We start from the raw sequence: 72,089 nt of genomic DNA, 5'->3' as shown, positions 1-72,089 counted from the left end.
GTGGCCAGAGACTTGGAGGCTGTGGCATCCACTGGGAACATCAGCCTCCACTTGAGTCTTCCAGTCCACTGTGCTGCTGTACATTATTACTTACCTCAATAAACTGTTCGTTCATTAATCCACTAGGTGGTCACCAGTCTTTGCAAGAAAGCACAGAAATGTAAAATGTCTACCATTTAAGTACTGGTGGAATTTCTTGACGCTAAAGGCTGTTGATATCATAGAAAGATAGAAAAACTACAGCACAAACAGTCCCTTCGGCCCACAAGTTGCACCGAACATGTCCCTACCTGCTAGGTATACCTATAACCACTATCTTACTAAGTTCCATGTACTTATCCAAAAGTCTCTTAAAAGACCCTATCAAATCGGCCTCCACCACCACTGCCGGCAGCCCATTCCATGCACCCACCACCCTCTGAGTGAAAAACTTGCCCCTGACATCTCCTCTGTACCTATTCCCCAGTGCCCTAAACTTGTGTCCTCTTGTGGCAACCATTTCAGCCCTGGGAAAAAAGTCCTTCATGATTTGTGAGTAGCCTTTTTTGGCCTCTGAGAGGGTTCTTGACACATACCTTATTGGCCTTTCACTGCTGTGTTCATTTTGTTTTGATAGAATGAGACTTCACACATGTGAAATGTATTTTACAGGGTTGCAGAGGTTGTTAAGCAATAATTATCACTTTGTTATGCAGTTCAAAGCTTAATAACTTCTGACTGAACAAGTACTTCAGCCAATTTTTTGGAGCGTAAACAACGGGTGATTAGCCCACATTCGCTCAATAACAGCGATCTCAGTGCAGATTCTGTCGATGAAGGTTGCAGAGGTAAAGTCTACGGAGGAGGAGGAGGGCATTTCTGACAAAGATTTTTGGATTTACATATTTAACTGCACATGTGTAGGCACCAGTGTTTGCTGTCAATTTTGCCCCAGTAATAAAGCAAAATCCAAATGATTGCATACTGTATTTCCATCATCCACCATCTTAAAAAAGTGTTCAAAGCATAGGGCAAAACGTTGTTAAAACGCCCCCCCCGCCCCCTCCAGACAGGTTGAGGTGACAGGGTTTGGTAAAACTGCATGGCAAGGAATCCCTGGGATCCTCCCTGCCCCGAACTTGATGGGAAACACATCCTTTCCACAGTTAAAGTCCCTAAGTGGCCACATTATCCTACTGAACCTCAATTTTTAGTTCAGAGCAGAATGGGAAACTGAGAAATGGAAGAAACATTAACTTGGTAGAGGGGGGGACACTTTCAGGTATCAATTTCCCTCCTCTTTGGGAACTGTGAGCTCCGTCCCTCTCTGCCACCCTGACCTAACCCTTATGCTGGAAAACTCTCTTCCCATCATTCCCTCCACCCTGAGGGTATCCCCTCCTGCCCCAGGACACATCAGGCTTACCTTGAGGATAGCCCAAGGACTTAGTTTCAAACAGAACACTGCAGTACCTTTTCTGACAAATTCAATGCAGTGTCTGGATAGGTTGGAGAGCTGTCAGCTAATCAGATTGGGTGGTTGACTTCTCTCCAATGGAGGGGCTTCTTTCCAAGGGTTGACAGAAGTCCCACCCATGCCACTCAGAGCCTTATTGGCCATGAAATGGCAGTGAGTTTCTGAGAGTCAGCAGGAACAGGTTATGTGCAGACTTTGTGGATGGCAAGTACTCAAATCAAATTTGTTAGATATGACCTTTCGTGAAACCATATCGGATGTCTTTAATGTACCCCTCTCTATTCTAGTAATCATATACTGCATTCATAATTCCCTCAATCCTCTTTTTATTTTTGATGTTGAACTAATGGACCTGTGGTTACCAGATTGGTCTTGTCTCCTTTTTCAGAGATGGGGATTATACTAGCCTGCATTCAATCTGTGGAAATCATTGCAGTGTGCAATGAGTTATTAAAACGATGTGCAAGAAGCCCTCCCAGCAAAGTCTCATCTCTCTAAGGGCCCTCAATCAGATATCATCTGTCCTGGCTGCTCTATCTATTTTCAGGTCATTAATTCTTTTGAAATCTATAGATTCATCTATTTTAATATTATTACTTTTATATTAAATTTATTATTAAGTTCTATTAGTTGAGCATTGTCTTCAAAAGTGAAGACCAATTTAAAGTATTCATTTAATATTTCCATAGAACCCACTGAATCCTTTGTATCTTGTCAATGAGAACTTTTCAATGCCCCCATATTGTTTTGATAATTGTCTGATTCTTCATTATGAAGATGTACTATGTGAAATACTCATTTGTAAAATCATCTGCTGGATGTATGTAAATATATATATATATACATCTACTGAACTTTTTGAAACAAACATTCACTGCTAAACGAAAAGACACTGGCGTACAGCAGCTACTGAGATGCATTTGTGAAGCCCACAAGCCATTTTAAGGAGATAGAGCTCTTAGAGACAACGGCTGGGATTTTCCACTCTCGATCAGGTGGGCATCTTGGTGCATCCCCAACATCCACAACCAAGGTGGAGGTAGCCTGCTGTCTGCCACTCCCTGTTGTCTGTGATGACCTTAGTGGGTAGCCTTTGGAGGGCGGAGACCTAAAAAGACCTGTCCTGCTTTAGATGCCCTGCTGGGGGGGGTAAGTGCACCCTCCTCAGTCTGTGGAGTTGGAAGTGATGGGTTCACAAGTGGAGAGGATTTTGATCAACGAGAGAGTCCAGGAGTCACCTTGCTGGACAGCCCTGGGATGTTGAGCTGCTGGTCCTCCTGTCTATATGTGCGAGAGGGCCTGTGGCTGATTCCTTAAGGAAAAGGGGCAGCTGGAGTGAGATTAGATGCCCTCCCTGCTCTTGCATTGACCCTGATGAATGCAACTAAACTCTACATCGATGGAATTCAGCTCATGTATCAGTGCAGGGCCGAAGTCTTGGACCAAGGTTTCCATGGCAGCCACCATCCTAAACATAGTAAAAAGTCTGACAACACCAGGTTTTAGTCCAACTGATTTATTTGATAATAGACTCACAAGCTTTCGGGGTTAGTCCCTTCGTCAGGTGAATGGAGACTTCTGGCCTCAGACAGAGCATATAAAGCACAGACAGTTTAGAGATTACTGATTAGAATGCGAATCTTTACACCTAACCTGCTGTTCAAGACCTGAAGTGGCTGACAATGTGAATGGAAGGAGCACTGATCACAGGTTACAGAGATGTGTATTGTCTCCAGACAGTACAGTAAGTGAGGTTTTGCAAACCCAGGCAAGTCACGGGGGTTACAGATAGTGCGACATGGACCCAAGATCCCTGTTGAGACCGTCCTCATGTGTGCGGAACTTGGCTATCAGTCTCTGTTCAGCGACTCTGCGTTGTCGTATGTCGTGAAGGCTGCCTTGGAGAATGCTTATCCGAAGGTCAGAGGCTGAATGCCCGTGACCACTGAAGTGTTCGCCAACAGGAAGGGAACAGTCTTGCCTGGTGATTGTCGAGCGATGTTCATTCATCCGTTGTCGTAGTGTCTGCATGGTCTCCCCAATCCACCATCCTACCAGTGTTGATCTTAGTGCGTTCGCTTGTTGGTGCTAACAGCTCAGATGAACATACTTCTCCAATTTACCTTGCAATCTGAGGAGGGTGGGTGGCCTCTCTTCTTGCTATTCCTAGGCTCATCTTTGCAGTCTGAGAAGTTGATTTAGGATTGAGTCCAAAGGCTCATCTTTTGACTAGGATTCAGCAGATTTCTAGCTTCCAACCATCTTCTGAGTTTCGACAGCCCTGCCTCTGCCTCATTTGGATCACATTGTGTACTGTGTTCACAAGATTGTGAGCTTGAATCTGCTCTAAAACGAGGTCCCACCAAGGTTTGGGCTCTGCCCTGGTGAAAGATGTGGGTCAGTGCTGTGATGGGTTTTCAAAGTTGTTAGCCCCAGAATCTTCATCCAAGGCCTTGAAGGGTTGCAGTTGATGGTGTGGATCCTGGCTAAACACGGAAGCTTCCCAGAGATATTTGTGAAAGAAAGGAGAGGTGAATAGTGCATGATCGGGGACTGTGAAACAGAAGCCATCACTCAATGTGGTTGTCTGATGGACGTTGTAGGACAGGATCCTTACTTGGGTGTGTGCTGCCAACCTCACTGTCAGTACATCCTCTCCAACCAGTTGGACAGCTTTGCTTTCAAAGATCAATAGAAACTTGAGTTAGGAGTGTAATGGAATATTTTCCACTTGAGCTTCAACAATGCTCAAGAAGCTCAACACCATCCCAAGACAAAGCAATCAATTTGATTGGCACCCCATCCATAAACATCCGATCCCTCCACCACCAATGCAGTGTGGCAGCCTTGTGTACCATTTACAAAATGCACTGTAGGAACTCACCGAGGCTCCTTAGGCAGCACCATCCACACCCATGATTGCCACCATCTAGAAGGACAAGAGCAGCAGATACCTGGGAACACCATCACTTGGATATTCCTCTCCAAGTCACTCCCAGCCTGACTTGGAAATATATCACTGTTCGTTCACTGTCACTGGGCCAAGATCATGAAACTCCCTCCTTAATAGCATCATGGATGTGCCTGCACCATATGGACTGCAGCTATTCAAGGAGGTGACTCACCACCATCTTCTAAAAGGCCACTAGGGATGGGCAATAAATAATTGGCCTAGCCAATAACACCCACATCCTGTGAACAATTTAAAAAGAAATGCTATTTGCGTATCCAGGACAGCAGTTTCAAGCCTCCCAAACACCTCCCACCACCCCCCTCTCACTTGTGTGAGTTCACACCAGCGCAAATCATGGCTGATTTCCACCAGTGGAGACCAGGTGCCATGACCACGCTGGGGAGAGCAGAGACCATTGAAACCCTTTGGTAGTTAGGAGCAAGCCTGGGCAGTGTCAACATGACAGTTCTTATTTGGGCACCGTAGGTGTGCCAGGGATGTGGGGCCTAAGTGGGGGTGTGGCTATGACTGTGTATAGCCACCCCCCCCCCATCACCAATGACAGGAGCTATTGCTGGGGGGAGTTCTGCAAGGGGTGAGGCTGCTAGGCGAGGGGAACTCTGTAAAGGAGGGATTATGCAAGCTGGAGCTATGAAAGGGGGACATGGGAAAGGAGCTGTGTAAGTGGGAGGCTCTGCACGAGGAGGCTCTGTAATGATCACAGCCCAACTGCTATTAAATTCTGTACATGGGTGTGTTTCACACTTGTGTATTGGACATGTTCAGCACTGCAATCTTATCATGCGCATGAGGCTATGCAAAGAGAGGCATATCAGGGTATCTGCCATTGAATTCATTGGAAGGGGCCTGATGCCCCTACGCTGGAGGCCTGTGATTCTGTGGGTGGAGAAACATGTTGTCGATGATGAGGATGGGGGTTCTGCTGAGGGGGAGGAGGGTAGTTGAGAGGAAGTCGCCCAGTTCACTGAGAGATCAGGGCTCCATATGCAATGGTGTCTGTGTGCTCTGAAGCTGGTTGCCTCGACGAGATAAGGCTCAGTCACCTACACACCCCTCCCCCCCCCCCCCACACACACACACACACACACACACACACACACACACACACGCACCTCCATCTCCCCTTCCACCTAAACCGGTGCAAATCTCCCTGCTGTCAAAAAAAACTTGACAGAACATGGTAAGGTTGCAATGCTGAACATGGTCAATACACAAGTGAGGAACACATCCAATTTCAGAATTTAATGACACTTAGGCTGCAATCTTACATCCTGCCCCTCACTTGGCATGGTCAGGTGGTAAGATTGCATGCAATGTGAAAATTCGGAAACATGTCCAGATTCATGCCGGTTCCACTTTTTCTGGTTGTAAACAGCTTCATGCCCAAAATGGGTGAGACGCTCATTAGCATGCATTTGAATGGATTTCCACATCGTTCACGAGTGAGAGCATGGATGTTTCCCTTTGCACATATGTTAACCACCTCATTGGTGAGACATCACACTGGCAGAATTACACCTGCTCTATCTAAGTGTGATTCAGGTATAGCTGTATCAAAGGGGAGTACCACTGAGCATCAACTCTGAATGCAGTGGGCTTGGGGTGGGGATGTCAACCACAGCCATGTTGTGTGGTAAGATTGTGGACATGGATGTGGGCAGGATATTGGGGTGGCTCATGCCAGTCTAGGAGACCAAAGGTCAGGGGTCAGTACTGTCTTAGGGATTCTGTTGTGCACATTCCCTCTGCCCACTGAACAACCCCACCGAGGGGTTGACTCCAAACCCTACTGACCTCGTCATAGTTACCCTGCCATCTGTCTGCTGGACAGGCTCTGAGGCTGGCCGCTGACATCCCATCCCAGCTCCACCAACAGAAACAAGCAGCAACCCTGTCAGCTCCTGTTCCAATCATAGGAGTTGAGCAGGTGTTAACACGGCTCCTCGCACTGCATGGATTCTGCAGTGCTGCCTTCGATGAGAACCCATCTCCAGCTGGAAGCCAGTGCACCAGACATCAAGGTGGGTACAGCCATGCATTTGCTTCAGGTTTCCTATGGGGCCTCCGCACACATATCCGTGTGGTCTCCATTTCCTCCATGGTGAGGGAGCAGTGATGGTTATGCATGACACCGAAGATGATATTGGGTTGCCCCTATCAAAACTCATAGGAACATGATTTGCTGGGAGAGAATGAGGAGCCCAGGTGGATAACTTCATGGACTATCTCTCTCTCTCCCTCTCTCTCTCTCGCACTGTGTTACCCCCCCCCCCCCCACCCCCCCCCACCCCACCCCACCCACCACCACCACCACCATCCCCCAAACTTTCCTTAGAAAGACGGAGATTAAGGGGGGATCTGATAGAGGTGTATACAATAATGAAGGGTATAGATAGAGTCAACAGTGGCAGGCTTTTTCCTAGATTGGAGACAAATATCACGAGGGGTCACGAGCTAAGGGTGAGGGGGGAGAAGTATAATTTGGATACTAGAGGGAGGTTTTTCACACAGAGGGTCGTGGGGGTATGGAATGTGCTACCAAGTAAGGTGGTGGAGGCAGGCACACTGGACTTGTTTAAGGTTTACTTAGATAGGCACATGAGTGACACAGGGATGGAGGGTTATAGGAGACGGTTTTAAAAAGGGTCAGAGCCTCAGGATGTTATTGGAAATGTAATGCTGCATGTTGATGTTTTGTCTCTTTTACTCCACAGGTGTGTCGGTCCAGCTTGTTGTCTAACAAGGGGCATGCACACGGTGGGTCGTGCTTGGACTGCTCTTGGATGTTTCGAGAGTGGCCTAGCACTTCGCGTCATTGTGTGTGCTTAAAACTGGACCAGCAGATGGGCACCACAACAGCTCAGTGACTATCACTGCTAGCTGTGCAGATACATGGATTTGGGCCAGTCTGTGGGAGTTTGTGCATTCTCCCTGTGGTTACGTGGGTTTCCTCCGGGTGCTCCGGTTTCCTCCCACACCCCAAAGATGTGCTCTTCGGCTGATTGGTGTAACAAATTGTCCCTAAACTATTCTCCCCTGAATCTGGTTTCCAATGGGGGTACCATAAGCATAGACGTGGGTCAAGGTAGATGTAGGAAAATGCTTTGTTAAGATGGCGGCGCGGGCTCGTTGGGTCGAAGGGCCCGTTTCCCGTGCTGGGTTGTTCTTTGTTCTTTATTGTTTTTGTCCACAGCCACTTCCATGGGTTCCATTGACATCACAACAGAGTGATGGGGCTGAGCTGGCTGTGTTGGTGAATTACCGGTCCAGGCTGGAAGGTGATGGCGATTCACTGTGCAGCAAACTGTGGTGCTGCCCCGGTACAAAATAAGTCTGACTCTTACCCGTTCTCTGATCACTCACAGGCGCCTGGGTCTGAGTCGGTTGAGAAAATGACTGTCCGATGCAATGCCCTGGGGTGGAGGGAGCCTGGTTGGGAGGGCGCAGTCCCAAGTGGAGCAGCCATGCCAGGCTGTGTGACCCAGTAGGCCTGCAATACAACCAGTGCTGGGCCAGTTTGGGATGAGCGCTTGGAGGTCCACACCAGTTAGGGGTTTGGCGCAAATGCTGGGAAATTGGGATTGCATACTCAGTGGGCTGAAATGATGCTCTGAGTCCATCTGGATACAGCTTGAGTACGGTCATCCCTGTGGGACATGAATCACAGTCAGATTAGTCACAGCTGTAGGGTACAATAACATTTATTTATGAGATTTAACAGTACATATTACCCTCTGCCTAACTACAGTGCAGTCCTTCACTTAGCATCTTGGTGATCCTACAACTTCTTAATCTATAGTGGCCTACGTCTAGGTGCATCCCCCAGGACGGATATCAGGGATGGAGGCAGTCAGCTGCGTTCCACGCCTGGTGGCCTGTGATGCACTTAGTGGGTGTCACCTGGAGAACTTGGGCCTGGAAGGCCCCGGTCAACTTTCTGGTGTCACGGACAGTTCCGTGCCACCCTGTTCATCCTTTTGTCTCTGAAATGCATCGATGTCAGGAGGAGGGGGGAATCAGAAGGCTGAAATCTCCTGGGTGGAAGTCTCCGGTATGGGCACAGCTCTTTTTTCTCCTGTGGCCACTGGGACGTTCCGTAAGACAGTGGGGCAGCTGGCATCATCAGGCATTGCCAATCCTGGAGGCCCAACTGTGTTCATCCCATGGCGCGTGAGCCCTCAGCGATGACCCTCTGACTCTGAGTCAAGCTCTGGATTCTCCTCGATGCCTGCAGAAAGTTTTAAAGTTTAAACTTTATTTATTAGTGTCACAAGTAGGTTTACATTAACACTGTAATGAAGTTACTGTGAAAATCCCCCAGTCGTCACACTCAGGTGCCTGTTCGGGTACACTGAGGGAGAGTTTAGCGTGGCCAGTGCACTTAACCAACACACCTTTCAGACTGTAGGAGGAAACTGGAGCAGCCTGATGAAATCCACAGACACTGGAGAATGTGCAGACTCTGACCCCAGCAGGGAATTTAACCCAGATCCCTGGCGCTGTGAGGTGGCAGTGCTAACCACTGTTCCATCATGTGCTCTTTGAGACTGAAGCAAGCTTTGCAGCTCCTCAATGATGGCCTGCTAGATGAGCCCACAGCCAGGACCAGTTACACCCTGAGAATGCTCCAGAGTCCTTTGGCCATGGCCCGCTCTAAGTTAGCCATGTTTTGAATTCTGCCACCACAGTAATCATTTCCTGCCCCAGGCTTCCTCTGCAGACACCACCCTATGCAGCGTTAGTCTAGGTACTACATAATACCGGGACCACTTCATGCACCTTAAGGCTGTGGGATTCTCCCAACAGCCTCACTGCTGCTGACACCCTCTCCTACATTCCCCAGCTCTGCTGATGCATCTCCAGCCATTTGGGGACAACTAATCTGAAGGCAGCCATTCTGTGCCCAGCCCTCAGATGTTCCAGCTCCAATCAATACATGTCTCTGACTGTGTTGTGTTGTGTGCACCAGAGTGACACAAAAGCCTCACCACTAATTTGTCCCATCAGACTGTGAAGACTGTGTCTTCGCTGTTGGATTGTGTGGTGCACTTCTTGGATTGTGCTCGAAGGATTTCTCAGGGTCTTCCTCTGAGGTGTGCTCTGAGTTGTCATGGGGCATTTCGGTGGAAGCAGTGGTGGGGGATAGGATGGGGAGAGGGGTGGGGGGGAAGGTGGGGAAGGCAGCAATGCCAAGTGGGCCAGGGGCATTGGGGTCACTTCCTGCAATAAAGGACTTAAGATTCAGTGCAAGGGGGGACAGATATCAGAGCAACATGCCAACTTACTTCAGATATGTAAATGAATGAAGCATTGGTGAATGCTCACTCCTTGCTCACACGCATTGACCTGGCTGTCGTTCACAGTCCTGTCCTTCACAGTCCTGTCCTTGTCCTCCCCTGCCAGATCAAGGGATCTTTCCTGAAAGGGAGTGAGGTTTCACAGCTTGGAGACCCCACCTCTGATTTCTCCTTCTCTTGGCAATTTTAGGCCATCTTCTCCTGTGGAAACAGAGGTGGGGATTGAAAGCCTGATGGCTGGAAGGCATGGGGTGTTGAGGAATGGATCGATATATACATTATAGGCTTGACAGATGGGGCTGATGCCGTGATGGGATGGATACTCATCCTTGTTGCCCACGTGAGGTCATTAATTTTTTTCTAGCACTAGTGGCCAGCCCTCTGTGCCAGTATGCGGGCACTAATTACCACTGATTACATCCAGAAGATGGCCCAGCCCTCCCTCCGTGAACCTTGGGGTTACTCTACAAAGTGCCTTCTTCCTTTCGTTACTGCCTGTGTGTCCATTGTTAGCGTTAATATGTAGCTTTCCCTTGTTAACGCTGTACAGCTGCAAACACTTTTTGGTGAGAAACGTGCCTGGAGAGTCCGTTCTGGCAAGAATCGCACCAAGTGTCGTAAGATTGCAGCTTGCCAAAAAAAAACATAGCATGAGATGGTGGTCTAAGAATTTTGGGGCGGGGGGGGTGAAATTCCATGTAACGTATGTTAATCTGTGCTTACCAAAAAAATCTTCATTCCAGCACTAGCAGTTGGAAGAATTTAAGTGTAACATCCTGTAGAGTCTTCATGCCACAAATCAGAAAACACCTTCCTTATTTTTTCTCAATTGTGAGTTGATGAAGCAACTGCATAATGAAACTCATCATTTAAAGTGTGTCCAGAACAGCTGAACGTGGTAATTGTGAAGTTTCTCTTTCTAAAACAGAGAAAAAAATGCCTGTAATCAGCTAGTGTTTTTGCTAATGCAAATAATAATTTAGCACTTTGGCTGGAAGTTTATTAGCAACAGAGATATGTGAATTCTGCTGACCAGCATGTCTTCGCCATTTATGCAAGAGGGGAATTGTTCATCGGGGTGTTGTAAATTGCTTTTCAGCTATTCTTTGAAAATGTATACAGTGTGTTAGAAACAAAGCATGTAGAAACACAGCGCTATCATTTTTTCCACTTTTTAAATAGGTCAGAGATCTTTTACCTGGAGAATAGACTGAAGGCACAAGAGACTGTGCATAGCATACAAACGTGCTGCTGAAATCCACTGAACCAAATCAACAGTTCACATTAAAACAACCTAGCTCGTGTAAACCTGTACATTTTAGTCTTTGAAAAGACGCACAAAGCCACAATCTACCACGAGGAATTTGCTATTTTGTTTTCTTTTGTCTAATTTAGTCACAATAGACTCAAAATGTTATTATTTTTCTCCCCTTTGAGCCCTGCTGAGTAATTATTTATGTACGACATTAATAGCCAGGCTCTTGTTCTTCCTATCTCCATTCTCTATATTCCATTGCCTCTGAAGTGCCTCAGGGGTTTCACTGCTTTCTGCAGTACCTGAATGTTTTCAATACACTTCTGAAAAGTTAAATGGCCATCCAGCCCTTTTAGAGGCAAATGGCATTTTGAATGAGACTAGGACTCCCTCAGTTAGGGGTTCTTAGTCCTGGACACCAATGTGGAATGGGAAATGCAATGGCATGAGTACATCTAGTGAGCCGAAGAGAGGTCTACTGAGTTCACAAGCAACCTGTTCCACGAGAAACTAACTCGAAGTTCCCTTCATTTGATGGCTTATCGAATCAATGTCAGGGAGTAGATTTTTTTTTCCTTGCTGCATGGTTGAGCATATGTCCCAGCTGAGCATGTGACGCAGGTAGATGCCAAGGACATACCTGAAGTGGTGCTTGAAACTGTACATATAATTCTCAAAATGTTTCACTCAGCAATTAAAACTCATTTCTTTACAGTAGTAGCAATGAAGTTATTCATTCTTCCAGAACATCAATTACACTACTTGGTAGTTGGAATTTGTAGTGATAGTCATTATCAGCATAAAAATCAAACCAAATCTGAATAAAGCCCCATGAAAGCTAATTTGAAAAATACGAGGGAATCACACTGAAATATTTAAAATAAAAACAGAATGAACTGGAAATACTCAGCAGTCATGCAGTACCAATGTAGAGAGAAACAATTAACATTTTAGATAAAAGACCATTTAGAACATCAATGACCTAAAACACTAACTTTGGGCTGCATTTTAAGTTCCCAAATCAGGTGTGCTGCCCACCCCCTTGTCCAGCGCTGACAGAAAAATTGGCTTGATGACATTACGTCAGTAGGTTGGATGTGGAGATGATTATAGAACATAGAATCTCTACAGTGCAGAAGGTCGTTTGGTCCATCGAGCCTGCATCGACAATAATCCCACCCTGACCTTATTCCCATAACCCCACACATTTACCCTGCTAATCTGCCTAACACTAAGGAGCAATTTAGCATGGCCAATCAATCTAACCTGCTCATCTTTGAAGTGTGGGAGGAAACTGGAGCACCTGGAGGAAACCCACACAGACATGTGACCTCCACACAGTTACCAAAGGCCAGAATTGAATCCAGGTTCCTGACATTGTGAGGCAGCAAGACATTTTCCTCTTGTAAGAGAATCTGGAACAATGGATCACTGTTTCAAAATAAGGGATCATCCACTTGAGAGTGAGATGTGGAGAATTTTGTTCCCTCTGAGTTGTGAGTCTTCAGAACTCTCTACCTCAAAAAGTGGTGGAAGCAGAGACATTGAACATTTTTTTTAGCAGAGGTAGATCAATTCTTGTTATGCAAGGAGGTGAAAAGCTATTGGGGTAGGTGGGAATTTGTGATTAGGTTGCAATCAGACCAACCATGATTTTATTGAATGATGGAGCAGGCTCGAAGGGACAAGTGGCCTACTTCTGCTCCTAATTAGTATTTTTGTATGTTTACACAATTCTTTGATAATATGGAAGGTGAATAGGCACCAAAATTGGCAGCCTGCTGACTATTTTGAAATCATTAATTAGCAAGCGAGTCAGTTCGTTAATAATGCAATCATCCACAACTTTTCTTGGCTAGCTTTATTTTTCGTGCATCTGATGTAAAAAGTCTGGGTCTCATTTACACAAGCTAAAATGAGGCTGCATAAAAGGCAAAACAAAAAACAGCACAGGGACAGGCTCTTTGGCCCACCAACCCTGCACTGATCACATTGTCCTATCTGGACCAAATGCTTGCATTCTTCTATTCCCCGCCTATTCATGTGTCTATGCAGATAAGTCTTAAATGTCGCTAATGTGTCTGCCTCAACCACTTCACTTGCTAGTATATTCCAGGCCCCCACCACCCTCTGCATAAAGAAAAACTTCTCCCGCATCTCTGCTGAAACCTTTCCCCCTTACCTTGAGCTTGTGGCCCCTTGTAAATGTCACTTCTGCCATGGGAAAATGCTTCCAACTATTCACCTTATATATGCCCCTCATAATTTTATAAACTTCTTTCAGCTCGCCCTCAGCCTCTGTCTTTCCAGGAAGAACAATCCCAGTTTATTCAATCTCTCCTCATAGCTAACAATCTCCATTTCAGGCAACTTCTTGGTAAACTTTTTCTGTACTCCCTGCAAAGTCTCCACGTCCTTCTGGTAGTGTGGAGTACAGAATTGCTCACACTATTCCAAATGTGGTCAAACAAATTTTTATATAAGTATAACATAATTTGTAAACTTTTAATGATTTTTTTTCCTTTTTTTGCATCTTCAATGAGTGACAAAGAATGATCCTGAGATCATGGGCCTGTACAATTCTTCCCATGACTGCCACATTAGCCCCCCTGCCACAAGATATCCTGGCCTCTAGTGCCAATTCTCAGAACTTTCAAGTCAAAATGCAGTTCATTTCCCATTGTGAATGGTACTGCAATGATAATACATTCAGATTCTTTTCATGCCAACTCTAAGTGGCATGAGTTGGCTAAGTACTGGGTGGCACGGTAGCACAGTGGTTAGCACTGCTGCCTCACAGCTCCAGGGACCTGGGTTCGAATCCAGGCTTGGGTCACTATCTGTATGGAGTTTGCACATTCTCCTCATGTATGCATGGGTTTCCTTCAGGTGTTCCGGTTTCCTCCCAAGTCCAAAGATGTGCGGGTTAGGTTGATTGGCCATGCTAAAATTGCCCCTTAGTGTCCTGGGATGTGTAGGTTAGAGGGATTAGCGGGTAAAATGTGTAGGGATATGGGGACAGGGCCTGGGTGGGATTGTGGTCGGTGCAGACTTGATGGGCCAAAGGGCCTCTTTCTGCACTGTAGGGTTCTGTGAAATGGTGGCATCTAAAAACAGATAAGAGAAACTGGTCCTAATAATAACTGCAAGCTTGGAATGGAGCAAAGAAAAGATCAGGAAGTCAATTTCATATGCACCTAATATTGGCCTTCCTTTCCCCCAGACAGTTACTAATCAATGTTTTATTGAATGTGTAGAAAGAATAGAGGCAGGAACATGTGGACCCATTGATTTGTCTTCTACCTCCCTCATCCCACTGAAAAACATAAAATCCAGCCCTTTGTTTCTCCACAGATAATGCCCAATCGTTCCAGCATTTTCTGTTTGTATTTTAGAAAGCAGGCCTCTGTATATTCTGTTTTTGCTTAAGGAAACTTAAAAGTTGAATTTCATTAGACAATCATAAGACATCTACAGTGACATATCAGTTGAATTACTAAGTTAAATTACTACATTGTAATAAGTGAAAGCATCCATTCTATATTTTTTATATAAGATCCTGCCCATAATTATGACATGCTGAGTCTGTACAACAATGCCTTCTAAAAAATTGGCTGGGATTCTCTGGAAAAAATAAGTGCTGCCACCAATGGGGAAACTGGAGTGTTTGCTGTTGGTGCTGGCAGTGCAATCCCAGGTGGGATTCATCCATATTAAGCATGCAAAAATATGCAATAATGGGAGGCATGCCCAGCAGCTCATCTTCACTGAGCTAGTGCCCCGAGCACTGCACTCAGAGAGATACTCCCCACACCCCACCCCAACATTGAAGTGGTGTCCCCCACCCCTGTTGAAAAAGGGATATGATTCGCATTCTAATCAGTAATCTGGAAACTGTCTGTGCTTTTTATGCTCTGTCTGAGGCCAGAACTCTTCATTCACCTGACAAAGCTTGTGAGTTTACTATCAAAGAAATCGGTTGGACTTAATCCTGGTGTTGTCAGACTTCTTACTGTGAAAAGGGGATAACCACCAACCTCTCAGGAAGGAGGGGCTTCCTTTCCCCACCACTAAAATAACAGGTTAACCTCCCCCCTCCACATCATGCAGACATGAGGGTGACTCGCTGGGCTGGGGGTCCAGTGGCTAGACGACTCCTTCGAGCTCTGGGAAACTTGAACATCACTCCTACCAGACTAGCCACTAGACTCCCATTCTGGAAAAGAGTTCCAAAGTCAACCCCTTTCCCCCAGCTGAAGCACACCCAACAACCACGGCCTTTGGGGGGGGACCTCATTCTGCAGCCTGCCAGCAGCAAATGGCACATGGGCACTGAACCTACCTCCTTGCGCCCACCCCCCCCACCCACCCCCGGGTCTAACACACTAGGTCCATCACTGATCGGCACTAAAGCCCACCTGATGCAGATCCCATTGGGAAAGCGGGTGAATGGTGGAAGGGATTTGAATTGGGCTTCAAGTCCGCTAATTACATTTAAAACAGGCCTGTTGAATGATTATTGGATTCCTGCCCGCTTTGGATGGGAATCTGATTAGGACTGGTGAGGCGCGAGGGGAGCATCACGACTAGTTTGGTGCCCAGTGGAAAACCTGTCTCTGTGCTGCTGCCTGATTCTCTGGGCCAATGCCATTCCAGCCGGGGGCTAGTGGGCCCAATGAAGTCCAACCCACCTCCCCCCTACCCCCGTCATTACAAATGTATGCAATATTTTTTGAACATAATTGACTGGCTCATTGGGTTTTAGAAAATAGAATGGCTTTTTTTTAACCAGTGTTCACAATGTTTACATTTACAGTCAGTTTACTCACATGTGTGTTTTAATATATTTACAAACACGGAACACTATAAAAACAGCAGGGATGCATTGGTCTTCATGACAGCATTGTTTCAGCATAAGATCAATGTGGATGGTGCTCCATTCTCCTCTGCAGTAGAATAAGCTTTTGATGCTGAATACTAATAGAATGTAGAGGTTTGGAATCGTCAGTGGGATCTATTAACTACAATATGCAGACTGGATCTAGCTTCAGTGCAGTGTGGCATATATATATATCCATGGGAAGTCAAAAAGACTGAATTCAAAAAAGCAATTGCAATAACTGTGCCAGTTTAGCATTTAATTATATCTGCAGGCAATGGTTATCTGTTCTGCCAGCTCGACTGAATAAAATTTGTGTCTTCAGAGTAGAGATAAGTCTTTAATAAATTGCCATTCATTTTCTAATGACTGAAAGAATCGACTGCCCCACCACTTTTTCACTATCATTAGGAATTTTATTGACAGTCAGAAGCTGACAATCTACACTCTGTTTGGGCAAAAGCATTATAACCCAGTCTGTGCACTTGCTTTGCTTCCATCAGCTGATGATGTACAACAGACGCATTCATTTCCTTCATCAAAATGGCATTTACCATAAGGCTGAGTTTAAATTTGACAAGAAAATTATTTTCATTTTTCCATTTATTCCAATCAAGTGGACGCTTAACACATCCTGTGCATATTCAGGAGTTAACTAAAGCCAAACCTATTAACCTGTTTTGAACTGGATAAAGAGAGTAGGATGGAGGGCTTTAGATTTCTGAGGCATTGGGACCAATTCTGGGGCTTGTTACACCTTCTGTTTCTATTATGTCTCAACAAGACTGGGACTGATGTCTTCATGGGGTGTTTTGCTCGTGGGAACGGTTTAAACTACAACGGCAGGGGGATTGGAACCTGAGGGTAAATTCAGAGTGCTGTGGAGAAAAATAGGCAGTGGGAAGTAAAGATGTATTAACTGATAAGGAAGTTATATCAGAGTAGTATCATGTAAATAGAATACGCACTGTGTTTGATAGAATCAGAGTCAACAACAGTGAGTCATTAGATAGGGTCAGAGTAGGGGGGAAAGTAAAAAGCCTGAATCAGGGTTAATAAACATATATGTGAATGCCTGGTATGAGGTCAATAAGTTTGGTGAACTACAAACACTGATTGACAAATAGAATTATGACAATGTGGCTTTAACAAAGACCTGGCTTAAAGATGGGCAGGGCTCAACTTTGAATAATCCTGGGTACAAGGTGTTTAGGAGAAGCAAGAAAGTGTGAATTGATTAAAGGTGGCATTGCAATACTGGAGAGAGACAGAGGATGTTCTGGGAAGGGTGCAGGGGTGGGGGGGTGGGGGTACGGGGTGGGGGGGGGGGCAGGGGGGGTGTCAAAGTCAGAATCCTTCTGCCTAGAGGTAAAAAATTATAAAGGTACAATAATATTGATCGGTGTAGTATATAGACCACTAACCAGTGGAAGGGATATAGAGAAATAAGTTGACAAATAAATCAAAGGGAGGTACAAGAATCATACAGTAATTAGAATGGAGAGTATTTAGGGTGTGGAGATGTTGGCGTTGGACTGGGATAAACACAGTAAGAAGTCTGACAACACCAGGTTTAAGTCCAACCAATTTATTTGATAGTAAATTCACAAGCTTTTGGGGTTTGTCCCTTCGTCAGATGAATGGAGAATTCTGGCCTGACTCCCCCACTGTCAACATTCTTGGGGTTACCATTGACCAGAAACTCAACTAGACTCGCCATATAAACACAGTGACTACAAGAGGAGGTCAGAGACTAGGAATACTGCAGTGAGTAACTCCCCTCCTGACTCCCCAGGAGTCTACAAGGCACAAGTCAGGAGTGTGCTGGAATACTCTTCACCTGCCTGGATGGGTGAAGCTTCAACAACACTCGGAGTTTGACACCATCCAGGACAAAGCATCCCACTTGATTGGCATCACATCTACAAACTTCCACTTCCTTGCCCATCAATGCTCAATAGCAGCTGTGTATACTGTCTATAAGATGCACTGCAGCAATTCACAAAAGACCCAGAGACAGCACCTTCTGAACCCAAGACCATTTCCATCTAGAGGGATAAAGGCAGCGGATACTTTGGAACACCACCACCTGTAAATTTCTGTCCAAACCACTCAACATCCTGACTTGGAAATGTATTGCCAGTTCTTTGCAGTCACTGGGTCAAAATCCTGGAATTCCCACCCTAGAGGCATTGGGAGAGGGGTCAACCCACAGCATGTGGATTGCAGCAATTCAAGAAGGCAGCTCACCTCTACCTCTTCAAGGCAAATAGGGATGAGCAATAGGGATGAGCCAGCGACATCCATGTCCTATGAATGAATTTAAAAATATTCATTAAGGGAAGATCATGTTTAACTAACTTGCTGAAGTCTTTCTTTGAAAAAGGTTAATAAGTAAGGTTGATAAAGGTGATACTGTATACAGATTTTCAAAAGATATTGATTGATACACTGCCACATAACCGACTTGTGAACAAAGTTGTAGCTCATGGTATGAAAAGAAAGTCGGTGCTTGGATAAGAAATTAGCTGAATGATAGGAAACAGAGGGTAGTGATAAATATTTGTTTTTCAGATTGAAGGAAGGTTTGCAGTGGAGTTCTCCAGGGGTTAGTGTTAGGACCCTTGTTCTTAATGACCTAGACTATGGTGTTCAAGTCTTAATTTCAAAATTTACAGGTGATGCAACGATTTGAAAGATATTCAACTGTGAAGGGAATTAGCCTTGAATTTCAAAAGAACATAGACATCTCGGTGCATTGGACAGACAGTGGCAAATAAAGTTCAATGCAGAGAAGTATGATGTGAATCATTTTGGCTAGAGGAATATGAAGAGACAATACAAAATAAAGGAATGAAGTTTAAAGGAGGTGCAGGATCAGAGGGATCTCAGTGCATATGGAAAGGATGGCAGATTGTTTGACAGAGAAATTAATAAAGTACAAAGTATCTAAGGTTTTATTAACAGTGGCATTGAGTACAAAAGTAAGAAGGTCATGTTGGATACTAGTTGGGCCTCATCTGGAGTATTGCATCCAGTTCTGGGTGCCATACCTGAGGAAGGATGTGAAGGCATTGGAGAGAGTACAGAGGAGTACAAGGATGATTCCAGGAATAAAGAACTGTAGCTATGAGAATAGATTGAAGAGGTTTGGACTGTTTTCCTTGTAGAAAAGAGGCTGAGAGGAGACTTGATAGAGGTATTCAAGATCCTGAGGGGTATAGACAGGATAAATAGTGAGACACTGTTCTCACTTAAGAGCACGGATAAAATTGGCGGGCACCAATTTAAAATAATTGGCAAAAAGAATAAAAGTGATGTGAGGATTTTTTTTCCCACTCTGAAGGTGGTTGGGGTCTGGAGAAAACTTTCCTGGGAGGCTGGTGGAGACTGGCTCGATTAAAGTATTCGTAAGGAAATTAGATTGTTATCTGAAAAGAAAGAATATACAATGTACAGGTGAATGAGATTAGATAGAGCCAGTGCATAATTGATGGGCTGATTGGCCTCCTCCTGCACTGTAGTGATTCTGCGATCATTTGTAATTGGCAATAAAATGGTGCAGAACTCTCACACTGAATAGCTGTAGTTGGAAGTGACACAATTTGTTTGCACATTCTGTTAGAGATACTTAATTCATTTTTGAAAAAAACTATTGCACAATCAACTAAAGGGCCATAGTAATTGACTTATTATGAACAAATTAATCTCAAACATGTTCAATAACTTATTTCTTATAGCTTATTAATAGCTTAGCTTTAACATTTCCAAAATGAAAATGTCTAATAAATCAATGTTAAAAACACAGTACATCTGTTGGAACAGGTGGGCTTGTGAAACCATGAACAATTTGTCCTTTCCTGATACTGAATGTCCTTCTGCATGTTCATAAAATAGAATCAAAGAATCCCTACAGTGCTGAAAGAGGCCATTCAACCCATCGAGTCTGCACCAACCACAATCCCTCCTAGGCCTTATTCCTATAAGCCCACATATTTACCTTGCTAGTATGTTGACACCTAAGGGGCAACTTAACTTTGCTAATCCACCTAACTCACACATCTTTGGACTGTGGGAGGAAAGTGGAGCACCTGAAGGACCTGCAGCCTCTGCACAGACAGTGACCCACGCCAGGAATTGAACCCAGGTCCCTGGCACTGTGGTGCAGCAGTGCCACCATGCTGCCCCACTTTCCTTTTTATTTTTGATTTCCAGCATTTGCTGTTTCCTTTGCAGTTAATTTGTCCAATAAATCTGTTGATTATGTGTTTTATTGTATAGGGAAACTGTTAGCCTTCGTAATGGGACCATACAAACACTAAAATATACTGAACTGTTGTAATAGATTTTGGTCTCTACAACAAAAACTGCTAAAATTTAAATTCAAAGCACAGCGGGGGGATATACTGTGCTTCATTACAGTAATGAAGATTTTTTTTAAGGCAGTGGATAAAGTTTATAGATGTTCTTTGATATATATGCATTTTATTGACTCTGGGAAACATTTTTTTATGCAACTGCTGTTATTGACCTAGACAGAAGGACGTTGAGCATGTTTGTGTCTAGACATCCAGCAGAATTCAAATATTTCTCATATCCAATTCTTCAATTGCACCTGAATGTCAGACGTGGAAAAAAGGATCATATTTTCTCTCCAATCAAAGGTCCATAACCTTAATAGCAAGGTTTCTTCAGTTCAATTTTACATTTTTAAATCAAAACAGTGGCTCTTTCAAGTACATTGCATTTTTGAAACATAATCATTGCAATAGCACAGTATTCTGTGCTGCAGTAGGTATGCTGAAGGACACGAAAAACATCTCAATAGCTCCCTCTATCAGTATTCACCAATAAATAATGAGAGAAGGCCCCACTTAATGGTATGGTGAGATTGACTTTTCACTGTTTCCAATGATAAAACAAGGAGGAAACAGCAAACTGTTTATCCTACCCATCTTTTTGGTCCATTTCCTAGAATTTTCAATTGGAAAACTTATTTGTGGTGCAAGTGACATCACAAAATACACAGTTATCAAGAAAAGTTCAACATTTCTAACTGTAAATTGTCATGTCCCATTTAATATGAAGTGACATTCTATTTAACTAATATGTGGTCATAGTCTATAATTAATTCATCAAAACAGCTAAGTAATCATGAGGCTGCACATGTATTTCCTCTGATTCCTTTTCTGAACTCTCTGAAGCCTTTTATGAGTTCATTTAAATAATAAATGCCAGTAATCTCATTACCTGCTTTCAGCTTTTTTGTTCTAGAGGTGTGTTATTAATATTAATTAATGAAGAAGGTGAAGGTCATTCAGAATGTGTGGACTTGCATTTCTGGTCATGGATAAATACTTAGTTGTATTAATGGTAAAAGTCTATGTAAATCGTGTAGAAAAGATGTGTTAAAAATACAAGCTTTTGTTCATGAAATACTAACGGAAAAAATCATTATATTTTGTGGCAAAGTTCAAAAATATGGCCCAGAGGTCTGGGTGCTCTACTGGTATATTACTTGAATCTGATGAAGTGATATGATGTAGGAATCTGTTTCAGAAGTCAAAATGTTGTAGTGTTATAAAGAGGAATTAGGGTGTTGTAATAGTATGGTGCAGGAAACTGGTTTAGAGACCAGAATTTTGCACTGGTAATAGTGTGCAGGAATTGGATCCTGGGGACTTGATGGTTTGAATTTATGAGGAGAGGCTAGATAGACTGGGACTTTTTTCTCTGGAGTGTAGGAGCCTTAGGGGTGATCTTGTAGGGGTCTATAAAATTATGAGTAAATGCCATAGATAAGGTAGATAGTCAACATCCTTTCCCAACAGTAGGTGAATCTAAAACTACAGGGCATACGTTGAAGGTGAGAGAGGAGAGATACAAAAGGGTCCAAAGGCAATTTTTTTCACACAGAAGGTGATGAGTGTCTGGAATGAACTGGCAGAGGTAATAGTAGAGGCAGGTACAATTTTGTCTTTTAAAAAACATGTTGTCAATTACAAGAGTAAGATGGGTATAGAGGGATATCGGCCAAACACAGGCAATTGGGACTAGATGTGTGGTTTAAAAAAAAAGGCAGTACAATCTACCATGCGGTACCTTGTCAAATACCTTGCTAAAATCCATGTAGTCATCATCTACTGCTCTCAACTACCTTCTTGGTTACCCTTTCAAACATCCAATCAAATTCATGAGACATGATTTTCCACTCACAAAACAATGCTGACTAAGCCTAATCAGTCCTTGTCTCTCTAAATGCCTTTTGGATCCAGACTCTCAAAATACGTTCCAAAAATAGCTCTAAATCAGGAATTGCAGGATCTCAGAAAAATTACAAACACCACAGAAGTGATACTTAGCAAATTGTTGGGGCTGGGGTTGACAAGAGCTTCTGTCCTGATGGACTTAATCCTAGAGTCTTGATAGAAATGGCTAGTGAAATAATTATGTGTTGGCTTTAATTTTCCAAAATACTGGATTCAGGTGCCATTGGATAATAAAATAGTAGGTGTAACTATTTTAATTGAAGAGAGAGACAGAAAGCAGTAAATTAGAGGCCAGTTAGCTTAACATGTCATAGGAAAAATGTTGGAAGCTATTATTGAAGATATTATGGCAGGCCACTTAAAAAAATTCAAGGCAATCAGGTAGAGTCAACATGGTTTTGTTAAAAGAAATCACAAATGAATTGATCTGAGCTCTTTGAAACACTCACATGTGCTGTGAATGAAGGGGAATGTGTGAATATGCAGTACTTAGGCTAGAATTTTATGACTGTTCATGCCCTGCCAGCGAGAACGGATAATCAGCCAAATCTCTACGCACTGCAACGGGATCGGAAAATCACAGCTGTGGGTGAGGTGGAGAATCTAGCTATTAGATTTCCAGAAGGCATTTGATCATGTATTTGGGCAATATATGGCACAGTGGTTAGAAATACTGCTTCACAACTCCGATTACGGTTTGGAATTCTGGGTGGAATTTATACATTCTCCCTGTGTCTGTGTGGGTTTCCTTTGGGTGCTCTGATTTCCTCGCACAGTCCAAAGATGCAGTTTAGTTGGATTATCCATGCTAAATTGCCCCTTTGTGTCTCAAAAAGTACAGGTTAGGTGGATTGGCCATGCTAAATTGCCCCTTAGTGTCCAAAGATGTGTAGATTAGGTGGATTAGCCAGGGAAATATGTAGATTATGCGGATAAGGCCCAGGAGTGGGCCTGGGTCACATGCTCTTTCAAAGGATCAGTGCAGACTCAAAGGGCTGAATGTCCTCCTTCTGCACTGTGGGGATTCTGTGGATTGTATGGGTAAGGTTATTGTGGGAGAAAGAAGATCATGGCATATGGGATAACATTGTGTCATGGATGGAAGACTGGCTAGCTAACAGCTCTAAATGAGCTTTGTTCTGATTGGTGGGATGTAACAGTGGTGTGTCACAAGAGTTAATATGGGACTTCAACTTTTTACAATTTAAGTAAAGAAATTGCATGAAGGCAGAAGGTATGGTTGCTAAATTTGCTGATGATACAATGATAGATGAGAAAATAAGCTGTGCAAAGGACATAAGAATGCTACAGGTTAGGAGAGTAAGCAAAGATCTGGCAACATATTAAGTATAATGTGGGAAAATGTGAAATTGTCTATTTTGGCCGAAGGAATAAGAAATAAACTTATTGCCTAAATGGTCAGAGACTGCAGAGCTGTGAGATTCAGAGGGGTCTGGATGCCCTAATGCATAGGCTAGCATGCAGGTATAGCAAGTAATTAGAAAAGCTAAAATAATATTTGTGTCTATTGCAAGGGATGCTAATTACAAAAGTATAGCAGTAATGCTTCAGTTGTACAGGAAATTGGCAAAACCACATATGGAGTTCTGTGTACAGTGTTGGGCTCCTTCTTTAAGGAAGGATGTAAATACATTGGAAGCAGTTCAGAGAAAGTTTACTGGACAGATAGCTGGAACAGGGAGGGGTTGTCTCGTGACAAGGCTTGTCAAATTAGGATTGTATCCACTCTTGTTTAGAACAGAAATTCCTCACCTGACCTTCAGCAACAAACAGTGTGTAAAATATCTTTGCTTCACCAAAGCAGTTTCTGCAGCATCAACTATAACTCCAGAGCACAGAAAACGAGTGACATATATAATTGCTGCAAAGGTAACCTCGACACAATTAATTTGTATGTATTCATCTCCATTTTGGCTGGAGTTGGGGCCTGAGTAATAGAGATTGTTGGCAGATGAGTGGTAGGCATGTTGTGAACTGAACAGTGGATAAAGCCAATGATGCAGTTGGTAGGAAATGGCAATTCAAGATAAATTCATTGGCCTTGTATGAGATCATCAAATTTCTTCCTGCACTTCATGCAAGTCTTTACTGATGTAACCCTGTCACTGACCTTTGCTATTATCCTTCTCACTGTCCCCTGTGCATGCGTTCAAATGCTCCTACCCCAACTCCCTCTTCCTTTTGAGGGTGAAATACTTCTCTCCTCTGTTCCAACTCTTTCAAGATGTCTGAAAATCTTGGTGCATGTTCTCTATCATAGACAACCAGAGTTGAATCTTCACAGCACTCTCAGTTGCTTCAACAAGTTCAATGTACCCAGCTCCTCTTTTAAGAATTTTAAGTTGGTTTTAAGCAGAGCTAGATATTGCAATCTTGGACTCCCTGCTGATGCAGCTAACACAGATTGTATACAGCAATCATTTCAAGCATTAGGTAGTATACATTTAATGTGCCATTTGCATTGTGACCCCTGCATCCTTGGCATTTTAAACAATTTAACTCCAATCGTCTGAATTTTGTGGTGCCAGTAATAACAAGTTTTGTATTCAATGTTTACAGTCATCTGATATAGGAGCAGTCCAGCAACTTGTAGAGTGCATATGAAGCATAGAAATCCAGAAGTTGTGGTGGAGCAACTAACACTGCCAATGGCTCACTACATTTAATGGCAGGTGTGGAATACGTTTGAATTTCAACTAATCATCCACAAGATACAAATTATCACAACTATAACATTTAGACTTGGTAACTCCAGGCATTAAAGGGTTTCCTTTCATTTTCTTGAATACCCAATAAAGTGTGCTCAACATGAAAAAAATCTTTTAGCTATTAAAATGATTCAAGTTTTTTTTTTATGAACATTAATCTGATACTTAAATATTTTTACACAATTTATCTCACATTTTCATTGTTTTAATGTAAAGCACTTCCAAACCAGTTCTACCAGATGTTTTCACTGTTTAAATTACATTTTAAAGCATGATTTAAGACATGTTCTTTAATTATAAATCACATTTTGTAAACAGATTTTCCCAGTCTTTTTCAATGTTTTGATGTAATTCTCTATTTAAACAAATCAGGTAAATCTCGTAGGTCATACATACATAACTGTACAAACTAATAAGTTTTCAGTATCATGCTAATCAAACTAATTGATGACAGTCATGCAGATTTATCCTGAAACATGACTTTTTAAATATAACTACAACAACGCACTGATGTTTATCAGATTGTGACATAAAATATGTATAAACAACAGCTGTTTGCTACACCTCTCCCATTGTTGATTTGGAAGTGAAATTCCCTTATTAATTTTAATGTGAGTTGCTGATGTCTGAGTTAAATGATGATTTATTGGTCTCCTGCAGTGATGGCACATCAGAACAAAAAACTGAAACAATTTATTTGTTTGTTCTTATTTCAGACATGATATAAAAGAATCCCAAGAGTGGGAACGGAGGCCATTTGGCCCATCAAGTCTGCATTGACTCTCCGATAGAGCATCTCACCCAGACCCGCACTATCCCCATAACCATACACATTTACCCCACTAATCCCCTTAACCAACACATCTTTGGACACTAAGGGGCAATTTAGCATGGCAAAACCATCTAATGTGCACACCTTCAGACTGTGGAAAGAAGCCAGAGCACCCGGAGGAAACCCACGTAGACACATGGAGAAAATGCAAACTCCACACACAGTCACCCCAAACAAGAATTGAACCCAGCTTCCTGACACTGTTTATTTATTAGTCACAAGTAAGGCTTACATTAACACTGCAATGAAGTTACTGTGAAATTCCTCTAGTTGCCACATTCTGGCTCCTGTTCGGGTCAATGCACCTAACAAGCAGGTCTTTCAGACTGTGGGAGGAAACCCACACAGACATAGGGAGAATGTGCAGATTCCGCAAAGACAGTGACCCAAGCCAGGAATCAAACCCATCTCCCTGATGCTGTGAAGCAGTAATGCTGACCACTGGGTCACTGTACCACCCCCATGCCAAAATCAGTTCATAAAAGATTATTGATGGGCTACATTACATCATCTTTGTTTGCAACTTAAGTAATTTTTAGAAAAGTATTAAAGAGTGCCAGCAAAATATCAAGCTTATGTATTCTGGAACTAAATTATTTTAAATCCATTTTCATAAAGAACAATTAATTGTTTAAACTACAACATTTCCCAAAGGCCATGAAAGAAGATGGCATTCCCAATTATACTTGGTGTTGAATGAGCCGTACATTTCCTGTAGGCTTCAATCAATACTAATTGTAGTTAGAAACCTGGGAATCAAATCAGGGGCTGGATTTGCTCTTCTAAAACAAGATCAACCAGAGGTGGGCCACTGAGTGGTGTGGGCAGGAATCCCAGCTCTGGTTTTGGCATTGGTCATTTTGTGGGATGTAAGTAAAACCTTTTATGGGAGTCTAGGTTCTCAATCAATAATGCATAATGAGGCCTGGCTGAGAGCCCAGACACCTAACAAAGATGATCTCAGTTGACACATCTGGAAAGAAGGAAAAATTCTGCCTGTTTGACAGTTTGTGGTGCTATATGGCTTTAAATTAAGGGGGGTAGTTATAGGACGGATGTCAGGGGTAGGTTCTTTACCCAGAGGGTAGTGAGGGATTGGAATGCCCTGCCTGCTGAGGTTGTAAATGCGCCTAGTTTGGGGGCGTTTAAGAGATCTGTGGATAGGTTTATGGACGAAAAGGGATTGGTTTAGGTTAGTGGGTCATTGTTTTTTAACTGGTCGGCGCAACATCGTGGGCCGAAGGGCCTGTTCTGCGCTGTAATGTTCTATGTTCTATGTTCTATAACAAGCTATTTTTTGTGATCGCTTTTGCCAATGCCTCAATCTTGAATTGCACATCATAAAGATGAGTCAATAACATATAACTTCTGTTATTGATACTTAGGGTCTGGTTGATTCACACTTTTATAAGGCTGTGTAATCAGCATTTAAAAAAAAATAAGATAACCTTTTTTAAGTGGTTCCACGCATGCCATTGTTACTATAGGGTTTGCTGGTCTGTATAGAGTATCCACTGGATGAATGTGCATGCAAGTGTCACGATTGGGGAAAAGACGGGAGAAGGGGAGGAGAAAAAATATCAGCCATGATTGAATGAAGGAGTAGACTCGATGGGCCGAGTGGCATAATTCTGCTCCTATGTCTTATGGTCATGAGTCAGCATTGAGCTGGTGGAGGGGGTAGGGGGGCATAATTTGCATGAAGGGCATAGGGGGCATGGCAAGGAAAATGGGGTCATGAATTTGCATAGATGTGGTATGGGGAGTTGGTGAGGATGATGTGGTGTGAGGGGTGAGAGCTAGAGGATCTAAATTACAAACACAAAATTGGGAAAACCTCCCCCCACCCCCCGTTCAAAGATTTGGACCGAAGGAGCATTTTTCTGAGGTAGGTCTGAAAAATAGGGAAATTTCCTGACTCTATCGTACATCTGGCCTGAAAACCCAGCCCCAAGCACATAGATGAATCTATGTACTTTGAGGATAAAAATGACTATGATCGACAGTCTGTTGAAAGGATATGCATTTAAAATCTTCTCTGGAACATCATTTGGAAATGGGCATGTCCCACCTGCTTTATAGACTGGATTGTATACCCAGGATCATTAGGTTTAAAATAACAGCAATAACACTGTCTGTCTGCTGGGTTTACTTCATTTGACTGGATTTAGTGGTGATTTGCTTCTTGTTTTAATATCAATAATGATTTTGAGTGTCCCTGACACACACCAGCATAAAAAAAATCTAAAATTGATGTATTTCCTGTTTTAAAACCAAATATTAATCTAACATATGTTTAATCAATCTGTGACTTCATGATTTAGCCTTCAAGTATCAACATAATGATTTCTGCTCCTTAAATAAAGTTGCCACAATTAACATTGGGTGCCATTAGTCTCACTGTTAATTTAACAGCAATTTCCAGTCTATACTGTTTTTATATTATATAGGAGGCACTGCAGCAAATGTTACAGTTATTTTAATAGCAACTGTCTCTGTGATCTCTATTACCAAGGACAAGAACAGTAATGTTCATGGAATGTGACTGTTCAGCCCATTTTGGCTTCGCTAACTCTGGAGGTTGCATCTTATGCAGTATTCCTGACCGAACTTCTCTCAAACTCGATATCCAAAACCTTAAATGAGGCTTCTTACCATGTCCTTGTAGCAGGGAGATCACCATGGTAAATGGGGATTTCTGACCCAGAACCATCTCGGATTAGCTGCAACCATGAGGCTGCAAACCTCACCGAACATTTGGAAATAAACAAGCTGGCCGGGAGCAGTGCAGCGGGTGAGGAGACATCAGCAGGAGGCATTCCATGAGATTGATGACTGACATCCAGCTGGTCTCAAGTCTCCCAAGTGCTTTTTTTTTAAGTGCAATCAGTAGGGCCTGGGACAGTATTCTCTGGGCCTGCTAGCATCTTTTCCCCTCCCCACTCCCGCCCCATTTACAACTGCTCCCTACTGAAAGCCAGCAATCAGAAGGTGGGAGACTCTGCAAACCAGCTTTGTGAGGTCGCAGGGCTGACCAATGACCAAGATGGCCAACAATCGGGAGGGTGGCAGTGCGGGCTATTGCTCATGAGCCAATCTCCGCTCTGACAGATTGGCGCATGCGCAGTGGCCCACTCAGCTCTGTGCTGCCAGCCTCTCCAGCGGGAATAAGCCCTGCCTCTGGATTTTTATCATGATTCACACTAGTACACTCTGCAGGAGGTTCATTTTGAAAATCCCACTGAAAACAATAGTGGGATTTATTCCAGTTTTTACGTAAATTCGGCACTTAGAATTCTTTTGGGAGAATTCCAGTCAGAGTCATTTCAAACTTCCATGACTAAACTTCTCACTGAGGTTAAGAATTTTGATGCATTCAATAAAATGGTATCAACATTTTGCAGTATTGATTCTTTGAAATAAATGTTTCCACAAAACAGTATAAACTACAATATCATACCGTTCAGACTTCTCTGCTAAGGATTTTGCTTCAAATTTCACACGTGGTTTCTCTGAATGTGATGCAGCTATATCTGATAAGCATTCCTTTATATCTGCAAAGTTCAATTTCAAAACCAAAACAGCATCTATATGAATGGACTACCTGGTGTCACAAATTCATTTGATCATCAAATGTTTTCCATGTATTTCCTTTAAGTGTGATTGCAGTATATTCCACCAATGTATGGAAACTGGAAAAAAGGCATATACATCTCAAACCAATATACGGTGACCTCACATGATTTAGCTACTGCATTGTTGATTAATTCAAAGAATGACAGGAATATGGGATGAATAATGCATAGGGCCTCACATTGTTCAATCTTGATTGTGGATCTGAATATTTTCCTTCCATTTTTATAGCATACTGAAGTTCTACAATAATTTTTGATGGCCACTTTCATAGCATCGACAACCTGGCCTCACTGCTGGCTTAGGCTGTCTGGCGATGGTATGGACTAGTCCTCACCTGCCCAGCCATCCTCAGACCTGGCCTATGGGCCGAGTCACCTCTGCTGCTGCTCCCCCCCATGACCTAAACTAGCAGGTGTGTTGGTGGCTCAGTGGCTGCTGCTGGTTATTTGGCCTCTGCCCTCACCCTCACCCATTTGGTTGCCCAACCCTCTTCACTCTCAACCCAGGCCTCTGGTCAAGTCACCTCACTGCTTCCCAACGCAATGCAAATTGACTTATCCAATACCCTGTCTACCAGTTAAACAAATATACAAAAGTAAAACCTCTAACTGACGCACCCAGTTTGCACACTTTGTTTTTGGTATTTTCACTTTAATTGCAGTCTCTCAACCTGGACTTAATGCAAATTAACTTGTTTAGCACACTGAGTCTCTTAATGTACAAAAGCACAACATCTAATGGAAATAACTGATCTGTACACTATGTTCCTGATCCATATATTGTTTTAATGATGAACTAAAAGACAAACATAATATCTTAAAGGAATAGGCCACTCCATTGATTCCCAAAGGCCATGTAAGATAATATTTAGGTGGCCTTTTTCAAACAAGATGCTGCTGCTTAGATATGTGATAAAATAATTTTCACGTATAAACTAGTGGAGCATATGCTGTACATGTTTTGCCCATTTGAATCAACCATTAAACAGCCTAACCAAAAACGCCTAAAAGGATTGCTGGAGGGCAACATGCAGAAAGTGACAAAATAAATATTTCACTTATCTTGAGCCTGGAAGAGCAGGAGTACATTTGAAATTTAGCCACTGTTGTGATCAATGCACATCACATTTGATACTGCAGTACCCTCTCAGTATTGCAATAATGTCACATCACCTCTGATACTGCAACACTCCCTCAGCACTGCAATGATGCTGCATCACCTCTGATACTGCAGTGATGTTGTGTCACATCTGATACTGCAGCATTCCCTCAGTACTGCACTATGTCAACCGAGATTTTGTCCCCCAAGTCCCTTTTTTTTTTGAACCCACAAGCTTCTGACTCAAAGGGAACTATGGCTGACATCTAATTTTCAAGCCTGTTGATCCTCTTAATGCATGCTTCAGACAGAATTTGCAGGCCGTGCATTTTTACTGATGGATCATCCTTCATCCGTGCATCTGAAATATTAATATATCCAAAAATTGAGCTTTGTTTGGAAGAGCCATGCAGTTAATTTTAATAAAGCAATGTAATATTATATTACAGGTGTATTAAATATTAATAGGTAAGAAACAAGGTATGTGAGAGTTGGCAAATGGAGAAACAGTCTATTATTTCTAGACTATAGCTAGCCTAGGATGAGGCTATAACAATGTGAATAGGTCTGGATTTGGGAGACATATGGTAGATCTGCAAACTGTAAATATCTGAATGGCAAAATACAATCGATCCCAAGGTTTTGGTAAGGATACTCAACTGGTTCCTGCAGCATTGCATGAGTCATTGAGTGGTTCACTGCTCAGAATCACGCAGAACATTTTCTTGGGCACGAAACAGCTCAGTTAAATCTTAATGTCAAACTTATCTTGCAAACTGCATTGTTCAACAACGACTAATTGTTTTCCACATATCAAGCTCATTATCTTGTAATACAGAGAAGTTTCACACGAACAGTCGGTAGTGGAATACTTAAGTCTTCTCTGTTGAATTTATACTTGAAAATTGGGACAGATTGTCTCATTGATGTGTCACAGCTCTGGAAAGCCAGCACTAAGCTGTGGTGACATCAGTCTGAGTATGAGAATTTAAAGATGTTGCCTTAACACCAGTAATTAGCAATGTTTCAAGTAAGCGACAAGTTGCAGACGTGCCAAGCTGGAAACTTAGCAACAGCTTCAAAAAAACTAACAACATAAAAACAGCCCTGAGGATAAACCTGTGATGTATGCAATGTTATTGGAAGTGTAGTGGCACATGAGCTTCTGCAGGTTAAATTGGGTTATATCCAATATTACTTCACTTATATTGGTGGAAATTCACTGTAAGTCTCAAAGGGATCGAAAACTAAAGGTTATTTAGTTCCTGAGGCATGCTTGCAACTGAAAACTCTCCACACGTTAAACCAGCTAATTATCAAAGTCATAAAGAATGATTTTTAATCTAATCTACCCATCAGGTAACTGATGAGATTATGTGTGATACTGTTTTTAACACCACATCTCAAGGAAATAAACAGTGAGAAATACTCAGCTTCCCAGTTGGGTCATATCATTCCATGGGTTTCCCACCTATGAGTTGGGTTGAGATTCTTCCCATAATTTTACATTATAAAGAGCTTCTAATTTTATACATGGGACTACTGTGCATCAACCAATGCATGCTAGCCCAGTATTTGTTTATTTGTGTTCTCCTGTTGAAGCTTGTTGACACTTTGAACACTGGCAATTGGCTACAAACAATGTGTCAAAGGGGAAAACCGTACAAAATATATATTCACAATCTGTGTCTCATATCAGCTTTCAAGTGTAAGACCATAAGATATAGGAGCAGAATTAGGCCATTCGGCCCATCAAGACACTCAGTGACCTGGCCTCTACAGCCCACTGTGATAATGAGTTCCACAGATTCACCACTCTCTGGTTGAAGAAATTCCTCCTCATTTCAGTTTTAAAGGAGTGTCCTTCGCCTTGAGGTTGTGACTTCTAGTGTCTCCCATGAGTGGAAACATCCTGACCATGTCCACTCTATCTAGGCCTTTCAGTATTCTGTAAATTACAATTAGATTCCCCCCCTCATCCTTCTAAACTCCATCGAATATAGACTCGGACTCCTCAACCGCTCTTCATATGACAAACCTTTCATTTCTGGGATCATTCTTGTGAACTTCTGGACCCCTCCAAGGCCAGGACATCCTTCCTTAGGTATGGCGCCCAAAACTGCTCACGACATTCCAAATGGGGTTTGACCAGAGCCTTATAAAGCCTCAGCAGTACATCCCTGCTCTTGTATTCTAGGCCTTTAGAAATGAACATGAACATTGAATTTGTCTTCTTAGCTGCCAGCTGAACCTACATATTAACCTTAAAAGAGTCCTGAACCAGGATTCCCAAATCCCCTTGTGCACATAAAAAAGCTAAGCAAGCAGTGACAGACCAGCAGGAAATAAAAATCATTCCATTTATAAAACGATAAGTGTAAAGAACATTTCCCCTTAGAACTGTTTCTATAAATTCTACCCAATGAGTTTCCTGGTCTCTGATTATTTCTTTTTTCCTTGTAAGTGCAAAAAGAATGCAGTTTCTTCACAATTAATTAATATTACACACAAATGTCCTTCAACTCAAGACCCAAATTGAAAAAGGGAATGTTGCTCACAATAACTAACATTTTCCATAATGTATCTCTAATTAGCTGGTTATTTTTCATTTTAATTAAGTAATCTATAATTGATGATAAACTATGGAGCAGAATTTTTATCAGATCCATGCCCATTGAGGCCCGTATTGAAGCCATGAGTGAAAAAGAGATATTCAATTTTTCAGTAAATGCAGACACAGATTTAATCTAACAATGTGTGTTGATGGATGGGTTGAAAGGAAAAACAACATTAATAACATTAATTATAACAAAAGTCATTGAAAAAGTAGCAAAGAGACAAACGTGAGGCTAAATAATGATTTAGCAATGTCAAAATTACATATATTTGAGACAAGGGCAAAAAAGGGTATAAGTAAGAAATAGAATCTCACACAGATGGACTTGCTGCACTGTTTGACATAAGAACATAAGAAGTTTGAAGTCTATCATGATGCATTGGTCCTCACGTTCACACAGCTCTCACCTATGGCTCCAAGCAACTGTACCATGTGACAATGGCTACAATCTGGTTAACCACTTTAACCAGAAGGCAAAACCTGGTGTCAGTAAACACTGAGTGAGGGTAGACCAATCTTAAGTCCAATGGTCCTGAAGACAATTCAACACCATATTGCGGAACACATACAACACAAGACACAGATCACAGTCACACAATGCATTTGGTTTTAACTCCGACCATCTGCATTTTCCTTGCTCCTAGACCAAATAGGTCAAGATGAGTGAATGAGGATGACAATTTGTAACTCTCCGTCACTGTGATCTAATTCACACACAAGTTATTTACAGCATCTTTTTATCACAAGTCCTGTAGCAATCGGTAAGTAATGTAGCAGTAAGCATGGATTTATTGAGAGCTGAAACCCCAAAAGTACACACTGAACAGAGAGTTGTTTGTCCCTGGAATGGAGCAGATGTGGAACCAGGCAATCCCTTGAGTGACAGAGCAGCCCTGAGCAGGATTACACTGCATTTACCTGGTATGAGGAAGGGTTTAGAAAGTGTCCCAAACATTGTTTGCTTTATCAACTCTGACCAGCAAGCCACAGCTGGCAGGGATCCCACAAACACAGCTGTAGGTCAAATTAAAAAGAAAGTAATGGCAACACCAGTCGCAGCTGGCACATGGAACATTTGCACCTTCATGGGCAACACCACAGCCAACAGACATAGGAGAAGAATCACTGTTGTTGCTGGAGAGCTGGCAAGGTATGATGTCCAGATGGCTGCTGTTAGCGAGAGACTCACATACCTGAGGAGGTCAGTTCAAGGAAATCGGGGCATGTTGCACATTCAGAAAGGACGTTGTCTGTGGAAAAGAAGAGCAGCTCGAAGCTGGTGTAGGTTTTTCTATCATGAACTATCACGTCTTGCTTTGCGTTCCCAAGGGTGTTAATGATCAATTGATGGTGCTTTGCATGGGAACAGACAAGCGACTCTCATCGGTGCATGCATGCCTTACTTTAATCAAGGATAAACTCTAATGTGATCAGGTGACCCATGACCTCCTGGATTGTTAGAGAAATATTGATAATTTTTCACAAGTATGGATTAAAAACTTGAAATGTGGAAGCAAGATACTGTAATTTGCAAACTGCAGGCCTGGCACAGGCAGTTTTCATGCAGCAAAGCCTTGGACAATCAATTTTCCATTGAAAGCAGACAGGCCAGGAGCTAACGACCGCATTGTTTCAGAATGAACTGCTGTTACTCCATTAACTCTGCTTTATTAAAGAATGCTGTGCAGACTTGGAGGCACCCAGCTCCGTGGAGGCCACCAGGAGGCCAGATGCATAATGTGGCAAGAATGGGATACAGACCACAGAATCTTAAAGAAGGGTGTGAAGAGAGTAACCTGAAGTCCTCGCTCTCTCTCTCTCTTTCACTCTCTCTTTATCTCCACCTTTTGCTTTTTCTTCAACAGTGCCTCCAGACAGCACTTTTGACTGACAGCCACGCAGCACAGCATTTCCAACTCCTTGTACCTCGTGGCAAGCATTATCAGATTAACCAGACCCAGACCTTGATGAGCTGAAGACCAGAACCAGCCTTAGGCAAGAGGGGAAGCCCCAATCAACGACTGCGGACCTTGAAACATCAACCAAAGCTCAGAGGCTGAGCAACAGCCTGTCCCAGCCTTACTGAATGGATATTACCAATCTTTTCAGACGAACAGTTCAAATATAATGATAGGATGTGAACAGGGTAGCAAATCCTCAGAAAAACATGTTTCAAAGGAATTTGAACCTAATAGATTTGAGACTGTTTACTTAGAGATTTAAGACTGTTTCTGAAGAGTCCTGTGAAAAGATTAAATATTATTTTTCCTTGATAAAGTGTTCAATAAAGTTGTGTTGGACCTTCTCCTGCCTCTCGTCATTTTCTCTATCTCACAATGTAAGCCCCTGAGTTAAAATGGGTTACTGCCAACTGGTCAAGGTTAATCAGGTACATTTACCCACCTTTTTCACTTTATAACAGAAGAAAATTAGAATATTAGAAAATTTAAAAAAAAAATTCCCCCTCCATGGAAACTGGACCCCATCCTGTTATGTATGTTGGGGCACAGTCCCTTTAAGAGGATTTATCATGTGACCTTTGGGTATGGGGCGAGCTGGTTGGAAACCACTATGACTGTGCAGTCAATGTTTGGAGTGTGGAACGAGTAGACTGAATAAAGACCTGTGTTCCCTGATGCCTAGCCGTGGAGTAATTCTTGAGGAGAAACCTCAGTACTCAGATTTAACACCTCCCACTACACCCCCTCCCCGCGCCCCCCCCAAGATACCCAAACCCCAAAACGCCCCAACAGAAGCCATTCCCACGGATGTGCTCCCCATGGAACCCCTCCCCGCTCTAAACTGATATTTCATATCAGAATAGGACCAGTTCCCCTCTCATCCCTGGGGGCACTGGGGGCTTACAGTTAATCGCTGCCCCCAAGGATGAGAGGTCCAGGTCCTGTTTGCCAGGTCCTGTTTTCCAGACTTGTTGTACATCCTGCTAATGTAATGTCACGCCAGTGTGGAAGCGATTCAAAACTCTGAGATCATGTACCAACTGACTCAAGAACTGCTTCTTCCCTGCTACCATCAGACTTTTGAATGGATCTATCTTATACTAAGACGATCTTTCTCTAGACCCTATGTACGCTATGAATGGTATGTTTTGTCTGTATGATAGCACAGTGGTTAGCACTGCTGCCTCACTGCACAGGGACCCAGGATTGATTCCCATCTTGGGTCACTGTTTGTGTGGAGTTTGCACATTCTCCCTGTGTCTGCATGGGTTTCCTCCGGGTGTTCCGGTTTCCTCCCATACTCCAAAAATATGCAGGTTAGATGAACTGGCCATGCTAAATTCTCCCTCAGTGTACCTGAACAGGTATTGGAGTGTGGCGACTGGAGAATTTTCACAGTAACTTCATTGCAGTGTTGATGTAAGCCTACCTTTGACTAATAAATAAAATTTTAAAATAGCATGCAAGAAACAATACTTTTCATAGTATCCCAATATATGAACAATAATAAATCAAATGAAATCAAAAATGTGTGGGCATAATAGAATGGGGATTATGTTAATGGGATTCCCACCCCTTTATGGTGGGAACCCCATCATGTAATTGGTGGGAGTGGGACGAGACAATGTTAATTGGAAATCCTGCTGGCATAAAAGCTGTTTGGGGACTTCTGTTGGACTCTACTGGCATTCCCGTCCTGTGAAAAACAGGTGTTAAAATATCCCCCCCTGACCTTGAAACACTTGTTAAGTGCTGTAAAAACCCATCTGATTGACGAATGTCTTTTAGGGAATTCTTGCCTGGTTTGGCCCACATGTGACTTTAGAGCCAAAGCAATGTGGTTGATTCCTCTGACATGGCCTCACAAGCAACTTAATTGTATCAAACCATGGCAAAGTCGTTAAGGAGTGAAATTAAACACATTGACCATCGCACCAGGAACACGAACAGCTTGCAAGTAGTTCTGTGTTGTAGCTTCACCAGGTTGACATCTTATTTTTAGGTGAGCGTGCAGAATATAGTGTTGCAGTTACTGATAGGGTGAAGAGAAGGATCAGTTTAATATGATAGGATCGTAATATGATCAGCTTAATGTGATAGGACTATTCAAAAGTCTGATGGCAGCAAGGAAGTTATTTTTGAGTCGGGCAGTACATGATCTCAGACCTTTGTATATTTTTTCCAACTGAAGAAGGTAGAAGAGAACAAGTCCGGGATGCGTAAGGTCCTTGATTATGCTGATTGCATTTCCAAGGCAGCGGGAAGAGTTGACAGTGTCAATGTCAATGAGAAATTGGTTTGCATAATGGACTGAGCTATGTTCACAACACTGTAGTTTCTTGTGGTCTTGGTCAGAGTAGGAGCCATACCTAGCTGTGGTACAACCAGAAAGAATGCTTTCTACAGTGCATCTGTAAAAATTGGTGAGAGTCGTAGTGGACATGCTGAATTTCATAAGCCTTCTGAAATTATAAAGTCATTGATGGGCTTCTTGCTGTTGCAGTGCATACACCAGCATGTGTTGTTAGTGAGATTTGTATTTGCATGTAATGTCTGCATTTTTATATGCCAAATTCATGATATTGCAAGCTGATAATGGCACTGCAGGGGAATTGGGACATCTGGAACTTGCTTGGGCAGAAAAATCAATGGTCTACCTGCTTGAACAATGAAATGTCAGCTGTGGCTTGGTAGGTAGCTCTCTGGCCCTAGGGCTGTAGGTTCAAGTCCTCCGTGGCTTGAACACAACATTCAAGGGTGACACTCCACTGCAGTCCACTGTTAGCGGTGATTCCTTTTTGATGAGACTTAAACCAAGGAGCTGTTTGCTTTCTCAGATGGATGTAGAATTCCCCAATGAACTATTTCAAAGAAGACAGGGGAGGTAGCCTTGGCCAATATTTCTCTCTCAATCTACATCACAAAAACTGATCAACTAGTCATTATCTACTGTTTGTGACAGCTTGCTGTGTACAAATGGGCCGCTGTCATTCACAGGTTACAACAGTGATTGCACTTCAAAAATACTTCATTGTCATAAAAAAATTGCCATATACATACACATTTCTCTTTTCTTATCAGATTGAAGGACTCTGAAATTAACAGTGCAAGGACTGAAAAGCAAATGCAAGTTAGAATGGGTCAAATCATTGTCAAATCTGGTAAAGTGTCAGGAAATAAAAGCAGGAAAGAACAACCAGAATAAGAGAGAGAAAAAAGAAGCAGAAAGGAAACTAACAAAATATTTTAAGTTTGACATATTTGAAAGCCTGACAAAATTAAAACATCAGGAATGAAACTCCGTACTTATTAAATTATAATGGTGGAGAGTGTCAGAAAATACTTACCATGCTAGTATAGGTGTACTTAGAAATGAAATGACAGGGCTAAACGTTCTATGATAGGTTACGTTTGTACCTCCTGTGGAAATAGAATAACTTTATTATTTTCATTGCAAAAGTGAGGCAGGTAGCATAGTACCATTTTGTGACACTACCAGTGGAGTAACGCAACTCTAACAGGAATTTCTACATATTGGCTTCAATCTCACATCTGCTCCTCCCATGAATTAGGGCGGCACGCTGGCACAATGGTTAGCACTGCTGTCTCACAACGCCAAGGACCCAGGTTTGGTTCCAATCTTGCGTCACTGTCTGTGTGGAGTTTATACATTCTGTGTGGGCTTCCACAGTCTAAAAGATGTGCTGGTTAGGTTAATTGGCCATGTTAAATTCTCCTGAAGTGTACCCGAACAGGCGCCGGAGTGTGGCGACTAGGAGATTTTCATATTAACTTAATTGCGTTCTTAACAAACGCATACTTATCACAATAATAAATAAACTTTAAACTTTTAATTTGCTGTAATATTTGTGCATCAACCATAACAAACACAATAGCCATCATTGTAGATGTGATGGATTCTCAAAGACTGGTAACCAAGAACTTATTACAAACAATTGTTTATTCACTGACTGAGCAGAAACTCCATGCTTGTACACTGTCTACCCTCCGGGGAAAACCCTGTGTCTCCATCATGTGACATCTTAAATAATTGCATCATAACATGATCACATGATCAAGTTGGAACAATCGGTAGTACTGAGATGTAGCAGTGTATGCAAACATTAATTGCAGGCATGTCTTTGTGCCACCACCAACATATTATGGCCATGAATGGCTGGATCCTGATCATTTGACCAGTGTCAGAGGGTCGGGTCTGTGAGGTATTGCATTTCCGTCTTAATCAGTGTTGCATGACTGCACCACTCACATTGGTTTTGAGTCTGGGCTGCAACAGAACCTCGGCAGGAGAAATTGTTGTCCTGGTGCACCCGGAGAATAGTCACTCTACTGGTGAGGGCAGCTCCTGCCATGGCATGTTTGTTAAGCTGAGGAGTGCAGCATAGGAATCTATATGATCCCAGGCACACTTCTCTAGGAAATGCTTATTGCCTGTCCTGTCAAGCCATTGGACTGAGGGTTTGCAGGGGCTGCTCGTGATATATCGAAAGTTCCATGTGTGTGCAAAGTTTCTAAATTCAAGGGAGATGAATTGGTGAGTGTTGTCTGTCATGAGTCTCTGAGGAATTCCATGTGTGGCAAAGTATCTTTTGAGCTTGATGATGATTGTGTTACTCGATGCAATGATTATTGGTCTGTCATTCTGGATGCAGACTGAGCCAAGTCTGCTGCAGACCACTGTGTCGAGCTCCTGCCAACATCATTCAACATCTTAGTAGAAGAGCTGATGAAGAGCTCCAGGGACCTCACCGTAACAGGGAATAGACTTAAAAAGCTAATTTGTCATACAAAGACAACACTGTAAAGCGCACTTGTCCATTGGCCCAGGCATAAACATGCTACCCACTGTGTCACAAGATTCCATTGTTGCAGTGTTTACCATATGCCTAACATGCTGCTACGTTCTGAAGGTAATAGCCATCTCAGTTAGGGTAGGGAGTGCCCTGTACTGCAAAACGTCAGTTTCCTACCTAAACTGGACTATTCGATCCTGAGTAACTCACCAGTAAGAGTGCCATATGCGCAATTCTTTACTAAGATTTTCAAAGTTGACGCGTAGCATTGGTTGTAGAGTTAAATGTGTGCTTGTGGTGCATTGTGTTCTTCACTGGCAAACAAATGTTCTTGAACTTCTTTAGAATTATTTCAGGATCCTCCTTCTCCTCCCTCCATTTGAAACACAAATGAATCAAATTTCTCAACAGTCTCAGGCCTGTTAGATTTAGTAAGGTGTAAGCTTCTATCATTTTTGATTTATCTGACAATTTAGTATCAGAATATATACGCTGATCCTTTTAAGATTTGGTTCAGTTGTCTGCAATAGTTTCATCAAGTACGAATGGGTCAATGCAGTGAAGCCTTTGTGCCATACTACCAACTCCTGATGCCTTGTAGATATAGTGGGTTCACAAAGACTGGTGACCAAGGACTTACAACAACCAATACTGTATTTACTAGCTGAGCAGACTACTCCATGCCTGTATTCTGCCTGGTCCCCAGGAAGAACTCCTATGCTTCCATCACATGACCCTTAATTATCAGTGCTATTATGTCATCATGTGACTACTTGGCCTACAATCACCAACACTTTGACAGCAAAATCAAGCCCAATTATGTCCCTATTATTCATTACTTTTACTTTGGGTGGCAGGTAGCACAATGGTTAGCATTGCTGCCTCACAGCGCCAGGGACTTGGGTTTGATCCCTGGCTTGGGTCACTGTCTGTGTGGAGTTAACACATTCTCCCCGTGTCTGCATGGGTTTCCTCTGGGTTTCCTCTCACAGTTTGAAAGATATGCTGGTGAGGTACATTGACCCGAACAGGGGCTGGAATGTGGCAAATAGAGGAATTTCACAGTAACTTCACTGTAGTGATAATGTCAGCCTTACTTGTGACAAATAAATAAACTTTAACTTTAACACAACCATGAGAACTAACGGGGCCAACATGCGTCCATCAGTAAAACTTTCTGATTAAAGGCCGGCAACTGAGAATCATTCCCTTTCTGAAACACAATTGTCCTACTTAGACTAAAAAAGCCCTGATATGGGATACCCATCATGTATGCAGATAAATTCAACTTCAACTTCTCATATCAACAATTACCTTCCAAATTCAAAAATGCTGTCACTTCTGCAAACTTTCTCTTCAATTGTCTGAAACGGTGGCTTTAAAAAAAACTCATTTTTTCTTTCTGATGGCAACAACAGATTGAAAGATCTTAGCGCAGACTGTGCACAAATATAAATTTGGTGCTTCCACAGTTTATCACTGCAGAACTGGGAAGTAATTCTCGGGTTTTCGATTTTGATGTTGACTCATTAGAAACTGTATTTACTACAGAACTAAGAGTAGACTATCACAGACTGAAACAACTAATGATCTCCTTTTAGAGAATCTTCAATTACTTCTCAAAGCCAGCCAAGTAAGACATAAAAAGAAGCTATCTCAATCAAAGGTATCAAAACCATTTCTTGCCCATAATGAAACCAAAAATGACAATCTTTTTAGTACATGATTTCATGCATTAAAAAAACGAAAAATATATTTTCAGTGACTGCAGAAAGGTCTCATCTTCTTTTTCATTTTTATATGAAGACAGATGCTGGCTTTGAGCTAAGCTCAAACATCTAGGGAATAATGATCACAATTTAGTAAGATTTAAGATAATGATTGAGAGAGAATTGATACTGCAAAGATCAAAGTAAAGTACTGGAGAAAAGCCAGCTACGAGAGAATGCGCATGGAATAAAGGAAGATAAATTTGAAAAAATAATTTGAAAAAGGGTTAGAACATCAGTGGGCAATATTTATAGACAATATCACTACAGTTCAGAAGGAATATAATAAGTAATGCTGAAAATGTGATGCTGTATAAAAATAAACAGTGGAATATAAAAACTTAACATATAAAAGAAAGTTTTGAAAAAAGCCATGCCTAGGCTACACAGCAATCAAAGAAAGTTTAGGAGTTTGAATGTAAGATTTCACTGGTGGAATTTTACTGTTCCGTCATGCCTGGTGGGCTCAAAGAATCCCCTAAGGTGTTCAAAAACTGATTGAGCTAGTCTGGAAGATCCCATCAATAATTGGGGCCATAAAGTTCCACTCCATAAGAACATGAGGGTGTACCGACTCAACTGGCCAGTCAATCAGAGTGGCGAGTGGGGAGTATAGTGTGCGAGACCAAAAATCTGACCCTGATCCTGTTTTGCCGGCGAGAACAGCTTCATGCCCAGAAAGGTCACATAGCCTATTTACATGGAATTGATTACACTTAAACGTAGTTACCGGGTTGGGCATGGCTGTTCCCGGCTTCCCAGGTCCCCCTTGCCAAGAAATTTTGCCCGTGAGAATCACTACTGCTCTGCAATAGCATGAATCAGATGCCATGGTCACGCCAGGTGATTGGAGGCCATTGAAACCTCCGAGTGCTCAGGAGCATGGCTGGACAGTGTCCATCAGGCAATGGCACCCTGGCAGTGCCCGGTTGGGGCACCGTAAGCATACCAGGGCCAGTGGCAAGGGGTTGGGGCCTGAGTGGGTATGGGGCTAAGTAGAGGTGGGGCTATGACGAGGAAGAGTTTTACAATGATGGGGAGCTTGTGAGAGAGAGGCACTATACAAGGGGAGTGGTCATGCAAAGGGGGGGATTGTCCAGGGGGGTTTGCAGGGTGTGGTTGTAGAGGGGGTTCTAATGGAAGGGCATGGAGACCCATGTTGATGTTGGGGGTAGTGACAATGCCACAGATGACACAAGAAGGTGTCTGATCTCTGTGGGGGTCATGGGGGCTGGGAGAAGGTCTCCTGAGTGACCGGTAGATCGGGGCATCCTGCAACACTGGGGCCTGAGCACTCTGATGCCAGCTTCCTCACCGTACTTCGGTTCTGCCTCCCGCCAATGCTAAGCTCCCAGCTATCAGAAAAGTTGACAGAGTCCTGGAAGGTTACAATGCCAAGCTCATCCAAAAGACTGGCATGCAGGACCTCCATTTTCACGCTGTTATGACATTTGGGAACTTTTCGTAAAATTCTGCCCGGAATCTAGGAGTAGGATTAGGCCCCCCGAGCCTGCTCCGTCATTTTATATAATCATGATTGATCTCACCTCAGCCTCAACTCTGCTTTCCTGTCTGTTCTCTATAATCCTTCAACCCATTACTAATTAAAAATCTATCTTCTCCTTAAATTTACTCAATGTCGCGGCATCCACTGCACTCTGCAGTAGTGAGTTCCACTGATTCACAATCTTTTGAGGGAAATAATTTCTCCCCCTTTCTGTTTTAAATTTGCTATGCCTTGTCTTAAATTTATGACCTCTTATTCTAGAGTGCCCCGAAAGAGGGAACATCTGCTTTACATCTGCTTTCTCTATACCTTTATAAATATATAAAGAAAAAGAGAATTGCTAAAATAAATGTTGGCTTTTTAGAGGGCAGTAGTGGTGAGGTATTAATGGGGAACACAGAGATAGAAAAGGAACTGAATCAATATTTTGCTTCTGTCTTCACGGTAGAGAATAATGAAAATTTACAAAAACTGCAGTTAATGTAGAGGAACTTGGTTCAATAGGGAGAAAATATTAAATAAACAAATGGGATAAAAGGCAGTTAATTCTCTGGGACCTGATGGTTTATACCCTAGGGTCTTAAAGGAGGTGGCAGCAAAGATAGTAGATGCATTGGTTGTGATATTTCAAAGTTCCTTGGATTCTGGTAAAGTCCCATTGGATTGGAAACATGCTAATATGGTGCACCTATTCAAAAAGAGAGAGAGGTAAAAAGTAGGAAACCATAGGCAGGTTAGCTTGACCTCTGTGGTGGGTAAGTTGCTGGGAACAATTATTAAGGAGGAGATGACTGAACATTTGGGAAGACAAAGCTCAATCCACCATTGCCAGCATGGTTTTATGAAGGGTAAGTAATGATTGACAAACTTGGTTGAGTGAACAGTCAGGGAATAACAAGATGCAAGCTGTTGGCCTAGATAGGATACCATGATCAGTGCAGGCTTGGAGGGCTGAAAGGCCTTTTCCTGCGCTGTATTGCTATTTATTCTTTGTTTCAGCAAGGTGGATAATGGGGAACCTGTGGATGTATCTAGCTTCCAGAAGGTGGTTGACAAGATGCCACATAAAAGACAGATCCAGAAGATAAGTCACAGAGAAGTTGGGATAGAGTACTAGATTGGCTTGACGGTTGGATGACTGACAGAAATCAGAGGGTCAGGATAAATGGATCCTTATCTGGCTGGTGAAATGTTACTAGTGAGGTTCTGCAGGGGTCAGTTTTTGGACCGCAATGCTTTACAATCTATGGTAAATTATCTGCAAGCAAGAACAGAGTATAGCATAGCAACATAGCTATAAAGGGTGGGAAAACAGGCAGTGAAGAAGAGATAAAGATTTTACAGGCTGATATATATACTCTTGGTTTGTACATGATCTCAGACCTTTGTATCTTTTTCCCGATGGAAGAAGGTAGAAGAGAATATGTTCAGGGTACATTGGGTCCTTCATTATGCTAACTGCTTTTCTGAGGCAGCGGGAGATATAGATAGAGTCAACGGATGGGAGGCTGGTTTGCTTGATGAGCTTGCCTATGCTCACAACCCTTTGTAATTTCTTGCAGTCTTGGCCAGAGCAGAAGCCATACCAAGCGGCAATACATCCGGAAAGAATACTTTCAATGGTGCATCTGTAAAAATTGGTGAGAGCCATAGTGGACATGTCAAATTTCCTTGGACTCCTAAGAACATAGAGGCTGGTGAATTTTCTTAACTACAACATCAGCATGGAGGAATCAGGACAGGTTGCTGGTGATCTGGTCACCTGGAAACTTCAAGCTCTGGACTATTTCCACTTCATCACCATTAATGAAGACAAGGGCATGTCTTCCATTTCCTGAAGTTTATGACTATCTCCTTCATTTTACTGACATTGAAGGAGAGGTTATTTTTGTTGCACCATTTCACTAGTTTCTCTAACTCTTTCCTGTACTGTGACACGTCATTGTTTGCGATCCAACCCATTACGGTGGTATCATCAGCAAATTTGAAAATGGAGTTAGAGCGAAATTTGGCCAGGCAGTCATAAGAACATAAGAACATAAGAAATAGGACTATTTCTTACGTGGCGAAAAACTGCAGCAGGCGACGGTGCAGAGGGACCTCGGGGTCCTTGTGCATGAGTCGCAAAAACCCAGCCTGCAGGTGCAGCAGGTGGTCAGGAAGGCGAATGGGATGCTGGCCTTCATAGCGAGGGGGATTGAATATAAAAGTAGGGAGGTCTTGCTGCGGCTGCATAGGGCATTGGTGAGGCTGCAGCTGGAGTACTGTGTGCAGTTTTGGGCGCCCCACTTACGCAAGGATATTTTGGCCTTGCAGGGAGTGCAGAGGAGGTTTACTAGGCTGATACCGGAGTTGAGGGGGTTGAGCTATGAGAAGAGGCTGAATAAACTAGGCTTGTACTCGTTAGAGTTTAGAAGAATGAGGGGAGATCTCATTGAGACATATAAGATGATGAATAGGATGGATAGGATAGGAGTGGAGAGACTCTTCCCGCTCAAAAAAGACAGTAGGACTAGGGGGCACAGCCTCAAGATAAAGGGGGGGGCGGTTTAGAACGGAGTTGAGGAGGAACTTCTTCACTCAAAGGGTGGTGAATCTCTGGAATTCTCTGCCCGTTGAAGTGGTGGAGGCTGCCTCACTAAATATTTTTAAGACGCAGGTTGATGGGTTTTTGATAAGAGAGGGGATTAAGGGTTATGGGGAGAGGGCAGGAATGTGGAACTGAGCCACGACAGATCAGCCATGATCTTATTGAATGGCAGGGCAGGCTCGAAGGACTAGATGGCCTACTCCTGCTCCTATTTCTTATGTTCTTATGTTCTTTGGAGCAAGAGTAGGCCATCCAGCTCTTCGAGCCTGCCCCGCCATTCAATAAGATCATGGCTGATCTGTCGTGTCTCAGTTCCACATTCCCGCCCTCTCCCCATAACCCTTAATCCCCTCGCTTATCAAAAACCCATCAACCCACGTCTTAAAAATATTTAGCGAGGCAGCCTCCACCACTTCAACGGGCAGAGAATTCCAGAGATTCACCACCCTTTGAGTGAGGAATATAGTGGAACAGGAGATGTGGGGAACACCTAGGGAGGTTCAGTTGACACCAGGAAGAGATCCGCCATTATCTGATCAAATGGCAGAGCAGGTTTGAATGGCTGAATTGCCTTCTTCTGCTTCTAATTCCCCTGTTCCTATTCTCATCTTATGTACCTCAATTAAATCTTCTCTCATTCTTCTAAATGCTAGAGAGGGTGGCACAGTGGCACAGTGGTTAGCACTGCTACCTCACAGCACCAGAGTCCCAGGTTCAATTCCAGCCTTGGGTCACTATCTATGTGGGGTAGGATCTAGCTCGCTGTAAGCCAGCAGATAGCCGTAGGGGGCACCATTGTGCATGTGCAGATCTCTGTCATCTGTGAACAGAGGGATCTGGCAGTCACTGCCCGCCCCAGCTATAGTCCGCCTTTGTGGCCGAAACCACCTTGCTATCATGGCGCTCTGCGACCAATTTCTCCTTCCCCCTGCATGGACCATCCGATTTTCCACTTCCACCCAGACTGATCACGCCCCCACTATCACAGAGCTTCATGGCCACAAATCCCCTGCCCCCATGCACAGACAGGCTGATCGCAGATTGCAGAGTTTCAGCAGTCACGCACCCCCTACCCACTGATCGCTGTCGCAAAGTAGCAGCAGTGTCGTTCCACCCCCACTGATTGCTGTTGCAGAGTGGTAACGGTATCTCCCCCCTTCCCAGTCTCTGTTGTAGAGTGCCCCCACCAATTACTATTGCAGACTGGCAGCAGTCCCATCTCTCCCCACCCCCAAAATGATCACTGTTGTAAAGTATCAGTAGTGTCATATCTCCCCACTGATCGATGTTGCAGAGTGGGAGCGGCTCCTCCCCCACCAATGATCGCTGTTGTAGAGTGACACATTTCCCCTTCCTACCAATCGTGGCTGCAGAGTGGCAGCAATTTCTAACCCCCCCACCCTCCCCATCCCCACTGTCACTGTGGCAGAGTGGCAATGTTCCCCCATCTCAATTGGCCCACATCATTTAGTCCTGCTCGCCGTCCCCTTAGGCCGTGCCCTCTTGCCATTGCCTGATGTCCAGTGCATACTGCCAATGTGTCAGGCCTTAGTGCCGAGGTTCCAGTGCCAGGCTGTCACTGCCCAACCTCCAGGGGGGCCTCAATGGCCTCTGGTCCTATCGGCGATGCCATCACATCTGGTTCCCATTGAGGGGGACCATACATGATCCTCGCCAGTGAGAGCCTTCGCCAACGAGGGCACAGAGGCAAGTGATGATTGTGTCCTGGGCTTACTTGTGACATTCAAGTTCTATTCGAAATTAAATTTAAATACTACAATCAGCCTCACGCCCTTTTCAGGTGTGAGGCTGCTCTCAATGGATATCCAGAGCCTGTAAGATTTTGAGAAGCGAGAAATCGAGTGTGAGCCTGATTTTTTGACTCTCGCAATCTGACTGGCTCATCCTGCACATTGATCAGCGGGGCAAGACGATAGGATTACGACCCTTGTGTTTAAAATTTGTCTTTGTTCGTAACTGACTCAAACAACCTGTCTTATCCTTATTCATGAAAATTGCAGAAGTCACCAACGTAATCGTTTTTGAACTTATTGATACCAAGCCTACTTATATTGCATTCTTGTTAGGTAGACCAGAATTAATAAATCTCTGTGACTTGATTTCAAATTCTGACCCCTTCTCCCCTCAATTAGAATCATAGAATCCTACAGTGCAGAAGGAGGCCATTTGGTTCATCGAGTCTGCATTGACTCTGACAGAGTATGTTATCGAGGCCTGCCACCCCGCTGTAACCCTATAACCCCATGCATTTACAATAGCTAATCCATCTTGACTTACACATCTTTGGAAACCAAGGGGCAATTTAGCATGGCCAATTCACCCAATCTACAAATCTTTGGGCTTCTTTTCTGAATTCTCTGATTTCCAATGGGGGTAGCATAAGCATAGACATGGGTCAAGGGTGGAGGAGGAAAAACACATTGTTAAGATGGCAGTGCGGGCTCGTTGGGCCGAAGGGCCTGTTTCCCGTGCTGTGTTGTTCTTTGTTCTTATTTTCTAAATTTATATCTCTCGCCCACATTAAGGTTTTCACCCTTTCTTCAAATTTTCCATTTCTCCAATTACAGTATTGAATAGTGAGTGCTGAGTGAATTGCTCGCTGCCATGCGTATTCTTATTGGTTGTTCATACTTTGTTCTTTCATTTTTCACCCTCTCTTTTCTGTTTCCAATATGGAGAAAAAATTGTTTTTGTTTGCATTGAAGGCATATAAAAGTCAAAGCTTTCAATCTTTCTACCAGTTGGCTGGTTTGGAAAATGAAAACTTCCATTCGTGCAGGAAGGAATGTTTTCTAAACATACAGTGAAGGCGGACTGTTGTGGTGTTGCAGAGAGAGAATTAAACCTACAGCTGTTCCAAATTGTATCTGGGAGGGACTTGTACTCGGGCTCCAAAGATGGAAAAATTTCCATTCATCCAAATAGGCAGGTAAATTAGCTTCAATATTAAACAAAGTAATTCCAGTCACAACTTCAGATCCACTTCATAAGAACATAAGAACATAAGAAATAGGAGCAGGAGTAGGCCATCTAGCCCTTCGAGCCTGGCCCGCCATTCAATAAGATCATGGCTGATCTGAAGTGGATCAGTTCCACTTTCTCCCCATAACCCTTAATTCCCCTGTCTATCAGAAACCTATCTACCCATGTCTTAAATATATTTACTGAGGTATCACTTCAAGGTATAGGAAATAGACCTGATGGATGGAATTATCCTTTCCCGCCTGAGGCAGTAATCCAAGCAAGTGGGACACGCACCATGCAAAGGATTGTTGACCTTGGGCAGGATTTTCCGCCATTGGAGCAAGTGCGGCTGGAAAATCCCGCCCAATGTTTCTGAGCAAAATTTAATGTCTAAATGTTGTTTATTATTCCATTGTGGGAAATGATAATGAATTGCAGTATTTAAACCCAATTTGTATATTCAGCAGTGAAGTGGCAAAATACATTTTCCTATCCATTCGAAGTGACAAGCCTTCTCTATACGAATTGTAAGTTCTAATCAATTGGCTACCAGGAGCAATTAATAAGGTAGTTTAATAATTATATCTAACTTGTCATTTAATTATTAAGCTAATTATAAATTAGACTTTTCCTTTGACCACACCTTTTTTTCAATTAAATTATTACCTTTTTCATTTAATGACAGGCTATGGGCAGGATTTTCAGACTCTTTCTGCAGTCAGCATTTTCTTGGCCCCAACCAAGGCGACACCCCTATGATTGTTCCCTAGTTTGAGAGGCGGGAAGCCATGCAAAATGCCTTAGATATCAGGCAAGCTGCCTCCGCCGGCAGATAATGTGCTGTGGGATGGCCAGAAAATCCCTATCAATATGGAACAAACAATCAGTAAGGAGTAGGTAGAGGTTCTGTTTAGTGGGTGTGGGGTGAATGAAACAGAGCAATGAGAACAATTATTACTTTACATTATAGATTTGGTGGGTAGTTTATTTTCTTTCTTCCTTTCTTCTTATTTTAAACTGCTATTGGCACCACAGATTTTGAAAAATTACTTTAAGTTCAAGTATGCAGATAGTTTTCTGAAGGATTGATTGCTTCATTGCAATCATTGCTACTGGTACTGAATTATAATCGCCAACTTATTATCTTAAGTAAGGGTACATATATTTCAATGGCTCTATATCATTGCAATTATAAATGGTGTCAGGAAGGTTTAGTCAGCTAATTTAGGAATTTGAATGCAGCTCACCATGCAAATCCAATTGAAATTGTCCCACATATGCAATTCCGATTTCATTCCATGAATCATAGCATTGAATTTTTTTTTTCAATGGATTTGCAAAAATTATAATAATCCCAATAATTAGCAATTAAAATATCAAATTTGACCAAAGTATTACTCAACAGTTAAAGGAGCAGGCTGAAATCTCAGTATAAATGAGTTTAACACATGGTTTCAAAAGGTGAAAAACAGACTCTGCACAAACATATGATGTAATGCAAAAAAGACTTGGAAGTGGATATTCAGGAGCAGAGTCAGAAGATTTCCCAATATCACAATCCTACCTCCAGTAGTGCCTGCCAGTTATATTTTCATTCAGTAGAGATGGAGGTGGAGATGGCAACAGCAGCAGGTCTGAAACAGAGATGGAGGGGACCAGTGACAAGACAGGCTGGTTAAAAGGCAGACCCAGTAAGAAGTCTCACAACACCAGGTTACGGATAGGTTACTATCTGTAATCCTGATGACTTGCCTGGGTTTGCAAAACCTCACTTACTGTACTGTCTGGAGACAATACACATCCCTTTAACCTATGACTAATGCTCTTTCCACTCACATTGTCGGCATCTTTAAGAATTGAATAGCAGGTTAGTTGTAAAGACTCGCATTCTAATCAGTAATCTGTAAACTGTGTGTGCTGTTATATGCTCTGTCTGAGGCCAGAACTCTCCATTCACCTGATGAAGGGGCAAACCCCAAAAGCTTGCAAATTTACTATCAAATGAATTGGTTGGATTTAAACCTGGTGTGAGACTTCTGACTGTGTTTACCCCAGTCCAATGCTGGCATCTCCACATCATGACTACTAAAAGGCAGACCTCTATTCATTTGCAGTCCTCACCATCGCAGCCCCCACCTCTCCTCACTCCATAATCCTCCCTTCACTCTCCAACCCTTACTGCTGTGAATACCACCCTTCAATCCATACCCTTTCACTCTCTCATCTCCTCACTCAACACAACACAATTGGCAGTCACTGAAAATGCATAGTACAGCAGACAGTAGAGAAGGCAAATGGTATGTCGGCCTTCAAAGCATGAGGATTTGAATATAGGGGTAGGGATGCTTTGCTGCAATGTCTAAGGTGTTGGTGAAGCCACACCTGGAGTATTGTGTGCAGTTTTGGCGTTCTTGTCTGAGGAAGGATGTCCTTGTTATAGAGGGAGTACAGTGAAGGTTTACCAGGCTGATTCATGGGATGACAGGTCTGTCATATGAGGAGAGATTAAGTCGGTTAGGCTTATATTCACTTGAGTTTAGAAGAGTGGGAGGGGATCTCAAAGGAACTTGTAAAATTCTAACAGGGTCAATCAGGGTTAGTCAGAAATAATGTTCCCAGTGGTGAGGGTGTCTAGAACTAGGGGTCATAGTTTGAGGATAAGGGGTAAATCTTTTAGAACTGAGTTGAGGAGAAATTTCTTTACCCAGAGAGTGGTGAATGTGTGGAATTCACTCCCACAAGTTGTAGTTGAGGCTAAAATGAGATCAAGGCGTATGAGAGGAAAGGGGAGATCAGGATATTAAATTTGATGATCAGCCACCTTCAAAATGAATGGCGGAGCAGGCTCAAATGGCCAAAAGGCCTATTCCTGCTTCTAGTTTCTATGTTTCCATGTTAATTATCCAATATCTCGCATAAACAGAACTCAAGCTCTATAATAACTTTTTGAAGTACTTGAAAAACTCAGAAATCTGTCAAAATCAACAAATAATTCCTGAATAGCCAAGAAAAACATTATTCAGAAGCTCATAAATCTGTCAAGCTAAACTAACTCAAATTCCTCTTTAGAACAATATAGTATACTCCTGCTAAACTGAATATCGGTGACTTGAAAGGATGCCAAGAATTTATAATGATATTTCTCCGAACAACTGAAAGATAACCACTGCTGAGCAGACCCTATTTATAGTTTTAAATGCTGCCAAGCATTTATAATGACATTCTACTGAACAACTGTGTTGCAAGCCCATCTGGCCAGGTTCTACTATAGTCTTTGAAGGCTGCCAGAAACTCAGTCATATGCCAAGGTTTTGAAACAGCCAAACAAATCTACAGAGATCCATCAAAGATGCCAAGCATCAGTCCCAGGCTAGCCACATGGATTCCTGCCAACAATGGCAAGATCAGCAAAACATTACAGGTTTCAAGGTGAAGGCATGTACATCAGACTCCTATTTACTGACTACAGCTCAGCCTTCAGCGCCTTTATCTCTGTGAAACTCATCCCCAAACTCCATGGCCTGGGTCACGGCTCTTTCCTTTTGATCTGGATCCAGAACTGCCTAACTCATAGACTGCAATCATTATGTTTAGGAAATAACACCTCCTCCAAATCATCCTCAACACCAGTGTCCTCAGCACTGTGTTATACTCGTTATACACCTAAGTCGGTGTGGCCAAATTCTCCTCCAACTCCATTTTTAAGTTGGCTGATGACAGCAGCGTAATGGGTCAGATCTCAGACAATGATAAGACAGAGTACGGGAAAGAGATAGAGAATCTGGTGAACTGGTGCGATGACAATAATCACTTCCTCAATGTCAACAAAATGAAGGAGATAATCATTGAAGAATAGTAGAGGACATACCGCTGTCTACATCAATGGGAATGAAGTAGGAATGGTTGAGAGCTTCAAGTTTTTAGGTATCCAGATCACCAACGACCTGTCCTGTTCCCTCCATGCTGATGTTTTGGTTAAGAAAGCCCACCAACACCTCTACTTTCCCAGAAGATTAAGGAAATTTGGCATGTCTGCCAAGACTTTCACCAACTTTTACAGATGCACCATAGAAAATGTTCTTATCAAAGCTTGGCATGGCTCCTGCTCTGTCCAATACTGTAAGAAACTACAAAGGGTTGTGAATGTAGCCCAGTCCATCACTCAAACCAACCTCTCACCCTTTGACATTGTTTATGCCTCCTTCTGCTTCAGAAAAGCAGCCAGCATAATCAAGGACCTCATGCACCCCCAGACATTTTCTCTTCCACTTTCTTCTATTGGGGAAAAGAAACAAAATTCTGAGGACATGTACTAACTGACTCAAGGCAGCCTCTTTCCTATTGCCATCAGACTTTTGAATGAATCTCCCTCACACTAAGTTGATCTTTGTCTACACCCTAGTTATGATTCTAACGCTAAATTCTGCTCTCTCTTTTCCTTCTCCAAGTACAGTACGCTTTGTCTGTACAACACACAAGAAACAATATTTTTCAATGTATACCAATGCATGTGATAATAACAAATCAAATCAAATCAAGAAGTGAATAATGTTTGTTTTTAATCCTTTATATACAAGAAAGTTTGTGTTTTTTGTTGAAAGCATGTGAAAACTTGTGGCATATTTATATTGATTAAACCAAGATGTGTGGATTTCTTTTTAAATGTCAATAGTTCCAACTACACTGTAATATAATGTATCTGAAGACATTTCCAGTTTCACAATCATGTTCTTTCCTTTGACAATTTGCTAGTTGTCAGAAATAATAACTAGCAAAAATCATTTAATTGTCGCATACCTTTTCCAATCAAAGCATAATGATCACTTTCTGTAATGAATCCAGATATAACTTCCATTACGACAGAAGCCAGCAATACCTTCTTGTACTTACCTTTCAAATAGTTCCAAACCATGGTTCACCCATAGTTCATAACACTTCTGTGTCGGTGTGCTTCACATCAGCTACCAAAACCCACGTTTCTCCTTCAAAATTGCAGAAGTGTAGAAATGGTCACTTCCACAATGATTCTGGCCATATCAAGGCAACAGCAAGTGGGTTCCCAATCGGCCCTTATTCCCCCACTGATGAAAACCAGTGATGCTGAGAATGGGGACAGGGATTGCAAATTCAGCTTTTGACATCATTTTTAAAGCCCATCTGACAAAGATCAGCATGCGCTGGAATGGTGCAATGATCCTTGGTGGAAGCAGGTTTGCATTGCGTTTATTTTGAATTATATCATTGAATACACAAACTCAAATATTTGTCTTTTCTCCTATATTTCACTCCACTTTCCTCTCTTGTTAAAAGTAATTTATGGTTGAAGTGATTGCTTCTCTTTTAGATATTCTTTTCCTTTCTTCATGTGATGTATTTCATTGACTCAAATGCCCGATCAAAAATAATGAACAGCAGGACACATCAATGCCAATTCAACCTTCAGAATAAGGAAAACATCATACCGTCAGCTTGGGCCTCGACTATGATGGTAAGTTGCAATTACTGTATTTTGGGAAAATTGAGACATTATTATTTATATGAGAAGGGGGAGGCAATGGCCTAGTGATATTATCACTAGACTAGTAATCCTGAAGCTCACCTAATGTTCCGGGGACCTGGATTCGAATTCCGCCATGGCCGATGGCAAAATTTTTTGTTTAATAAAAGTATCTGCAATTAAGAATCTATTGATGATAATGAAACCATTGTCAATTGTGAGAAAAACCCATCTGGTTTACTAATGTCCATTTGGGAAGGAAATCTGCCGTCCTTGCCCAGTCTGGCCTTATTGCGAACCCCAGAGCCACAAAAATGTGTTTGACTCTCACGTGCTCTTGGGCAACTAGGGAGGGGCAATAAATGCTGGCCAGCCAGTGCTGTTCATGCCCCACGAATGAATTTTTAAAAAATTCATAACACATACCTAATTTTTATTATTCTTTTCCTACCTTCCTTTTTTCTAGTTTCTTACTTAGTGCTTCATTTTGCTTGTTATCAAAATTAAATGAAATTGATACGTAAGTTAAAAGGCAAAGCAAAATGATTCACCTGTGTAGCCAAGACCTGTCCACTTAGCTCTCCCCTATTATTAGCTAGTCTCCTTTCCCAAAATAGCTTGACTGCCCACTTATATCCCAGCCCCCAATATCTGATCTAATCTTCCCGTGCTGCCGTGTTCCTCATTCACTTCATTATATGCCTAATAATAACATACTTGCCAACAGCAAATATTCAACAACTCTGGGGAAAGGAAATGATGAGGATTTGGCAGCTAGCTGTCACCTGCAACACTATTATGACCCAAATGTAATATGGCTTTCAAATTGATAGCATAACATTAATGCAATGCAATTTGGATTTATTTTTCTCTTTCTGCTAGTTGGGTCTTTTTCTTAAGCCAAGGAGGACACCTATAATGAGAGTGTGAGCAATCAGCCATTTAATTTTCTTCAGTGTGCATTGTAATCAAAGTGAAGACTAACAGCCTTCATCTCTGACACGATAGCTGAAATCAATTTGTTGGCTGCCACTCAGCACAGTTTGAGATAAGAGAAAGAAGAGTTAAGCCGTGCAACTGGTGTAGCTTAAAAGAATAGCCTTTTGCTTTTTGGACTGATATACTGCACCAATAGACTGAAGCAAAAGGTTGCAGTGAAGGAAAGCTTGCATGTTTATGCTTATGTCTTAGTACCATCAGGGGAAATTATTAAACTAGATTGTCATGTATTTATTCAGCATAAAGCAATAATAAAATGTAATAAAGATTGTTTCCAGAGTCAAAGGTATATAAGAGGAAGAAAGAAAATCTCACCACTGACTTGAATTTCACTCAGTTTTTACATACTTGTTATGTCTTTCCCTTCTGTGAAATAACCATTCTGTCTCACAATTGTTGGTGAGATCCATACATTTACCCTGAAAGCCACTAACTCACTTCTGACCTGAGGTTTATGCAGGGCACGAAGGAAAGATTTGAACATTGTGCCTGACAGCTTTGATTCCGGATCAATCTTCAGTTAAAATGACATAACCTTTGCAACATTCTAAGGAAAGTATTGAAAAAGTTATGTACTATATGTTATTGCTTAGCATTCAGTCACAAAACTAACTTTCATAATAATCTGATGGCGAGCAATTTGAGATAACAGCCTTGAGGTAGGAGTTGAATGTTTCATCACATTTTCAATTACCTGCAGGCTTTAAGAATTTATATTGCAATTCTGCTTTGGTAACTAATTGATAGTTTACAGAAGTGCTGGCAGGCAATGCTGATAAATCTCAACTTGAAAACTGCAAAGCTTTCGTAAGTCCCTTGTTGGCCAGTTAATTGCATTTAGAAAGGAAATGGAAGTGTGTATTTTTTTTTAAAGAAGTACAATTTTTGTGGGGAGTTAAAGACTCAAAAATGTGGTTATCAAAGCAAAATTATCATGGATGAGCATGAAGACAAAAGGTACATGAACTGCAATGTAGCCATTTAAACATCACGTCCTTTCATGATGTAAGTTTTAGATAAAAGATCATCTAAACAGAATGGTAAAGTTGGCTATTTTTCCTAGCAAGTATTCTTCTGGTAATGTGTTCAGATATTGCTGTATGCATAAACTAGCAAAAGTCAGGGGCTGTTCTGATTCCATTTCAGTATTTTGCTTGTGAAGGACATTTCACCCTGGTCAAAAATTACTTTTTTTATTTACTCCTTTACGGGATCTGAGAGTCGTAGGCTAGACCAGTAACTGCCCATCCGTAATTGCCCATGAGAAGGTTGTGAGCTGCCTTTTTGAATTGCTGATGCCCATTTATCTGGAAAAACCTAATATACTATTAGGAAGAGATATGTAGGATTTTGATCCAGCAACAATGACAATATATTTCCAAGTCAGAAGAATGTGTGGCTTGAAGGGTAACTTACTGATGGTGGTGTGCACATGCATCTGCTGACAGTTGGTGGAGTTTGTGGGTTCGGAACGTGCTGTTGAATGGGTCTTGTTGAATGCTGCTTTATCCTTGATAGTGTTGAATTTCTTGAGTGTCTTTGGAGCTGCACTGGCAAGTGATGAATGTGACATCATATTCCTGACTTGCACCTTGCAGATGGTGGACACTACTTGGGGAGTCAGGTGGTGAATTTGTCTCCACAGAATTCCCAGCCTCTCACCTGCTTTTGTAGTCATACTATTTATATAGCTGGTCCAATTTAGTTTCTGGTCAATGGTATCCCCACATTGTCGATACTGGAGGATTCAGTGATAGTAATCTTTTTGAATATCAGGGAGAATAGTTAGAATCTATCTTGTTAAAGATGGTAATCGCTGAATATTTTTGTGGCACAAATATTTCTTGAGCTGTATTTGGACATGGATTGCTTCAAAATTTGAGGAGTCGCAAATGGTACTGAACAATGTGCAATCGTCAATAAACATCCCCATTAATGACTTCATGTGAGAAGGAAATTGAAGAACCAATGGTTAAATCTATGACACTACCTTGAGGACTCCTGTGGTAATGTTCCAGGGCTGAGATCATTGAATTCCAACAACAACAACTATCCTCCTTAGGGTTAGGTGGGAGTCCAACCAATGGAGAGTTTTTCCCCTGGTTCCCATTGACTTCAGTTTTGCTAGGGCTCCTTGATGCTATACTCAGCCAAATGTGGCCTTGATGTCAAGGGCTGCCACTTGTAACTCACCTCTTGAGCTCAGCTCTATTGTCCATGTTTGGACCAAAGCTTCAATGAAGTCAAAAACTGAATGGCACCGGCAGAACGCAAGCTTTCAGTGAACAGGTTGTTACTGTGTGTATGCACCGCTTGCTAACACACCTTCCATCACTATGCCAGTAATCAAGCTTAGACTGATGGGATGGTAATTGGCAAGTCTGGATTTGTCCTGTTTTTGTGGGGAGGACACTTGGGCAATTCTCCACATTGTCAGACTGATACCAGTGCTGTAGTTATACTGGAATAGATTGGATAGGAGCATAACTAGTCCTGGAGCTCAGATCTTTGATATTGCCAGAATGTTGTTAAGGCCCACGGCCTTTGTAGTACCCCGTGCCTTCAGCTGATGTCACGTATAGAGAATCAAACTGACTCCAGACAGGAACTTGTCTTGCTGGGGACTCCATGAGGAGGCCAAGATGGATTATTCGCATAGCACTTGCCAATGCTTCAGTCTTGTTTTTTGCACTGATGTACTGGGCTACTCCATCATTGAGGAAAGAGATATTTGTGGTCTCTCCTTCTCCTATTAGTTATTTTTTCTGCCACCAATCATGAATGGATGTGGCAGAGCTGGAGAGCATACATCTGAATCATTTTTGTGGAATTGAAAAGTGGCAAGTCACATTGCTGCCACATAAAAGCCAAGCAATGATGAGATCCAACAAGAGAATCTAATCATCACTTCTTGACATTCAATGGCATTACCATCACTGAATCCCAAACTCTCAACATCCTTGAGCTTACCATTGACCAGAAACGGAAATGAACCAGTCATGTAAATACTGTCGCTACAAGAGCAGATCAGAAGCCCAGAATCTGGAAGCAAATAACTCATCTCCTGACTCAGCAAAGCCTGACTATAATCTGCAAGGTGCAGATCAGGGGTGTTATGGAATACTCTCCACTTGCCTGGATGAGTGCAGCTCCAGAAACATTCAAGTAACTTAACGTCAACCAGGATAAAGCAGCCCGATTGATTGGTACCCCATACACTAACATTCACTCTCTTCGCCACTGATGCACTGTGGCAATAGTGTATAACAAGATATACTGCAGGAACTCCTCAAAGCTCCTCGTTCAACACCTTGCAAATCCATGACTGCTACTACCTGGAACAAAATCAGCAGACACCACCACCTGGAGGGTCTCCTCCAAGCCACCCACCATTCTGACTTGGAATTATATCATCATTCCTTCAAGATCACTGGGTCAAAATCTGGGAACTCCCTCCCTAACAGAACTGTGGATGTACCTACACCATATGGACTGCAGCAATTCATAAAGGCAGCTCACCATGACCTTCTTAAGGGCAATTCAGGACATGCAGTAAATACTGATCTAGCCAACAATACCATATCCTACAAATGAATTGAAACAAAACACACAATGGAGGTCAGGTGCAGATGGAGGAGGAGAAAGTGGGTTCCCGGACACACGTCCTTTGTTTGAACAGAGGGGAGTACGGTAGGATGAGAGAAGAATTGGCGAATGTGGACTGGGGGAGCGCGTTGGAAGGTAGGTCTGCTGAGGAGCAGTGGAAGATCTTTAAGGAGATCTTTCTTGGTGCTCAGCAGAAATTTATTCCGGTGGTTAAAAAGGACCGTAGGAGGAGAGGTAATAAGCCGTGGATAACTAAGGAGGTGAAGGAAAGTGTTAAATTAAAAGCGGAGGCGTTTAGAGTAGCCGGGTGAGGAGAGGATTGGGAGAGTTTTAAATGTCAACAAAGATTGACAAAGAAGTTGATAAAGAAGGGTAGGAGAAACTATGAAGCTGGGCTAGCGCTTAATATAAAAAAGGATAGCAAGAGTTTTTATAAATATATAAAAAGGAAGAGGCTGGCTAGGGTGAACGTTGGTCCCTTAGAGGATGAGAGGGGGGACTTAGTGGTAGGGGATGGGGAAATGGCTGAGGTCTTGAATAACTTTTTTGTTTCGGTCTTCACGGAGGAAGACGTGAATAAATTGCTGGGTGTTAGCGATGGAAAGGTGGTAGGACTGGAGGGCCTCAATGACATTATTGTTACTAGAGAGGCGGTGCTCGACAGACTGGAGGGACTGATTGTGGACAAGTCCCCAGGACCGGATAGAATGCATCCGAGGGTTCTAAAAGAAATGGCGGAGATGATAGTGGATGCCTTGGTGGTTATTTTCCAAACGTCGTTGGATTCCGGAGAAGTGCCGGAAGATTGGAAAGCAGCTAATGTTATGCCGTTGTTTAAGAAGGGTGCCAAGCAAAAGGCAGGGAATTATAGGCCAGTTAGTTTAACGTCTGTTGTAGGTAAAATGTTAGAATCCGTCATCAAGGAGGAAATAGCGAGGCATCTTGAGGGGAATTGCTTGATAGAGCAGACGCAGCACGGTTTTGTTAAGGGGAAGTCATGTCTGACAAATTTATTGGAGTTCTGTGAGGATGTGTCTAGGGCGGTGGATAGAGGAGAGCCGGTGGATGTGGTCTTTCTTGATTTTCAGAAGGCGTTTGACAAGGTACCTCACAAGAGGTTATTGCAGAAGGTCAGGGGGCATGGAGTTGGGGGTAGGGTGTTAGCGTGGATAGAGGATTGGTTGTCAAATAGGAGGCAGGGAGTGGGGGTTAATGGGTGCTATTCGGATTGGCGGTTGGTGACTAGTGGAGTGCCCCAGGGGTCGGTGCTGGGGCCTCAGCTATTTACCATTTATATAGATGATCTGGAGGAGGGAACCGAGTGTATGGTGTCGAAATTTGCTGATGACACCAAGATTGGTGGAAAGGCAAATTGCGCGGAGGGTGTGGAGAGTCTGCAGAAGGATCTAGATAGGCTGGGCGAATGAGCCAGGAAATGGCAAATGGAATTTAATGTTGGCAAATGCAAGGTGGTCCACTTTGGTAGGAATAATGGTAGGAAGGACTATTACTTACGTGGCGAAAAACTGCAGCAGGCGACGGTGCAGAGGGACCTCGGGGTCCTTGTGCATGAGTCGCAAAAACCCAGCCTGCAGGTGCAACAGGTGGTCAGGAAGGCTAATGGGATGCTGGCCTTCATTGCAAGGGGGATTGAATATAAAAGTAGGGAGGTCTTGCTGCAGCTGTATAAGGCATTGGTGAGGCCGCAGCTGGAGTACTGTGTGCAGTTTTGGGCGCCGTACTTACGCAAGGATATTTTGGCCTTGGAGGGAATGCAGAGGAGGTTTACTAGGCTGATACTGGAGTTGAGGGGGTTGAGCTATGAGGAGAGGCTAAATAAACTAGGCTTGTACTCGTTAGAGTTTAGAAGAATGAGGGGAGATCTCATTGAGACATATAAGATGATGAATGGGATGGATAGGATAGAGGTGGAGAGACTCTTCCCGCTCAGAAAGGACAGTAGGACTAGGGGGCACAGCCTCAAGATAAAAGGGGGCGGTTTAGAACGGAGTTGAGGAGGAACTTCTTCACTCAAAGGGTGGTGAATCTCTGGAATTCTCTGCCCGTTGAGGTGGTGGAGGCTGCCTTGCTCAATATTTTTAAGACGCGGGTTGATGGGTTTTTGATAGGCAAGGGGATTAAGGGTTATGGGGAGAGGGCGGGAATGTGGAACTGAGCCACGACAGATCAGCCATGATCTTATTGAATGGCGGGACAGGCTCGAAGGGCTGGATGGCCTACTCCTGCTCCTATTTCTTATGTTCTTATGTTCTTACGTTATCCTCAATATGAAGGTGCCTCTTTGTTTCCATAAGAACTTTACAGTTGTCACTCTACCAATACTGTCATAGAGAGCTGCATTTACAACAGTTAGATTCATGAGGACAAATTCAAGTTTCCTCTTTTTGGTTCCTTGCTGCAGTCTAGCAGTTCAGTCCTTTAGGACTTAGCAGCTTCGTCAGTAATGGTGCTTCTGAACCACTTTTCATGATGGATGTTGTAGTCCCCACCCATTCTGTGCCTTTCTTACCTTCAGTGCTTCTTCAATTTGGTGTTCTGCATGAAGGAATATTCTTTCACAAGTTGAGGTAATCAGCAAGAATTTTACTTGCCCACGTGTGACCTGACGCCATAAGAATTCATGTGTTCTGGGATCAATGTTCACGGCAATCTCCTCTGGACTGTATACAGTACCATGATTTCACCACCTCTGGTGGGTCTGTGCTGTCAGTGGGACAGATCATACCCAGGGATGGTAATAATGTATAAGGTAATTGTGATAACTCCAAAATTTATAAAACATAAAACATACGTTAAACAATAGTTGAATTCAGTCTCACACATGTTCATGAAGATGAAGATAAAAGTCAGGGTAATCAACAAGTTTAGGTCTGTGACTACATTTGGCTAGAGCAAAATATGCACTAAAAAGTATCATCAAAATGAAGGTTGAAAGGAGGAACACCAGATTAATTTGTGTTAGCTAGGTGAAATGATAGGAGGTTACAGACAGAATTTTGTCCTTTGGGTAGGGACCTTGACGTTTGGTCAATTGGGTCATTTTCACTCAGAGGGTGGTGAGCGCGTGGAATCGACTGCCGGCAGTGGTGGTAGAGGCAGATTCGATAGGGTCTTTTAAGAGACTTCTGGATGAGTACATGGGATTTAGTAGGATTGACGGTGAGAGGTAAGCCTAGTAAGTAGAAATATATTTGGCGCAACTTGTGGGCCGAAGGGCCTGTTTGTGCTGTAGTTTTGCTGTGTTCTATGTTCTAAATGGAAACAAATTAACTTCCAGTGTTAACACAGACAGGATTAGTGGGAGGCAGTCCGTTGACTTGCCAGAAGTGGATTTGTCACTTAAATTTTATAATGAGGCTTCTTGCCTTTATTTTAACAGGGGAGGCGATGGCCGAGTGGTATTATCACTGGACTATTAACCCAGAAACTCAGCTAATGTTCTAGGGACCCAGGTTCGAAACCTACCACGACAGATGGCGGAATTTGAATTCATTACCCGGTCTGGCCTACATGTGACCCCAAACTCACAACAATGTGGTTGACCCTCAAGTGCCATCTGAAATGGTTGAGTGAGACATTCAGTTCAAAGGCAGCTGGGGAAATAAAAGCTGGCCAGCCACTGATGCCTGTGTCCCACAAATGAATAAAAAAAAACTCATTCTGTTCATTCATTTCGGACAGGTGCCCTGTTGAGAACTCAACGGTTGAACAAAGGTGTGAAGGGCACTGCTTGTGGGCCAGTAGGGCAGGACTGCTTCTTTCAGGTCTAATAATGCAACCCATGCACCCGCTTTCTGCTTTTTTCTTGCTGCTCTGATCCCCCATCAGGCTGTGCTTGCGACTACCATCTGCTTCCTTGAATTCCATCTGCTCCTCCCAAACAGCATTGGATCCACTCCACTTTATACATGTTTAGGGATCATCCCATGATCGGAATTGTGTCCCTTTGAATGGGATCCCCACCCCAATGTAAATCTGCTTCATCTCAAAGAACAAAGAACAAAGAAAATTACAGCACAGGAACAGGCCATTTGGCCCTCTAAGCCTGCACCGACCATACTGCTTGACTGAACTAAAAGCTCCACCCTTCCTGGGACCTTATCCCTCCATTCCCATGCTGTTCATGTATTTGTCAAGGTGCCCCTTAAAAGTCACAATCGTATCTACTTCCCTGGCAGTGAGTTCCAGGCACTCATCACCCTCTACGTAAAAGATTTACCTGGTACATTTCCTTTAAATCTTGCCCCTCGCACCTTAAATCTATGCCCCCTAGAAATTGACTTTTCCACTCTGGGAGAAAGTTTCTGACTATCCACTCTGTCCATGTTCCTCATAATCTTGCAGACTTCTATCAGGTCACCCCTCAACCTCCGTTGCTCCAGTGAGAAGGGTCAAACCAAGTCTCTCCAACCTTCCCTCATAGCTACACCCTCCATACCAGGCAACATCCTGATAAAACTTTTCTGTACCCTCTCCAAAGCCTCCACATCCTTCTGGTAGTGTGCAAACAGAATTGAACACTTTATTCCAAGTGCGGCCTAACTAAGCTTCTAAAAAGCTGCAACATGACTTATCAAACCAATTACATTTTCCTCCAAATCATTTATATATATATATTACAAACAGCAAATGTCCCAGTACTGATCCCTGAGGAATGCCACTTGTTACAGACCTCCATTCAGAAACACAGCCTTCCATTGCAATCCTCTATGTTCTACGACTGAGCCAGTTCTGTATCCACCTTACCAGCTCACCTCTGATCCCATGTGATTTCACCTTCTGCACCAATCTGCCATGAGGGACCTTGTCAAAGGCCTTACTTATCCACTGCCCATCCACTGCCCTACCCTCATTAATCATCTCCTCCCCTTCACCGAATCATATTGCCTCTCGCTAATACATCCACATATTTCCAAGTGGGAGTGAATTCTGTCTTGAAGAATCCTCTCCAATAATTTCCCTACAATTGACATAAGGCTCACTGGCCAGTAATTATCTGGATTATTCTTGCGACCTTTCTTAAACAGAGGAACAATATTGGCTATTCTCCAATCCTCTGGCATCTCTCCTGTAGCCAGTGAGGATACAAAGATTTCTTAAGGCCCCAGCAATTTTCTCCCTTGCCCCTCTCAGTATTCTGGAGTATATCCCATTGGGCCCTGGGGACTTGTCTTCTTTAATGTTTCTCAAGAACTCCAATATCCTCCTCCTTTTTAATCTCAACATGACTCAAACTATTTACATACCCTTTCCCAGACTCACCATCCACCAAGTCCTTCTCTTTGGTGAATACTGACGCAAGATACTCACTTAATACCTCGCTCATTTCCTCTGGCTCCACGCATAGATTCCCTCCACTGTCCTTGAGTGGGTCAACCCTCTCTCTGGCTACCCCTCTGCTCTTTATGTATGTATAAAAAGCCTTTGGATTTTCCTTAATTCTGCTGGCCAATGACATTTCGTGACTCCTTTTAGCCCTCCTTACTCCTTGCTTATGTTTCGTTCTATTTCCTTGTACTCCACACTTGCTTCATGTGTTCCCAGTCTTCTAGCCTTGACAAATGCTTCCTTTTTCTCTTTCACAATATCTCTCATCATTCCCAAAACTTGCCACACTTATCCTTCATCCTTACAAGAATGTGCCAGTCCTGAATCCCTATCAACTTACACATGTAAACCTCCCACATGCGAGATGTTGACCGACCGTCCTTGACTTTGAACTCCTGAAGCAGACATCACAACAATAAACCCGATTTTCATTTAAGAATTGCAGCCATTCAGGAAATTTGTTATTTTTCTTTCCCAACTTCCAGGTTCAAATCTAGCTCAAAGTTTCTAAACACAGTTTACATTTGAATATAAAAGTCTCTGGAAGAAAGAAGACCAAGCTGCATCTGGGTCATCTTTTACCTTCTCACAGTTGCATGATATTCTGTCAGTTAGCTTAAAACAGACCAAGATTTAACACAAGGAAAATCCTTATGGTGGAGAGTATTTGGAACTATTGGTCCAAAGTCATCTTTTCAAGCATGTTACATTTCAGCACGTGCAACAAATTATTCATAGTGTTTAACTTGTTATTTTCTGTTACAAATCTATCAAATTGACATTTGGATTAATCATTATTAACCTTTTCCAATATCTGTCTAAAGAGCCTGTTCAAATCAATGGCTCACGGAAATAGTACTTCCACAGATTAGTTTTGAATTTACACTCCTTAGAGTGCTGGTTGTATCCACTTGTCCTATTGTTTTGTACAAGATACAATGGGTTTTTTATGCTCCGTGTTATCTAATACCGAAGCACATTAATCATCATCTGTCAATCTTTTCTCTTATAGGGAGAACCTACGAAGATGAGTGGAAAAGCAAATTGCATGGAGTATGTGGAAAGTCTGCAGAGAGATCTGGATAGGCTGAGCCAGTGGGCGAGGACCTGGCAGATGGAGCATAATGTTGGCAAGTGTGAGATTATCCACTTTGGCAGAAATAATAGTAGGAGGGATTATTATGTAAAAGGCGAAAAGCTGCAGCATGCTACGGTGCAGAGGGACCTGGGGGTCCTTGTGCACGATTCACAAAAACCCAGTCAGCAGGTGATCAAGAAGGTGAATGGAATGTTGGCCTTCATAGTGAGGGGGGTTGAATATAAAAGTAGGGAGGTCTTGTTGCAACTGTGCAGGGTACTGGTGAGGCCGCAGCTGGAGTACTCTGTGCAGTTTTGGTCACCACACTTGAGGAAGGATATATTGGCCTTGGAGGGAGTGCAGAGGAGGTTCCCTAGGCTGATCCTGGAGATGAGGGGGTTGGACTATGAAGAGAGACTAAATAGACTGGGTCTGTATTCGTTGGAGTTTAGGGGGATCTTATAGAGACGTATAAGGTAATGAAGGGGATGGATAGAGGTAGAGAGATTCTTCCCGCTTAGAAAGGATAGCAGAACTAGAGGGCACAGCCTCAAGATAAGGTGGGAGGGGGTGCAGTTTAGATCGGAGTTGAGGAGGAACTTCTTCACTCAAAGGGTGGCGAATCTCTGGAATTCTCTGCCCATTGAAATGGTGGAGGCTACCTTGCTAAATATATTTAAGTCACGGGTAGATAGGTTTTTGAAAGACAGGGAAATTAAGGGTTATGGGGAGAGAGCGGGAAAGTGAAACTGATCCACTTCAGATCAGCCATGATCTTATTGAATGGCGGAGCAGGCTTGAAGGGCTAGATGGCCTACTCCTGCCCCTATTTCTTACGTTCTTATGTTCTTACTTTTGATGACATATCTTGGCATATGTAGCACGCAGATCTAGTGGGCTGAATTTTATGGGGATGGGTGTATGTTGGGCGCCAACCCTCTATTAGAAAAGTCAGTTGCAAATCAAGCTAGTTTTTTTAAAAAAAGGTTGTCCCAAAGTGATAGCTTTAATATGCTGACAGCAGGACCTCAGCACTTCAGTGGAAGGAATTCCCACTCCAAGAGTTACCACAGGCAATCGGAATAGCCAGTCACTCAAAAACTTAGTTATGAACACTGAGGGGACTGCTAATAGTCCCAAAGAAAAAATTGGTGATGTTTGTACCCAGGTTGATCTTGGGCTTTTTGAATGGCAGGGATCAGGCACCCTAAGGAGGATTGGAACAGGAGGAGTAGGAGATTAGGTGGGCTGGGTTTTGGAGACTAGGTTTGGAGGTACAAAGGGAATATATGATCTCCACAGTTGGCATAGGGCAACAAGCAAAAGATCTCCTTTCACCGACTTTGGTGAATAAAATGGCCTTCCAACTCTTGCCCTCTTTCCATTGCACAGTGTATGATGGCAGTGGAGACAGAATGGAATCCTTAAGTGGCCTCTTAAGGGCCTCAGTAGCTCAAAGTTTGGTGAGCTGGTGGACACCTCACCCCTTATCTCCACCCCTCTCAATATTATGGGGACTGGCTCGGAGTGGGAGGCCAAGTAACGCTACCAACACAGCCCATCATATTTTATGTGAACCCTCATCAAAAGATTTCTCGGTATGGAGGCTGTAAAACCAACTCACTACGTGCATGTAACAGGTATTTGTCTCATTCTCAATGATTTCCACAATTCTGAGTGTTGCTGCTGTGCATTAGAGATGAAGAACATAATTCATATGTGTATATGCATGAACAATCATGCATGAAATTTTCCATGAAATGCTTTATTATTTGCAAGCTAGTCTGTAATTGTGAAGCAATATACTTTAATGTGCCTCATGCTGTTACATAAATATAGCCTGTTTAGAAATAACATGGCACTGCAAAGGGCTGTGGGGAGAATTCAGTCAGGAGCAGCTTCTACTCAGTGGGAACTTGCATCTGAGTTAGTCATTGATTACATTTCCCTGACCTTAGGACAACCTAAGCTGAGCTTAAGGCTGAAAAACTGCTGTGTTATCTTTATTATAAGATGTAGAATTGACTGGCCTCACCTGCCCACTTGGATTGAAGGAACAAGTTTCATAGCACTGACCATCACTAAACACCACCAAAACGGTGACTTGATTATTGTCTCATTTCTATTTGTTGGATCTTGCTGACTTACAAACTTGCCAGTGAAACAACAGTGGTTGTATTTTTAAAATAATTAATCTGCCATAAGTCTTGAGCTTGTGAAAGGTGGTTTACAAATGTAAGTTTGTTCTTTATTTCTAATGAAGTTTTTGGCCTCTATTGGGCCTAAAGGAAGCAACAAAAGATTTTAGGAATTTCTAAATTTTGGGCTGTTAGTATTTTTAATCAATTTAACTTTGTATCACAAATCCACAATTTATACAAGTCTCCCTGAGCTGACCTACAAAGTACAATTAAACAATGGAGGCAATCAGGTGTAGTAAATGAAAGTAACATTTAATAAGCACCAAAAGGCTATGAAGGTAGCCTGATTAACTCTGAAAGGTCCCAGATCCTCTGAGTGAGATCAGCACTGTCGAAGTCTTTGGACGGCACCTTCCAGCCACGCTTGACCCAAAACTGGAAAATTCTGCCCAAGGACAACAGACCTTTACATGGTCCATCCCCCAGGAAAATTCCTGCCTTTCTGTTCATCCTGGTTTGAGCTGTGTCTTCTGGAGAGTTACCAGCATATGTTTGATGATGACTCTGCCCATGACATTTTGAAACTTTTGGTATTTGGGGCATTGGTTCCTAATTCTGAAAGTCCTATTTGAACCTTGTATTAACCTTAAAAGTGAGGTCATTTATTTATCCCCACTTTTTTAAAATTAATTTGTGGGACATGGGCATCGCTGACTGGCCAGCATTTATTGCCCATCCCTGGTTGTCCTTGAGAAAATGGTGGTGGGCTTGAAAACTGAGCGTCTCACTAGGGTCATTCCAAAAGGCAGCTGAGAGTCAACTACATTGCTGTGGCTCTGGAGACACATGTAGGCCAGACCAGGTAAGGACGGCAGATTTTCTTCCTTAAAGAGTATTAGTGAGCTAGATGGGTTTTTCAAACAATCAACAATAGTCTCATGATCATCAGTAGATTCTTAATTCCAGATATTTTTTATTGAATTCAAATTCCACCATCTGCCGTGGTGGGGTTCGAACCCTGGTCCCCGGAACATTAGCTGATTCTGGATTAATAGTTTAGCAATAATATCACTAGGTCATCATCTCTTCCATGGCAAGAGTCACATCACAAACAACTAACAAACAGATGTCCATTCCTTGTTCTCAATGTTATCTCTTCACATAAAACAAGTTGCTACTTTATCACAAAATGTGGCTATTTGGCCGTCTCAAGATGATTTCACATGCACAAAGACTAGTCACACATATTCTGGAGCTATTAGTATCAGGGTTAAATGGTGTCACTTGTGGTGAAACAGGAAATGTGAGCAAGAAAGTTATTTTAAGTGGCTTACTCTATTGATTAAATTTAAATGAGCAAAGTGTGAGAAAACTATCCTAATTAAAAGGTTTTGTGTGTTGGCAATAGCTTTATCACTCAGCAGAAGGATTTGTGCTGAGATTTCTTAGGCCTTGAGCGTGACTTTGAGACAAAGGAATACTTCCTGTCAACACTCCAGGCAGTCAGGCAAGCTCTTATCGGCAAATTTGTTTTCTCAGTACTGACAGCTTTGAGTCTCGCAGTTTCAATTACGAAAAGTCTGACCAGTTTAACCATTTAATTACCATTCTCTCTGCAGGTAAGAGCTTAAGCTAGTCTATTAAGCAGCATGAGAACTTAAATGTTGGTCTTAATTAATACAAAATCCTAAAATTAGGACTTTATATTAATAATCTGCTCCCCTGGTGCAGAGCTTTAAACAGAACTAAATCAGGATGACAAATTACAAATATTTACTCATGTTGCATGTATCTCTGTGCCAGGATGTCAAAAATGTCAGTTTATACAAATGTACAATGAGCTTTAAAGTAACAGGGACTTTTTAAATATAGTTATTTCCGAATTTTAGAGAAGTTACCAAGGGCAAAATTTTGGATGTGTCACAGCTTGGTATGGCTCCTGTTCTGACTGAGGGCAATAAACTACAAATGTTGTGAACGAAACCCAGGCCACCATCCAAACCAGCCTCCCATCCATTGACCATCTACATTTCTCTCTGCCTCGGAAAAGTAGGAAACAATACAATGTATACCAACACATGTGACAATAATAAATCAAATCAAATTTAGTCCATGGCATTCTGTCCCCAGTGGTGGAAGGGGGCAATTATGTGGCAGTTGCAGAGATGGGTGAGGTGTTTCCATTGGAGGGTCCTGCCATGAGGTGACAGTTCAGCATGTCTAGGTGGTCTATAAAAGCACCATCTGGACAAGCAGGGAGGCTTTGCATCTTGGCCTCAACTTCCTTGCTTGCGTTCTTTTCATGAAAATTTTGAGCAATTTGTTCTGTGCACCCCTTCAGTCCCCTCATGCTCCATAAATCCATCCTTACTAATCTTTGTAGTCCTGGGACCACCCTCATCATGTCAAAACCCCTTTCACATCACTTAGGTCCCACTGGGACGTATTGATCGATGAGTCGAGCGCCATATCCTGTTCTTATGACGGCATCTTTCAGCATCTGGAGGTGTCTGTTGCAATCCTCCTCATCTGAGCAGATCCTGTGTATATGGAGTCTTGTCCATAAGGGATGGGTTCTTTAACATGTTTAGGGTAGAAGCTGGAGAAGTGGAGCATTGTGAGGTTATCCATGGGCTTATGGTACAATGAGGTGCTGAGATGACCGTCCTTAATAGAGATGCGTGTGTCCAAGAATGCAAACGATTCCAGAGAGTAGTCCATGGTGAGTCTGATGGTAGGATGGAACTTGTTGATGTCGTCATATATTCGCTTCCTGTTGGCGAACACTTCAGCGGTCACGGGCATTTGGCCTCTGATCTTCGCATAACCATTCTCCAACGCGGCCTTCACAACACACGACAGCGCAGAGCCACTGAGCAGAGATTGATATCCAAGTTCTGCACACATGAGGATGGCCTCAACAGGGATCTTGGGTTCATGTCACACTATTTGTTATCCCCATGACTTGCCTGGGTTTGCAAAACCTCACTTATTGTCCTGCCTGGAGACAATACACATCTCTTTAACCTCTGCTTAATGTTATCTCCACTCACATTATCTGCACCTTTAAGACTTGATTAGCTGTAAAGACTCACATTCTAAGCATTCTCTAAACAGAGTTTGTGTCTTCATACGCCCTGTTTGTGATCAGAGCTCCCTACTCACCTGACGAAGGGGTAGAGTCCTGAAAGCTAGTGGTGTTTGCTGCCAAATAAACTTTAACATGATGTTGTGAAACTTCTTACCAAGTCAGCCTGGACAGAGATCACAGGGAAAGTGAGCAATCGTGGTGTCTATCAAAAATCCTGGGGTCCAGTGCAAGAAAAGAGTCAATTACCTCATTTGATTCACCTAGTTAAGTGTCAAAATGGCATGAGGTTGTCTTTCATATGGGCATCCAGTATACGAATGAGCACTTAAGATAGGCAAGTGAATGTGTGATGAACCTGAGGACCATGTGACACTTAAGGCTGAAAAGTATGTCAGTTTGGCTTTGGTGATTAAATGGTTATAAACTAATGTTTGACATGTGATGGGGATGTGTGTAGACAAGAGGGTCTTTTGACCTTTCTCCAATCACTAAAACTCCACTTCCTTTATATGGCAAGCAGACTATAACCTGAATGCGAGGATGAGAGTGCCTGATCTGAAGGTCCTGCTGAGGAAAACAATCTCCAGATTGTTGGCCAATCGGGAGCATGAGCTGTTGCTGATGGTGAACTGGAGAGACAAGGCAACCGTGTGAGAATGCATCCAATTTGGTGCTGCCATAATGAGAGTTGAGGACCATGCGAGGAATTGTGCTGTTCTCATAGACTAAGAACTTTAATGTGTTTTTTTCAAATTTTGCTTTTGCACATCCCAGCAATCAAGACCTTCAGCCTTAGCCACTGGAGTCTAAAGACTCCACCTTGGGGAATAATGACACCAGTGACTAAGAGGATGCACCATCACTTGCCAAGTGTGTGGCTTCCTCCTAGGAGAGGTTGACAACTGCCATGAAGAGCCAGGTCAGATCCACACATGCACTCTCACCTGCACTTAGTTGGTTTAACCTCCATATAGCTGGAGCTGGATGGGAGAGAAAGAGAGAGGTGGGGCACCTGGACATCTGACCAGGTACCCCTTCTTTGCAAATGGGATGGGGAGATGCAACGGAAAATGTACTCGTGTGGAGGAAGAGCTTGTGCCACCAGTCCAAGGGTCTTTTTGTCAGTGACCTCTCCTTATCCCCTCTACCATTGCCCCTATGGCCTTTAGGAGGGTGTGGCCAAGGAGGTTGCCCCTGAACTTGTGCATGACAACCCCAGTAGGCTGGAGCCCTCAAAGCCCCAGCGCTACAAAGGATGCCAACAGAGCATCTCACTCAGCAGCCTATCTCTTCCTTAGACGTTAATGTTGGAGTTCATACCAATAGTAGTTGGAAAAGAATATATAAGAACTTTTGAGAGCACAGAGATGTGTTGCTATGAAATTCACTTTGGCCCATGTAAATATTGCATGATATAGTGTTCCCATCTTATTTTTGTATGCATCATTATCCTTTTTAGATCTTGATTAGCCAGAGATTGAACTATATATGCCTCGTGGTTGGGCTCATTGGAAGCTGCAGCCTGGGAATGACAGGCATGTCCTTTATCGTGTAGGAGAGTACAATGTTGTGTGTTTGTGATCAGTCTTTATTTAACATTCATGTGTACGTCTATGTCGATGTTTACCAATCTTGGGGGCAGCACGGTAGCACAGTGGTT

Source organism: Carcharhinus amblyrhynchos, chromosome 5 (assembly GCF_965287045.1).
Source record: "Carcharhinus amblyrhynchos chromosome 5, sCarAmb.v2.hapA, whole genome shotgun sequence".
NCBI lineage: Eukaryota > Metazoa > Chordata > Chondrichthyes > Carcharhiniformes > Carcharhinidae > Carcharhinus > Carcharhinus amblyrhynchos.
Note: the sequence above shows the minus strand (reverse complement) of the source record.